We start from the raw sequence: 72,089 nt of genomic DNA, 5'->3' as shown, positions 1-72,089 counted from the left end.
TATATATATATATATATAGTGAATTCAATGCATTTTGATTTTGATATTCTCACTCTGCTCAAATTAAACGTGCAGCTCGGAAATTAGAGCCGTGTGCAGAAACAGCGTCACCTAGTGGAGAACGAAGTAATCTTCAGGATTAAGTCAGACACGAAACGTTTCCGGATATAAAAATACAAGCAAAAACAAAAATACTGCCATTATATTTTATACATGTATATAATGATTCCCAAGTATATCATGAAGAAAAACACTATAGGACCAGTTTGGGGAATTATCGAGATGTCACATGACCAGGCCTGGAAGCAGTTGTTTTCTCACTCTCTTTAGATCTCTCCTTCCTCCTGTGGTTCTGCTGGTGTTTCTGTGTGTCCCTCCTGTGAAGCTCCTTCTCATCATCCTCTCTCTCCTCCTCAGCCACCAGCCGACGCTCCTCAGCGAACACCTCCTGCTGCTGTCGAAGAGTTAACAGAGCCTGCTGGAGCTGAAACAGAGAGAAGATCAACAGAAAACATACAGTTTAGAGGGAAAAACCCTGGCTGGTGTTGATATTTAGAGATCAAAGTGGCCTCTTGGGCATTTAAAGCACACTTTATCTATAAATGTCATGTATTGAATAACAAAATTTGACTGCAAAAGGCTTCATCCAAGAAGAAGATGAGTTTGTTTTTTCATCAGATTTGGAGAAATGTAGCATTGCATCACTGTCTCATCAGTGGGTGCTCTGTAGTGAATGGGTGCCGTCAGATTGAGAGTCCAAACAGCTTATAAAAACATCACAATAATCCACAAGAAATCCACTCCACTCCAGTCCAATCAGTTAAAGCCAAAAGCTGTGCATTTGTAAGAAACAAATCCATCATTAAGATGTTTTAACTATAAAAAAACGTTGCTTTTGGCTAAAATATGAGTCCGTAATTTACAACAACGCTTCCTCTGGTGAAATCTCAGCTGAATCAGGAGAGAAATCTGCACAGATCAAGCACTGCTTACAAGCCAAAACAGATAACTAAATAAATATGTGGGTGGATTTTGATGAGAGAGAACAGAAGATGAACTTTTTTACTGGAGGAAGCGTTATTATGGATTGTGGACTTAGCCAAAAGCAAAGTTAAAGCATAATGATGGATTTATTTCTTAAATGCACAGCTTTTGGCTTTAACTGATGGACTGGAGTGGTGTGATTACTTGTTGATGTTTTCATCAGCTGTTTAGACTCTCTTTTTGACGGCACCCATTCACTGCAGAGGCTCCATTGGTGAGCAAATGATGTAAGAGGGAATCACCCAATTTTGGGTGAACTATTCCTTTAAAATTCACTGAAAATGATTTAAAACACTAGAGAGAAATACTGCAGCATTCAAGCGCAGATGACCATTACTTTGATATTTTGTGATTTACTTCATTTGTGATGACCGCTTCACAGTTTAACACTTAATTCCGAGGTTCACTTGCCATTTCTTTGTAATAATTTGTAATAATTTTGACAGTCAGGGTTGGTGATTTTGCTCAGTAGTGTCCCAGCTGATGTAATAGTTTCTAAACAGTATGATAATAATCGCATGCTGAATGTGTATTTGCAGACTGTGCTGTATTTGCAGTCATGTTCTTCCGCGAGGTCAAGGTGAATGAAGGCCTGTACCTTGACGTGCTCCTCGAGCTGGGCCTGATGTTGTCTCAGCAGGTTCTGATGCTGTTTCTGGAACTCGGAGATGAGCAGCTGTTTCTGGATCTGCTGCTGTCTCTGGATCAGAAGCAGCTCGCGCTGTAACTGCTTCTCCCATTCGTCTGAATCACGCTCCCTGTCCAGCATGCTGACCCCAGACGTGCTGCCCACCGCAGACAACACCTCTGAATCTGAGAGAGAAAGAGCAGATCCAACAGAATAAAGCCACGTTTGAGATGAGATTGTAGCTTTTCAAGTCACACTTTTGATTCGTTTTAGTCATCTTGTTTTTCTCAGATCAAGAACAGATTCCTGCCAAATAATGCAGAACATAAACTACACTACCCTTTGAAAGTTTGTGATCGGTAAGAATATTGTTTGTTTCTGAAAGATGACTTTTTTACTCACCATGACTGCATTTATTTGATCAATAATACAGTAAAATCAGGAATGTTGTTAAATATTATTGTGATTTAAAATAACAGTTTTCTGTGTGAATATCTGTTAAACTGAAATTTATTTATTGTGATCAAAAATGAATTTTCAGTCTTCAGTGACACATGATCCTTCAGAAATCTAATTTATTTAACTTATGATTATTCTCAATGTTGAAAACCGTGATTCGTTTTATTTTTGATGAACAAACTTCAAAATAACAGCGTTTAATTGAAATAGCAATCTTTTGCTGCATTATAAATGTCTTTACTGGCATTTTGATCAATTTAATGCATCATTGCTTTATAAAAGCTCTGATTTGTATATATATATTTTTTTTACAAATCACAACTTTTTGAACAGTAGTGTACATTTAATTTTAAAAATATGTTACTTTCTGACAGTAAATTAATACTTTCCAACTAGTGTGAAACATTAGCTTCCCAGGCTACTCGCAGTTTAAAATAGCTTCTAATTACAGATCTGAACTTTGCATCTGTTAATTAGTTGTAAACATGTCCACAGTTTAACTAACTTTAACTAAATTGCTCATCGAGATTCTCTTCGATCTGATTCTGTTGCTCCACCATGACAGCTGTCGACCTGAAACTGAGACAAGCGTACAATAATATACTCAAATTTGCATTGCACTATGAATTGTGTTCTGACACATTTCTCTATGCAACAAAATGTGAAAGTGAGAAGATTGCTTCACATTTTGACCGGTTTAATGCTCACATACAGACTGCAAATTAATTGTGTCAGAAATAAAGGATTGCAATGTTGGCTGCATGAAAACAACAAATTAAACCCTTCTTTAGGCCTTTAAATAAACCCAAGGGCAATTACTGACATAATCTACAGGGAGGGTCTTTTTATGGGGTCTATTTCGAATGCCTTGAACATAAACATGGAGGTATTTCAACAACCTCCTGTTCGAGGCCCAACTCTTATTTGAGCTCAATCTAAAGCGAGACAGCATGTGACTGTCACATTTGAACTGCACTTAATGTATTTTTACTCATGTGAACGAAACGGTGAGAAAAGGATAGGCGTTTGGCGTGTATGTGTGTAGTATGTGTGTGTGTGTGTGTGTTTAGAGAGAGAATGATCTGGCCTCGTGCCTTAAAAAAGCTGCGCTGTAAAAACTCGCTCATAAACATGCCCTTAATCTGCTGCCTGAAGCAAACTCCTCGCTGATAAAACTATTAGTGCATGTGCTGCGTTCCTCGTGGGCTCTTTATGAGGCCCACAAATACAGCCATATAAGAATGAAATTAAACAATGAGATATATTTGATCTCTTTTAGTAGCAGTATCAGTGTCTCAGTTGTTTCTGGTGGAGAAAAGACCCCAGCAATCTCAAAAGCTGAAAGTAGAAAAAGTATTATTGATTGTGAGAAAGTGAGTCTAAATTATGACTCAGTGCATCATTTTATTTATAATTAAGACAGTGTGCCATGATAATAACTTTTTATCAAAATATTACTTTTTGACTTTTTATCTGATATTTATGACATCTTTGTACTGTAGTCATAATTTGAACTTTGTATCTCATAATTAAGACTATGTGTGACATCATTTAGACTTTTTCTCTCATATTTATTACCTAGTTTGTGAAAAATTCTACTTTTTCTACTTTATCTCATAAATATATGACCAAATATATCATATTCTGACTTTTTAATTTCATAAATGTGACCTAATGTCATAATTTTTACTTTATCTCATAATTAAGACTTAGTATGCCATAATTGTGACTTTGTCTCATAATTATGACTTATGTCATAATCTTGACTTTTTGTCTCATAATCATAACTTAGTTCGCAAAATTTTTTACTTTGTCTACTTTATCTCATATATATGACCCAATATATAAATATTCTGACTTTTTATTTCATAAATGTGACCTAATGTCATAATTTTTACTGTTATCTCATAATTAAGACTTAGTATGTCATAATTGTGATTTTGCCTCATAATTATGACTTATGTCATCATTTCTACTTTTTATGTCATAGTTGACCTAAAGTCATAATTTTGACTTTTTATCTCAGATTTATAACTTAGTTCGCAAAAATTCTACTTTGTCTACTTTATCTCATAAATATGGCCAATATATCATATTCTGACTTTTTAATCTCATAAATGTGACCTGATGTCATACTTTTTACTTTTATCTCATAATTAAGACTTATGTCATCATTTCTACTTTTTATCTCATAATTGACCTAATGTCATATTTATAACTTAGTTCGCAAAAAATTCGACTTTGTCTACTTTATCTCATAAATATGACCCAATATATAAATATTATGACTTTTTATCTCATAAATGTGACCTGATGTCATAATTTTGACTTTTATCTCATAATTAAGGCTTATGTCATCATTTCTACTTTTTATCTCATAATTGACCTAGTCATAATTTTGACTTATTATCTCATAATTATGACTATGAGATAAAAATGATAAACTATAAGATATAAATAACATAAAACTAACTTTCAAAACATGTTATTTTTATGTCATAATTATGCCATTTTAATGATTATGATTTACCAAATCATGATTCTTTTTTTCTTATGTGGCGGGAATTGGGCTTCGATATAAAATATATCACAATGTGCTCAGTTTGAAATCTCAATATGAACTCATAAATGTCATACTTTATCTCTATACTCTTACAGTATGTCAATAATTCTCTCTCTTGAGTCTATTTTTATTTTTTCCTCTAAAATTTTAAGCGGAACATCTGACACAAAGTTCTCCATGAAGTCTCCTGAGCTATGAAAGAAAATCCTCATTGCAATAAAACCTTGGTCTGGTCGCACACAGTTATTCTTTGACGGAAGGTTATGAGGCTAACTATGTAAGAGGCGACAGTTGCATTTGACTCAGAATATCTGCATCTCGTCCACGTTCAGGCGTTGAAATAAAAACCTGTGGCGTTGTGAAACCATCTCTCGCCACAGAGACTCCATCGGGCCCCCGGCCCAGAATACACAGGCCACAAAAAGCACAGACCACCAAAACAGAACCACAACACTGGCCAAAGGTGTCAGTCGACACCAAAAATACTGCAGCATGTGCTCTGAATGCAATAAAAAAGCAGAGATGTGCATGAAACACAACTCTCTGACTGACTAAAAATCTCAAAAAAAATCTCCCGCTGTTATTAAAAAACAGAGAAAAGAGTGTGCATTATAAATAAAGCCTTCCGGTATGTAGTTATGTGAGGAGTTAACTCAGACGGAATGATAACCAGGGCTAATCTTAGCATCCTAATGCCTTAAGCCTAAAATACGGCGGGCTAAGAATAGTCGAGCTTGAAGTCAAGAGGCCAGAACGTTCAACATGCAGCCGCGGGGCAGTAACGGAGCACAGAGGCACAGAGGGGTAAATAACTGCCCTCTCACGCCATTCCTAAAGTAGGACACTGCGCACAAACACACCTGAACACAACACAACACACTTGTCAAAAGATGTTTCTTAGAACCAACAAATCAAGTATGAAGTAAACATGCGTCCACCTGCTAGACGCTGAGTAGACTTGACAGGACACTACCATTCAGAAGTCTGGCGCTCTACACGAATGACAGTGACAGAAAATGTCACAATGTTACAAAAGATTTCTATTTCAAATAAGCACAGTTCTTTTGAACTTTCGAATAAGCAAAGAATCCTGAAAAATAACATGTATAACGTTTTTACACAAAATATTCATTTTCAACATTGATAAAAATCTGAAATCAGCATATTAGAATGATTTCTGAAAGATCACGTGACACTGATGCTGAAATTTTTGATTTGCATCACAGGAATAAATCACAGATATTCACATAGAAGACAGTTATTTGAAATTGTAATAATATTTTGCGATTTTACTTGTTTTTACTGTATTTTTGATAAAAGTTAAATACAGCCTTGGTGGGCAGAAGAGACTTTTTTCAATGTAAAAAAAAAAATGCATGCATGCATTCATTAGTTGTTTCTCAATTTGCATACTTTCCATCCCAAATATTATGCAAGATTACAATCTGTGCATTCCAAATCACTTTACATGAAAACAGCATGCTACAATGCCTATCAAACTTTGTTTGTACTTTTTTATGTTTTTTGGGCTGCTATTACACACAATCCCATGCATTACAGAAGATGAGTTTGTGACAAAATCACTTTCGAAGTACATACATACAGTGCATAGTAAATGTGCTAAATGGGACGCGGACACACACTTGGAGGAAAAAAGCACCTCACAAAGAGCACATGCTAAAATCAGAGTCCAGGTCACATCACTGCACTGTTCAAAACTCAGTGAGTGAAATCTGTCCCCGACAAGCTGCTGGACTCCATAATCAATAGATATTTATAGAAGCATACTAGCATCTTACTCTTAATACTCTGCAAAAAGTATTTTTGTCTTGTTTTCCTTTACAAGTGTCTAAAATTCTTAAAACAAGATACAGAAAAATATTTTCACAGTGCATTTCTGCAGCATGTGCAAATGTTGTTATTCACACATAACAAATGACTGAATACATTTGCAAAAACTTAGCACACAACAAAGCACTTTGCTTGAGATACAGTATACCACAATGCAATGCTCTATAAGTGACCTTTCATTTCCAGCAAAAGGGAGTTTGTTTGAGTCCAGCTGCATTAAATGAACCAGGATTTATGAGGATATACTGATCTGAGATCAGAAACCTACAGCTGGATTTTAATAAAGACTGAAACAGGCCTGATGCTCAGGTGAGCGTCAGATGGAAACCTGATTTGATTCAGTGAAGTGAGTCACTTGCCTTTCTGAAAATCAAACAATGAATGTGAGATGAAACAAAACATGAAGATCTCAGCGATGTCTGGATATAGATTTGACCTGGTGTTGAATCATCCACACACACTCTGATGTGAAATTCCCCATAACTCACATCACAAATACAGCAGAGATATTCAAATGAACTCATCATTTCTCATCAACACCTACCAAGAGCAAACAATCTGAGTTGCTCTCATGATCTTACTTTGTAGCTTTGTTCTCTTACAACTATTTGGCTTTTTTCCCCTCTCTCTTTTAGAAGAAACATTTGAGACAATTTTTAAATTGCAATAAGTTTTTCCTCATTGCAATAATCCAATTTCTCATTCTAATTACTGGTAACTGAAATTAATTTAATTAATTAATTAAATAAAAAAGTAAATGTTAAATATTAATTTAAAAAAATATATTTTAAATTATTATTTCATTATGTACAAAAACAATTATTATTACAAGATTTATTTAGATTTATTAATACAATATAACTTAAATTATAAAGTATTTTTTTACTGAATTCAATACATTAAATTACATTAATATTTAGAATTTAAAAAATGGTCTCAGTTACAAATTAGCTTTGTCTCATACGTTTCTCCTAAGCAAAAAATGTAAATATTTAAATATATACAGTATTTATATTTTAAAATGGTCTGTAAACATAACAAAATGAAGTGAGTTTATACTTAAAACAATAATAAAAAGAAATCTGCCACTTGAGTTTTTATGCGTTTTTAAGCTAAAATTTCTTTCATTTTGTTAGATTTTTCTTTACATTGTATGTAATTTAGTTTCTCCTGTTAATATGTCTTGATTTAACGTTTTGATATCTGTCCTGGAAAATGAGACAATGTGTGTAGACAGCAATAAGAGCGAATGGAGAGTCACCAACAACTCAATTGTTAAACCTTGCAACATTGTATCAGACGGAATTCCATCAGCGGAATTCTGAGAGGAGCATCTGACAGACTGTACCTGAAGCGAAGGCAGTGCTGTGAGAGTCCAGGCGTCTTCTCCTCCACTCGGCAGTGATGCTGGAGTCAGATTCATAAATGGTCTGCAGCATAACTTGAGCTTCAGACCGTCTCCACGCGCTCTCAGCGGCCTCTGTTGGACTCCTTCAGGGTTTCCCAAGCTTCTTTGTGCTTCTTCTGTGAGTTCCTCTGGCCGTCTCTGCTGGGTTTCTTCAGGTAGACGTCACAGGTGAGGAGCTCAACTCTGTTTCTGCCTCTCAGCCTCTGAACAGGAAACTGAAGCAGTGCTCTCACGCTTTCTCTCTCTGTTACTCTTCCTCACTGCACTGTGTCTTTCTCTCTCTCTCTCTCTCTCTCTCTCTCGCTCTCTCTCTCTCTCTCTCTCAGGTGCCAAGAATAGCAGCAGGACCAGCCCAGGACAGAAATAGGCCGGGCCAGACCAGGGGAGTAGAGCAGCGGCCAGACGCTCAAAATAGCAACACAAAAACACAGCTGTCTGGCTTCATCTCTTCCCTGCGCTCTCTCTTTCTCCTTTCATTTATCTCTGCATGGGTGAATCACATGAACAAACCACCAGCTCCAGTTACACCACAAACCCAGGGGAAAGACATATTAAATTAGGTTTTAGGTAAAGAAAATGAAGGATGAAAGGCATTGTGATATTATTTGCATTAGAATTAAGCACATATCCACCTATTAAATTCTCATGACTCTTAAAAAAGAACTTTCTTAATGCTGTAACATGAGAAATGTTATTATCTTTAAGCATTTCATTTACTTTAACAAAGAAAACATTTTTAAATATCATTATTGAAATTAATGCAAAATTACTCAAATTAATAAAAATGTAAATTTTTGTCTTTTTGTATTGTGATTTATTTAATAAAAACAAATTCAGTTCAAATTATTGTTTACTTTATAATTGTACTGTAATATAAAAAAAATAATATAAAAGTTTTTCATACTGTAGAAAGGAAAATGCTCATTCTTATTATTGTAGTTTATTGTCAACTTGGTCAAAAATGAAAAATATAAATGTAGTAGCATTTTCATTTACTTCAACAAGATGTTTATTTTTTATAATTATTGTAGTTATATACAATTATTCAAATTAGATTAATTCTAAATTGAAAATATTTTAAAATTTTAATACTAAAAATAGAATTTTCATTTACTTTAACAAGAAAAAAATTATTATTGTCATAACTGTAAAACTACTCAAATTAAATTGATTTAAAAATGAAAAATATGAATGTAATTTGACTTTTTATGTTTTTAAATTAAATAAAAATAAAAATTAATTACATTTGGTAAAACCTTCACCCTAATGTACTTTATTAATGAAGCACTATATCAAAGTTTTTCACAGTGCAGAAATGAAAATGATAAATTGTGGAGAAATGTGGTTAACTGTCACAATAATGTCACAATGCAAAGCATAAATATTTATTTATTAATATACATTAATTTAATTTTAGCCATATCGAGAATAATTTATTTTATTGCTGCAAGTATAGAGTATTAAGTATATCTTTTAAATGGCATTTTTCACATTTCTTGATTTCTTTCCTTTGATCTTTTGGTCAAATACAAGCCAGACGTGTTCTGGACGGCTTTCTCCTCTGACTCTGAATCAGTTTCTCCTCCAGTCTTTCTGTCACTGTGTGTTTGATCCTGCTCTGTTATCTGCTCTCAGACGCTCTGTCTCGTCTCATCTTCACCTGTTTCTCTCAGCGGTCTAATCTCACTAAACGCATTAGCAGCACGCACCCAGGCCCTTCAATGTTGACATTAAACAGTCCACTTCCTGTTTCCCAAAGCCTCATCAGTAAACAAACTAACAAGACTTTGATTTTCCATCTGCAAGACGCCACTCAGATTAAAATCCAAAGAATAAAGAGATGAAAATTAGGATTTTAACTTTCCAGACCAAAATGTCTCTTCTCAGATACTTTGCATTATAGTTAGACTTGGGTGTTTAATCTCAGGAGAAAAGCAAAATTCTCCATTTAATCTTATTGCTGTCTGGAGAAACAACTACAATACAGTACAACTTCTCAAAATTCTTGTACTTTTTGGGAATTTTTTCCACGTTGGAAAACCAAAAACCAAAAGGAAACAAGCTAATAATAAGATTGAATCCAATATTTGGTGATTTCCATGGACTTTTTAAAAGGCAAGTCAGTTTTGACTGGGAACACCCTTCGAATCTCTCTTTTCATGTGATTTCATGGTTCTCTTTGCTCTTCACACAACATCATGAAAACACTGTTAAACCCCACTGTGGGGAAAACACCTGACAATCAGCCAGTTTAAAAGAATAATAGCACGTAAAACACCGGTTCGTGACGTGGGATACCCTCAGGCCTGCCGAATGAATGAGGAAACGGAGGAAATCTTTTTATAATCCAGAAAAAGCACAATTCCCAGGAGCGAGACATTCCTAATGCGTGACAGAGATGAAGTTCCTCTGTGGCAGCAAATGCATCACAGCACTATTTTCCCAAGCAGTTTTTAGAGCAGTTTGCTAAAGTATGCATCACCCGGGACCTTAGCAACCAACCAGAGCACCCTAACAACCACATGACAACACCATTAAAACAATACTCTATGCAACACTTTAGCATTGCAATTGTGCATTTTGCATGGACAAACACTGCATGCTTTCTTGTGAATAAATGCATTTATTGACTCTGCATGCATGCTCTTGATGATACTTCTTGAACACACACAGAGACCTATAGCTTTCCTTCTCTTCCTCTCCAGACAAAACAATGGCAGTGTTGTAAAATAGGTCGTCTGCACAGGTCTGGGACATAGAAACAGACACTCCCAAGGTAAAAGGGGACAGATAAAAATATCCACACCAGCAAAACAGCCTGTGCTATAAAGACCAGAGAAAGTACTGAAAACTGTGTAATGCACAGTATATATACAGTTTGTGATTGCTTCATGTGTTCCTGTGGCAGTATCTACACTACCTGATAAGACTATGCATTATGTAATTAAAACATATTTCAAACAGCAGCTGCATGCATGCTCTTTCATGAAGTTACTGCATTACTTGTTTAATCCAGGGAGTGGTATAGCACATCATTATTTTGAATATAACAAAAACAAAATCATAAGCAAATCAGACACACTGGACACCATATACATACCAAACCTCACAACACACATACAGTGAACAAGACAAGGCACTTATAACGCATAAAAATACACACGTGCTCATGAACGCATGTATCTACAGTATAGGGCTTTCATGGTTCGTTTGCAACAGCGCCCTCTTGAGGCTGAAGTACACAAGTGCATGCGACTTTTATATACTGCTGGTGGCGATATGATGCAAAGCAGATGTGTGAGTGAACTATTGTTCAAAATGGATCAGTCATGTATTTTTTGTTCAGCAAGGATGCAATAAAATGATCAAAAGTGACAACAATGTTGCAAAAGAGTTCAAATTTCAAATAAATGCTGTTCTTTTGAGTTTTCTATTCATCAAAGAATCGTGAAAAATAAAAAGTAGCACAGTTTCCACAAAGATATTGGGCAGCACGACTGTTTTCAACATTGATAATAATATTATACATTTCTTTAGCAGCAAATCATCATATTAGAATGATTTCTGAAGATCATGTGACTCTGAAGACTGGAGGAATGATGCTGAAAATACTGCTGTGCATTTCAGAAATAAATTGCATATTAACAGATATTCACATGGAAAACAGATATTTTAAATCACAATAATATTTCACTCTTTTTTTAATTTAAATTTTACTGCATTTTTTAAAGAAATAAATTCAGCCTTGGAGACCAGAACAGACAACCAACTTTTAACCTGTAATGTGTATATGTATATTAATTTAATGTGTTTTATAAGTTGTTATCTGTTCATATATATGTGTTTTGTATGTCTGAGTGTGTGCGTGTGAATCTGTGTGTATTGTGTTGTGTAATAGACTGTAAAAGGAACTACATTCATATGTCAGTGTGTGAGGAATGTTGCTGGTCTCCACCCAGAAAGCTTTAGGATGGATGAGATAAAATAAAGTTTTCAGTGTTGACATCATTCAAACAATCACACCATCTGCGTCACTCAACACACACTCAGGAACTCGTTTCAAAACCAGATGAGATGAGACGGTCACACAATATACCGGAATATCAGCTGCACTGATTCACCTTACATTCACATGACCTTTTCCCATGTTGTAGAATAATATTACATAAAAAGTCATTAAAACTATGAAATAACAACTTTAATCAGTAATTCATCTTTATTGCGTGATCAGATGTACATCATGAAAGAGGGAATCTGTTTGTCTCTGTAAAGCAGCAGAAACACATCTAAAGTCAGCTAACTGTATCTAAAATGATCACTGACAGACATGTGCCTTCAGACCAGGTGTGTGTGTGTGTGTGTGTGTGTACCTGCATCCAGCAGTGAGTTCATCATGAAGTCAGCCAATGATGAAGAGTGTACAGCATCATGTGAGTCCTTTAACAAAAACACATAGAGACGCAAAATAAACTACAGTCCAAACAGCTGATAAAAGCATCAATAATCCACAGTACCCCAGTCCATCAGTTCACATCTGGAGAAGACAAAAGCCGAAACAAATCCATCAAGATATTTTCAACTTTAAAGCATTGTTTCATGATCCATAATACTGCTTCATCCAGTGAAAAAGTCCATCTCCTGTTGTTTCTCACATCAGATTGTTTTGGCTTGTAAACGTTGCATGATCTGTGCAGATTTCTCTCCTTATTCAGACAACTTTTTCAAAATGTCTTGAAGGATTTTGTCTTCTCAAGAGTTTAACTGATGGACTGGAGTGCTGTGGATTACTTGTGATTTCCTTGTGAATTACTCAATAGATGCAAAGCATTTCTAGGAATCTGATGAAGAAACAATATCATCTACAATCTTGGATGCCTGAGGCTGAGTTTCAGCAAATATTTTTTTTGGGTGAACTAGTCCTAGGTGAGTCACTGTAGGCAAAAACATCTTGAGATTTGGGGCTGTTTGGCCTTTTAGTGTTATTTCAGACTAGTGGAAAAACTCCCGAAATACACATTTAAATGTTTATTTTATTACATATAATCTATTTATGTCTGTAGATTGAATTATTTAATGTTATTTAATGATTTGTTTATTTAATGTTATTTACTCATGTTGTTGATTTAATAAAATATCCAGTTACATACACTAAACTTCTGAAGGTTTCTACAGAGGGGTTTGTTTGTTCAAATATCATTCACCTGCTTTTAACATTCAATTCCTAACGACGTTGATTTTTTTTTTCAGGTTGTTGACTGTACTTCATGATTTACAGAGTGATAAAACAAGATATCCCCTCTGTAACAACCTCTGACTTTAATATGTCAACAAAGTGAAACTAAATTTTGATGCAATGTTCAGATTCCTGTTCCGGAAATGTATGCAAATTATGTTTCATTTGCATACTTTAACCTGACATAAAAAAAAGATATTTTGATATTTTTAGATATTGTTTCACAGTTTGTATTTGACTAAAAAGCAGGCTGTGTAATGGCAGTTCAGTAATAGCGTCAGACAGTGGCACATTCACACTCTTATTTATAGCAGACCTGTTGATGTAACCTGTTGCCATACAATTCAGCTCAGCATCATATGAGTGTTCTGCACAGCAATGCAGTAAAATCAGCTGGGATGCACTGGAGAAACAGCTTCTGTGAGGCGTCCTCAGTGTAAAAGCAGGAGGCTCTGTGTGTGTGTGTGTGTGTGTGTGTGTGTGTGTGGCTGCTGTCAGGTCTATTTATAGCTCAGTGATGTGTCCCCCATGCGTCCTATGAGCAAGCGATGCTGGATATATTCTCTACCTGTTACCAAGAGCTCTACATCCCCCCCCCCACCCCCACCCACCCCACAAATTTCCAGAAGAAAACCACACAAAATTATTCTAATGTATTGAGAATTGCATTATTACAGTTAAATTTTACTATTATTACCGACTAACCTGTATTGCAATCCATTAGGCTATGCTGGATTTAAGAATCAGTAAAAATTAATTGTAAAATTGCTCTAATTAACATCATATGCACGCATGCATAATCCAGTTCATAATGCACATAAAACGCATGACCCTCATTTTACACATTTTGCTGGTTCTGCAATAATATATTTAATAATTATTCAGCAGTGCACTCTCTCACTCACTCTCTGATTATAAAAATGAGACATGAAGCTGACACTCACCTGAAAAAGTGTATCTCTGTTCCTGTTCGTTTGTGGGGTGCTGTGACAGAAACGACGGCGATCACACACTCATTCATAAAAAACGCACCGCGGATCTTTTGCGCTCAGAGTAGACGCGCGCGCGCGCTCACGAGCGCAGCAGCCAGACGCGAGATCTAAAAATAGCGCGACAGAAGAGACGCAGCAGAATAACCCACAATGACTGTTTCTCACATCATCACAATGCCTTATATTACTCAGGACATGCTGACAGAGTAAAGATTATAACGCAATGAGTGTTACGTGCTCTTTTACAACATGCACATTACAGACATTCTTAATAAAATTGAATTGAACGCATTTATTTATTTGTCATTGTATTTTTCTGCCTACAACGAAATTAGGAGCACTGCTTCTGGGCTGGAGTTAGACAAAATAGCACATTGACATATGGTGTATATTATTGCATATACAGGTTGTTGCACCTTTACTGCAGTACTGTGTTTCACATTTAGTAACCAGATATAATATTCGACCCTAACATATACGATTTAGAGAATTAGTTTGAAGTTATCATAAATAAGTGTTTAGAAATACTGTTATACTTCATATTGTACAATATTGCACATATTGTATATTGCATGTTGTATAGCAGCAGTATAGAAAGAAGAGATTTGAATAAAAAAAGTGACTAGTTAAAAGAATAACATGGTGAATAGTATTTGAACATTAATGCATTTATGAGTTTAAAGTTCTGATAGCAACTGGGAAGAAACTGTTCTGTAAGAGAGTGGTTTTAAGGATCTGATACAGATAAGATTCAGCTAATTTGGCTTTATTTTCATTTAAATTATCAGCACCATTTAAAGTTGAATTGTTGGGGATTTATATATATATATATATATATATATATATATATATATATATATATATATATATATATATATATATATATATATATATATATATATATATATATATAATAGAACTTTATAGAACTTTAGAGACGGTCCCTAAATTGAGACTCGTCCATGTCCAATGTCAAGCCAACTTTATGCCGGTTTTTTTTTTTTTTTTTTTAGTTTTTTTTTAGTTTTAGTTTTCTTTCTCTTCGCTGGATTGCTGATGTACTCTACTCGGGCATAGATGTTAATCCATCAATCATGAACATTCAACCACAAACACGAGGTGCGAGCAGTCGTTAGTGTTCTCTATACCTATTGTCCTGTGCATTGTTCATAATAAAATTAAAAAAAAAAAAAAAAAAAAAAAAAAAAAAAAAAAAAAAAAAAGGTGCGAGCAGTCGCGAGCGCGGATGGGAGAATGGTGGAAGTTCTTTTTTTGAGTAACTGGGATGGTGCCCCCTCTGGGAGTTGGTGCCCTACTCTGCGTGTAGGGAGCGACGGTACTGAACACCTTTAAAATTGCAGACACCATATCGAGATTTGATTAAATGCTCTACTTTTGATTTATTCCTTAAAAAATGGCCGAATTCAGTGACGTTCTGCTTTATACAGCAAGTTCCATTTCCGCGATTCAATCCCTGTCGCTTTTCAAACACAAACGGGTGAATTTATGAATGAAAGTGTGAAAGTTCTGTCACAAAACGAAGTTGTTACTATCCGCAAGCTTTTTAAATGTGGGTAACTATGTTTGACAGGTGCAATATTTGAAAATCAAAAATTATTAATTCATTTTTTAAATTACATTTATATGAATATATGTCAGAGTTCAGAGCAGGTTTGCAAATCATTTGAGTCAGTCCGGGAGTTCGGAGCGGGATCGCGAATCATTTGAGTCAGTCCGGGAGTTCGGAGCGGGATCGCGAATCATTTGAGTCAGTCCGGGAGTTCGGAGCGGGATCGCGAATCATTTGAGTCAGTCCGGGAGTTCGGAGCGGGATCGCGAATCATTTGAGTCAGTCCGGGAGTTCGGAGCGGGATCGCGAATCATTTGAGTCAGTTTGGGGATCGTGAATCATTTGTTTCAGTTCGGGAGTTCGTAGCGGGATCGCGAATCATTTGTATCAGTTCGGGAGTTCAGAGCGGGATCGCGAATCATTTGAGTCAGTTTGGGGATCGTGAATCATTTGTTTCAGTTCGGGAGTTCAGAGCGGGATCGCGAACCATTTGTATCAGTTCGGGAGTTCAGAGCGGGTTCGGGAATCATTTGAGTCAGTTTGGGGATCGCAAATAATTTGAATCAGTTCGGGAGTTCGGAGCGGGATCACGAATCACGAAAGATTCGCGCTCATAAATTTTCAAATTGGCCATAACCTTTAATTAGTTGCTGCCAACTGGGAGGGGTTATCCGCCCCTGTTGGCATCAACTGGTTGTGGGACTGACATGGAAATACAGTAAATGAAATCTAAATATGCAGTATGACCTGCCGGAGGATTTGTGCAACTAGAAACAGGTAAATGCATGATGCATTCAAATTAAATAAATGCATAAATAAATACAAAATAATTAAACTGAAATGTGAACATCATGCAATACTTCATGCTCTTGCAGCTTACACAGAAAATTGGCAATACATTGTGGAATACTTTAGTACTGACAAAAAAAATAATACAAATAAATAAAAAATCACAAAGTCACTTTTATGGACTTTTAAGTTAAATGTTCCCTTCTGGTGGAATGAACTCCCCAACTCAATCCGAGCAGCTGAGTCCTTAGCCATCTTCAAGAATCGGCTTAAAACACATATCTTCCATCTTTATTTGACCCTCTAACTTTAACACTCACTATTCTAATTCTATTCTTTGAAAAATATAACTACCTTTCTAATCTTTTTGTATTCTATTTTCTTTTCATTTATTATGCAATTGTATATATATATATGTGTGTGTGTGTGTGTGTGTATGTGCAAAGACCTCTAACTAGCTTGCTCTATTCTTTTTTTATTTTTTATTCTATCGGTTTTCTTTTTATTTATTATATTATTTAAAATCCCATGCTACGTGTACTGTGTTAACCTTACTGAGACTTGTTATATATCATTGCTTTTTGTTGTTGTTTTTGATTGCTTCCACTGTCTTCATCTGTAAGTCGCTTTGGATAAAAGCGTCTGCTAAATGAATAAATGTAAATGTAATGTAAAAATAATACATAAGAAAGACAAAAAATGAATGTATTCCAGCTGTGCATTTGAACATGTTTTATTGTGTCACATGTTCAGAGCACTGTAATCAGAACTGCTGTATCAGTGCTGGACCAGCATAATGCCTTCAGATGACGCACGATTTGTGAACTAATTTGATTGTGAAATATTTTTCCACAAGCCAGGGCACGTTGCTATCTTTAGATCGTCGATGCCAAACAGGGTTTGTGCTATTTAAATGTACCAAAGAGATAATCCAGCACGAGTCACGGGTAGGATAGGTGTGTCATCAGGCGCTGACCAATCACGGATAACGCTACAGGTAAACTTTTTGACTAGTATGCCCACTCTACAGCACCGCCCATTGGATAGTTGAGCAACAGCGCATGCGAAATAGAACACAATACGGCTCACGTCTAATGCTGATAATATAATTAAAAATGAGACACTTAATTAGAAAATATGTATTCATACATAGAAGTTTAATATAGGCTATATTAATCAATAAAAGATAGCCGCGTAGGTAATCTTCCGGGTGATGGAATCCTTCGAACCAATCGGAGCCCGCGTTTATTATCACGTGATCTCCCATCAGAAGTGCGCTGGACTGTGCGCTCTAGCTTTCGCGCGGAGACTTCTTGGCTTGTCGGGCTCGCGCTCATGGCGGCTGCAGGCAGGGCGCGCGCAGTCCCGAAGCGCCTCGGTTTATGAAACGCGAGAAGGAAGGAGACCGTTAAAAATGTGGCGGGGATAAACCAGACGACCACCGGTTTTACATTTTAAATAATGTTTGCAGAGGTAAGCCACGATTTTCCCCTCACTGCTCAGTCCGATTTGCTGTGTTTTCACTGTATCGAGCTGCTGCTAGCTTAGCCGTGTGTTACCTGAACAGGTAAACACATAAAGTACACACACATTGAAGTACACACACGGTTACACACATTAACGCACACACATTTTATATGCGGGATTACACGCAATAATTTGAAGAGATTAAATGTTTCTAAGCGCTGATAATAAGTCTGCAGCTAGCTCAGCTAACATCATCTGTATTTATTTACTCCATAAGTGTGTGTGTGTGTGTGTGTGTGTGTGTGTGTGTGAGAGAGAGAGAGAGAGACAGCTGTGTGTTTTCTGCGTGCTTCAGCTTGTTAATGTTGAGAACTGGTGGAAAATGACAGATGCGTCGTGGTATGTGTGTGAAACTTGCTACTGTTTGATGTTTGTATCTGGTTGTGTTTCATTTGAGATTCTCATCATGTTTTTGCACTAATAGGACACATATGATGAAGTAAAGTGACAGTTTTGAGTTTATGGGACAAGCAAAGCCTTGTTGTACAGATCACAACGTTGTTAATGATAACATACCTGATAACAGACACTTGTTTTGTGTGCTGCTACATTATTTCAGTATCTGATCATGTGTTTATATTAATTTAGAAACCTAACGTTTACCAATGTAACAACGCCTGTTTAACTGTGGGTTTTGTGGTTCAGGTCATGAATTTGTTAATAGGACGAGAAGCGATGTTATTTTAACCTGTCATCATATGTTTATTGTTTTTTAAATAAACAATTTAAATATAAAGTACACCTGAATTGGTGATGTATACATGCATACAGACAGATGATATTTACAAACATAAAGACAACAAATAAACATTCCTTTGTAAAGTGTATTATATTGTCTTATAACCATTACACCAAAAGCTAGTTTTACAAACAGTTTATTTTTTTTTTTAAGTTCAAATAAATGTCAACATCTGTCTTATAAAAAATAATTCAGTTAGGTGTTTTCTTTTAAAAATGCACGGAAACTTTATAAACTTAATATGCTTATAAATAAAAAACTTATAAATATATTCCCCCCCTATTTTATTGAATGATATAGAAAATTTTGGATAACTAACTTTCTACAGAATTTGAAAGGTTGTCTCAAAACAAGCAATGAGGTGAAATATTGTAATTAAACTTTGCACATTTATAGTTTACTGGGTAAGACAAACTTGCAGCAACTTTTTTGCAGAATTCTTTATTTTTTTTGATGAAGAAGCCAGAATTCTTTCCATTCCAGTGAGATGATAAAGTTGGTCAAGATAAACCCGACTTTAAGACTGGTCTTGTTTGTGAATGTTATTTCAGTTTCTGAGCATGCCGTTTTAAAGTGACAAACGTGTTTGGTCTCTCAGCAATCTTTAAACCAATGCAAATGTCGTGGTATAGTTGGTTTTGATGGCGAGATAACAGTGTGGTCTGCGTGACACTTATTTTGTTTGTGGATGTGCCATTTCAGCCACAAATGATAGTTTTAAAGCAAACTCCTGTTTTGTCTGTAAGTGACATTTAAAGGAATAGTTCAGCCCAAAATGAAAATTGGCTGAAGATTTACTCCCCCCTCAGCCCATCCGAGATGCAGATGTGTTTTTCTTCATCAGATTTGTAGCATTGCATCACTTGCTCTGCAGTGAATGGGTGCCGTCAGAATCAGAGTTCAAACAGCTGATAAAAACATCACAATAATCCAGTCCATCGGTTAACATCCTGTGAAGACAAAAGCTGAGTGTTTGTAAGAAACAACAAATTAAATTTATTTACACTTATTAAGAACAGATAGAATTAGAGGAATGTCATGCACAACAGGGTCGTTTCATGTTTGCTTCTGTTGTTTCCTCAGCACTCCATGTGTAAATATTAAGAAGTATGCATACTTGCACGGTACACCGCTGGGTTGTGTGTCACCAGAGTAATGCACAGCTGTAAATGGGCAGCACTTGAGAGTCAGGCTCGTATTTCCACCTGTTCACCTGTGCGCTGAATCTGTCCTGCCGTGATCGACATGCTCTCAGCGCGTGCCCTGTTTATGCCCATCAGATTCGTCAGATATCTACTCCTGTAAATCTTATCATCTGCTCATTATCAAAGCTTTGGGAAGCTCCTGGTGATGGGGTGTTAATTAGCTGGTATTATTACCGACAGGCTGTTAATTCACAAAAGCAGGAAGTGTTTGTTGTTGTTGTTGTTGTTTTATATATTTACAAAGCATTCAAGTTTGATATATAGATATAGATAATATAAATTTGTATTTAGTTTATATATTTCATCTTATTTAATAATAAATTAACTTTGGTAGATTGGTATAACTCCAGTGTTATTTTAATATCTGTTATATTAATATTTTATATTATAAATATATTTAAATTTTTTATTTTGCATATATATTTTATTTTAGAAGTTTTAGCAATTTTGTTGTCTTTTTGTGTCATTTAATATATTTTTTTTTTTTTTTACAAATAGTTGTAAAATATTTTCGTTTATTTTATTTTTTTAAGAAATATTTATAATATTTGTATATTTTACATTTTTCATTTTAGTTAGTTTTTTTTATTTTCGTTTTGGTTTTGTCATTTGTATTGGTTGTTTTTTTTTTACTTGTTTTATTTTATTTTTAGTGATTTAAACTTAAAAAAATTGAAATGGTGCTAAAATGTTAAAGTGCATAAGTAACAAAATGTATTTTAATTTTTTCATGTATTTTTGTTATTGTTTTATATAATTAGGTATAATTTTTTTTGTAAGTCTAAATGATAAAAACAAGAAGAGCAATAGCATGAGCAACTAATAGCAAACATTCTTTTATTTTCCTTTAAGAAAGTGTCAGTAAGCACAATGTGGTTTACAGAGATCTCTTACTCCTTTCTCTGTAAGTGCCAAGGTTTATATCTGGATTACACACAGTGTTTGGTCTCAGGACAGCGGTACTCGAGCCTAGGGTATTTACAGCTCTCTTAAAATAGACCTCGGTGACCAGCCTGAAGTAATGGTGAAGCCTGATGAGTTTGGTGCAAGAAACCTTTGGGAACTTCTCAGCACTTACTATGATCATTCACCATCCCACTTTATCAGACTGTGTATAATGTCCTTATCTCAGGATATGTAGACCTATAGTGCTTCCATGCAGCGCAGTGTTAATGAATTTCACCGTTTAAGAAAGTGGAGCTTGTTTGCAGCAGGTGATTGAATGACATTCGCTGGATAATAATCTTAACCTGACTAAAGTCTTCGCTGACCCGTCTTGTGAGGACACAGCAGGACAGAATGAGATCATCGCTGTAAAGAGGCCTTTTAACTCGACAGCTTTACAGCTTTCTGCTGAGAAATGAATGAGTAATTGGTTAATCAGGTCCCCTTGCGTCTGTCCTCGAAAGGTTTGGATGGAAATGATGTGATGTGCTCCGATGTGGAAACATGATGAAGGTAAAACAGCTGTTGGATTATTGTGTGTTTGATGACAAAGAGAGCAGCTTTAGTTTTCTAGTCCACCGTGGGCTCTAATCTGCTTTATCTTATTCTGGTGGCGATTAGGGCTGAAACATGTTTTTCAGAGCACATGGAAAGCTTATCGCAGTCAAGGATATTTTACAAACACTTAGATTGGATGTGCATTTGTGCAAAACTCTTTATCTAATGAACACAAAGCATAAGCTGCTTATATTAACCAGTGCATTGGACTTTTTTAATGACCTAGACTTTCTTAGCCGAGTTTTTGTTGGATTGATGTAGTTGTTAAAACAGGTGATAAAATCCCACAGACTTGCACTGAGTCACAGGACTCTTGTAAGTTGAGTCTTAAAATCTTTGCATTTTTTGGGGGGGCTGTATGTTCATCCAGAACACACAGAAAGACAATATACTTGTTTAGCTGTAATAGTGTTGTGTTGTTTGCTGATGTGTCAGAATAGTTTGGCCACTGCTGCTTCGCAGTCCTGTGACGCTCCACTCAAAGCCTGTTTGTTCGCTCCTCTTATGACACATCCATGCATTGTGTGGCTAAAACAGTCTCCAGAAAGCTATGGCAGATGCACAGTATGTCAGCAGAAGTCGTCATGAATGCTCTGCTGTGGGCAGAGGACTCAACAGGTGACAGAGGTCAGCGGGTCAGGACAAGGGTTTGTGTTCCTGAAATGAATCACAAGGTTAACTCAGTGCTAGAATCTGGTGTAAAGCTCTTGTGCAGCCAGACTTTTAACATTGAGGCTTATTCTGGTCTGCCCACTTTGACAGGAAGACTCCACCTGATTGACATGTGAAGAAACCATCCATTCATCTTTTATGTGATGTTTATAGGGCTCTATTGAAATGTTTTATTTTTTACCAAATGTTTTTTTTTCTGTTTGAATTTTTCTGGATTCCATTTGAATTGTTAAATTAAATGTTATTATTCAAAAAGCATGTCTAATTAATCGAGATGATTATATTTATACAATTTAACAGCATATTTAAAAGCTAACAAAATAAATTTTTATGGCCCTATGAAATGTTTTATTCTTTTCTCAAATGCCATTTTATTATTACCTAATTCTTTGTTTTCCATTTCCATTTAGGTTTCCAATTTAATGATTTAATCAAACATATTTCTAAGAAATGTAATTAATAAAAAACTACTTAATTTATTAATTTGTTTACAATAATAGGGTCCTATGTAGGGATGCACGATATTGGATTTTGGCCGATATTCGATATGCCGATATTTTCAAAATAATTTTGGCCGATACCGATATATATAAACATTTTCGCCTGATATATTTAAACTTTAATTTTACTGAAGAGAAATCCATGTATCTCTTCTGTACTGATTCTACCATAAATGTATTATTTTACAAATGTAGACAGACATTCACATCTGAAAAACAGGTCAATTATTTCACTTGGAGAATATATTGGTTTGGCTCATCGGCAGAAATATTCATATCGACCGATACCGATGATGGTCATTTTAAGCTTTTATCAGCCGATACCGATGTTGTGCCAATATTATCATGCATCCCTATCAAAAAGCATGTCTAATTAATCGAGATGATTATATTTATACAATTTAACAGCATATTTAAAAGCTAACAAAATAAATTTTTATGGCCCTATGAAATGTTTTATTCTTTTCTCAAATGCCATTTTATTATTACCTAATTCTTTGTTTTCCATTTCCATTTCGGTTTCCAATTTAATGATTTAATCAAAAATATTTCTAAGAAATGTAATTAATAAAAAACTACTTAATTTATTAATTTGTTTACAATAATAGGGTCCTATGGAATTCTTTGTGTATTAATTTTTCTGGTAAATTTTTTTTCTAGTTTTGACTTGATGCATTCACACAGAGAAATGCAGGAATCATATTTAAATTGTCTTTTTCTGGTGTCATTCACAGTCAGACACTCGTCCATATTGTGATTTTATTTCAGTGTCCTGACCTACTTTTGATTTATTCAAATTTGGACAAATTCCATGACCTTCCAATTTTAGGAAAGAATTCTGCACTTCCTCATTTTCCGCATCAGAAAGGGTTGAGTTCATATGGAACTAAAAAGTTATCTAAAATATCTTCATTTCTTTCTTTTACTCTTACTCTTTGCACTTTCTTTTCTCTCTTCTTTCTTTCTTAGTCATGTTCCTTTGATCATATTTTTGGCTGATGTTTATTTAAGCGGAGCAGGACACACTCCAGGTCCGACCCTCCAGGAGATGTGTGTGTGTGTGTGTGTGTGTGTGTGTGTGCGTTCAGCTCAGGAAGGGAAGCGCACAGATTGGGTCACCGGGTTTCCTCTCCTGGCAAAAACAGGAAAGCTGGCCATTGGACTCATTCACAGTCACACTCACTTCTCTCATCCGTGTCGTCTTAATTTGTTTCCTCCCTTCAATTGTGTTGAAATCCTTCACCTGTCTGCTGAGAGCGCCTGCACTGTGCTTTCAGTTCCTCTGGTTCTCTCTTATGATGATGAAGATTTGGCGAGATGGCCTGTCATTTCACTACTTTAATTGCAATGTAAGAGTGATAGTCTGACCCTTACTGATTATATCTGGCATTGCAAAACAAAGAGAGAAAAGCTTAATGTCTTTTACCTATATGTGCATGAAAGCAGAAGTTGATGCTGCTGAAATGATCATGCAAACTCGTAGAGATATAATATATAATTTGCATTTGCATAAATTTCTCTTCACCCACTAAACACTTTAGACCCTGATGATGTTCGCTTCCAGTTGTTCAGTAGCTGCGATCATGTCATGGTTTTCTTCTGTACAGTACGTTCAGTTGCACTGTATTCATGCTGCTTTCATTCAGATCAATCAATGCTCTTCAGCATGAGCCAAAGATAAGAGATAATGTCATCAACTCTGTGTGTTTCAGGCCAGTCTGTCCGTCTGGGGATGGGGGGGTCTGGGAGTCGTCCTCTTCCTCATCACATTTGGACCTTTTGCCATTTTTTATCTGGCCTTCTACATCCTCTGTTTCATCGGCGGGTAAGTGGATCACGGATACGTCTCATTTCAGTGCGCTTTAAACCGATAGTTCACCCAAAAATGGATTTACTCACCCTCAATCCATCCTAGGTGTATAAGACCTGCTTCCTTCAGACGAATACAACTGGAGTTACATTAAAACGTCCTTGTTCTTCCAAGCTTTATAATGGCAGTGAATGGCTGTTGAGATTTTGAAGTACAATAAAGTGCATCCATCCACCGTAAAGTATACTACAGATGGCTCCGGGGGATTAATAAAGGGGTACTGAAGTGAATCAATGCGTTTGTGTAAGAAAAATATCCAGATTTAAAACAAAACTATTAGAAGTACAAAATGAGGATTTGTAGAGAAAATTGTTTTCGAGATAAGCCAAGAGGAGACTGGTTTTCCTTTTGCTGTAAACAAAACTTGGTTCTCATGAGACTAGCGGAAACTAGAGATTACTTTATATAATGTTTTAAATATAGATATTTTTCTTACACAAACACATCAGTTCGCTACAAAAGGATTTTATTAAGTACTTTTTATGATGGATGGATGCACTTTATTGGACTTCAAAATCTCAACAGCCATTCACTGCCATTATAAAGGTCATTTTTTAATGTAACTCTGATTGTATTCGTCTGAAAGAAGAAAGCATTATACACTTGGATGGCTTCAGGGTGAGTAAATCATGGGCTAATTTTCATTTTTGGGTGAACTATCCCTTTGACTTCTTCAACACCTGTTGATGCTCTAGTGTGATGTTGCAATCTCGCTCTTCTGTCTTTCTAGGTGTTTCGTAGTGCTTCTTTTATTTGGAAAGATAAACTCAGAGAAACACTTGGAAAGGTGTGAACACTCCTACCTGCCATCGACACAGACGGCCATACTGAAGGTGTGCAAACTTGTCTTCCCTCGTATTCACCACAACACACAAAAGCATTTATAATGCATTTAATCTGTAAAATATGACCTGAAGATTTTTCTTACAACGTTTTAATAAAAAAAAAAAATTCAATTTTTAATTTAATAATAAAAGCTTATTAACATAAAAAACATAAAAAAATATTGTTAAAGTATGACTAGCTTTTTTTAAATTATTTACTTAAATGTAATTAAATAGTTTAATCATAATTTAATTGAATAAAATAAATAAAATATTTATTTTAAAATTTATCATAAATATTTATCATAAATAAAATATTTCTTTTCACTTTCACTTTCAATAATTTAATTGATAAAATTACTAATTAATATTTTTTTTATATTTATATTAATAAAAATATGTACATTTGCATTTTTTTAATTTCTGCTATATATATATATATATATATATATATATATATATATATATATATATATATATAAATAAATAAATAAAATATTTCTCCCAGAAATTCTCAAAAATTGCTGGTAATCAAATAAAGGCATAAAGCAATTAAACAATTAACCATTTAATTAATTATATATATATATATATATATATATATATATATATATATATATATATATATATATATATATATATATATATATATATATTATATTATATTGGACATTTTGGAATAAAGTGTTTGTTGATAATATAAAACCTTGGAAGTTTTTTATTTTTGTAGTTATTCATTTGGGAAGTACATTCTACCATGAATAAGTAATATATTTCTGTCACAATTTCTTCATATTTTGTGAAGACCTTTTGTGGAGGTTCTGTGTAATTCGTTAACATTTATTAAGAAAGTAAATTGCTCATTTATATTTCATGTTCAGCTTGTGAGTTTTAATGTCTTGTGTTTGTTTGTCAGGTTTTGGAGGAGATGAAATCCGAGTCCAAACCCATAAAGATTGATCGTCGTTTGACAGGAGCCAGTATCATAGATGAGCCACTGCAGCAGGTACTGTCCTCGTAACCAAACGGGATAAAAGAGCTTGAGGAACCTGTGGTTTTTCAACTGATGAGTTTGTCCAGACTGTCGAGCTTTCGCTTCACAAAAGCCATTTGTTTCCGCCCGTAACACACGTCAGATGCTGCATCAGCACATTTGAGAGTTTAGGCTGTACTGTTTTGTTCATAAAGCAGATGAGCACATGACACTGGTTTTCAGTCAGTGCTCTCACATGCTTCACTGAATCGGCTTTAAGTCTGCTTACAATGCATATATTCTGCTAGGGTCAGTTTTTTTAATGCTACACTTTTAGCTTTTATTTGGAAAACAAAGTGCTGTTTTTCTATAACATTAAGTGCAGTGTTTGTTTGCAGAAGTTGGACATACTCATTCTTTATATAAAGAGCTGGTTTCAAACGATATTAACAATAATGCAGCTGAGATTTTTAAGACTCCTGTGCAGGTCACGCAGCAGTCTTGGTTTTTGAAACAAAGCTGACGTTCAAAAGTGGTTCCTGATTTTTATTTCTTTTTTGTGGTTTAGTTTCAGTAACTGAAAAAGGTAAGACTGGATAGACTTGCAGATGTGAGAAAAAACACAATAAGTATCCAGTTTTCCATGATATGACTGCATCTTGTCCTATAGTATAAGACCTCTTCATGAGCGAAATCTTTGTGTAACTCATCCCATGTAAGTCTGCGGTTTTGAGGTAATTGCTTTAAGTTACAGACAGTCATGATAAGAGAGTGTCAGCAGCTCCAGCTCTCAGTCTGTTCTGCTGAGCTTCACATCTGCTCAGGAATGTCTACCCAGAGTCCTTTGCGGAGAAGTGATGGGTCACTGTGTCTGTGCCAAACTGAACTGATACAGAAAAATACATTTCCTTGTTGGGGCCTAATGAAATCCAATTTTTTTCCCTTTCCCAAATTCAGTTTATTTCTGTTAATTTTTTCTAGATTCCCTTAACAGTTGAATTAATTGATGTGCAATTTAATAATTAAACTTTAACAAATAAATAATTTATGATTATTTATTTATTTATTTATTTATTTTTACAATAATAAGGCACAATAATTTTTTTTTTTTTTTTAATTCAGTGTTATGTTTCTGGATTTCTGAAATTCTTCTCGAGTGTTTTATCATTAAATTTGTGAAAAACTACTATCATATATACACACATTCACAGCAACCTGTCAAAATAAAAGTTCAGTTTAATTTGAAGAAATTGTGACAGAAGTAAATTAATGCTGCACAGCAGACAGTATATCTGTTTATTATTATTATTAATAAAATTGATAATTCAAAATTAATTAAATTATTAAAATAAAGAAATGCATAAATACAGTTATACAGAAAAAAAATACAGACTGCATTTGATAAACAATAAAACCTTTGTTAAACTTTTAATAGACTGTATTAGATGTCAAATTAGTTTAACAGAATTCTGAAAAATGACAACAGAAGAACAGAATAAAACGGATTTGTTTGTTTGAGGGAACGCTCATCTGATCCTCTTCTCATGTCGCTCATCAGGTCATCCAGTTCGCCCTGAGGGACTATATCCAGTATTGGTATTACACATTGAGTGAGGATGAAGCGTTCCTCTTGGAGATCCGTCAGACGGTCCAGAACGCCCTCGTTGAGTTCTCCACCAGGTAAGACCCCCCATCCGACCCTTTTTTCCTCAGATCTGCTTTAAAATCACTTCTGTGTCCCCATGTGAGTAACTCTGGGGTTTTTTCAGGGATAAGGCAACACTTGAACACAAACCAAACTCTGCATTCAGATGTTCTAACACATTTTCCCTGGTAAACAGTGTTGAAATGGATGCTGTGTAGTCCGTGATTCATTAAGCGCTCAATATTTCCGCTCCTCAGGTCTAAAGAGGTGGACTGGCAGACGTATTTCACCACCAGACTGGTGGATGATTTCGCCAATCATCTGCGTGTTTTCAGGAAAGCTCAGGAGAGGCTAAATGAGCGAGAAGACCCGAAACAACGTAATGGTCATTCTCTCCTCTCCTCTCAGTTCACACGGTCTGCAAAACCTAAGCAAACAGTTTATCAGAGGCCATTCTGTAATACTGGTAACACTTCATATTTAATGGTAGCCAATGCATGAATTAACTTTAACAATGCATATACTGCATTTATGCATAACACACTATTTACTCATGTTTATTTACATTGGTTAATAAATACATTTGTTCATTGTTAGTTCATTAAATAATATTAACATAATTTATTTTAAGTACTGAAAACTTATATATAATATATATATATATATATATATTATATAATATATATATATTATATATATATATGTGTGTGTAAGTTTTCAGTACTTAAAATAAATTATGTTAATATTATATATATATATTTTTTTTTAATTATTATTATATTTTATTATATATTTATTTATTATTATTATTATATTTTATTATTTATTTATTTATTATTATTTATTTTTTTAAGCTGGTTGCCAAAGAAACATTTCTCACTTTCATTTAGTTTATATTGGTGAATTTAAATAACTAAAACTAAATCTGCAATAATTTTTTTATACTATATTAAGAGTAAATAAACAAATATAGTAATATTCAATTACTATTTTGAAATAAAATCTATTATTACATTTGAAATTTAATTATTAAAATTAAGACAGAAAATCTAAAAATAAAATAAATAGTAATATATATATTGCTATAACTGTATCTCAGTTATTGTTTGTTCACGTTTATCCGATTGTTAACGAATGGTAACAAATGAACCAGAATGTGAAGTGTTACTGTGTTACAGGTTTTCCAAACCCATATAACTTGATTTCCTCTTTGAAATGCAGAAGTAGATGTTTTGAGGAATGATAATAATAATAATACTATTTTTAATATTTAAATTTTTGGGTTAACTAACCTTGTAAAATAGAGTTGGATTAGAAGTGAGAAGTGCAACCTAGAGCCTTGTATTGCATCACAGCTGAATGGACGTTGTGTAAAGCTCAGTATCAGGTCTAAAACTGTCATAGCATGTAAAAAAGTTGATTTCCTAAAGCCAGTTCCTGAGCATCTTGATTGGGAACTTGATTTACTGACTCATAGTGTGAGCTTGTGCATGACGCCGTCTGTGTGTTTGCGGCAGGTGACTCTTCGGAAGAGTTGTTGGACTCGTTTTTTGAGGCGGAGGTGGAAATGGAGAGGAAGATCTGTAGAGATGTTGTCTGCATGTCACGCAAGGATGAAGAAGGTAAGACAAACACAGAGGATTTGTGTCTATAGACCGTTCAGAGACTCGAGCCCAGTGATTCAAGGCGTGCAATAGAAATAATTATCTTGGGCAGATCTTATAAGACTAGCAAAAAATACAAACACACACCCAGTTATTAATGCAGTCAAATGGTTATAGAAGAAAACAATGAACACATTTTTGGGTGGAGTGATTTTTGTGTGTTTAAATGTGCCCTGTGCACATCTGCATTCCTCCATCATCATCATCACAAATCATTTACTCAGCCTCATGTCTTTCTAAAACCAACTTCTGTCTTTCCATGGGGCACAAAAGGAGATGTTTTGATGAATGTTTGTGAAACGTGACCGTGAAAACTGGCTGCTTTGTGTAAAAAATGCACAAAAAACACCATTAAAGAGGTTTGTTGTTGAACTTGTGCGCTTCATTTAAACACATCTGAAGTCACACAATACAGGCAACCTTCACACAAACCTAGAATATAATCACTATTGGCTAGTAAATATTTGACACACACACACACACACACATGATTAGTGATTAAAACTAAAACTTGGTCACCATGTATGAATGCATATTTATCATTTTAACTTAACTTAGGACTGGTGGTGATGCTTAAGGTATTGTTGGCCATTTTAATTGTAGTTATAGTAATTATTATACTACTACTATACTACTACACTAACAATATACAGTTCACTAAAATTGAAGAGCTGCTGTGTTAATGAATATTAATCACGTTAATCAGCGTTACCTCAAACTGATTTGCTGAAATTTAAATAAGGGACAGGTCTAGATGATCGCCAGCCTGTAAGATCGCCCGTTTGCACATTAGCTCCGCCCACAACTGGAAAAACTGGTGTGTTTCTGGTGCAGGTTACCTGCGGGATCTCTGTGAAGTGCTGCTATACCTGTTACTACCTCCTGGAGATTTCCACAACAAGAATATGAGATACTTCCTCAAGGTGAGACACACACATGTGCAAAAACAGGCCCAAATTCATTCACATAACATCATAGCTTTCAGCTAATGTCATGACCAGATATAAAAGGGATGAAAACTGCAAAGCACCGTTTGTGTGGAGAAAACCCTTATAATATTAATAAATAAATACAAATTCATAAATACAAATATAACCCAAAAATATAAAAAAAGATTCAAAATATTAATAAAAAGTATAATAGTATCTCCGTGTCCAAAAAAGCATTGCTCTGCAGTATTTTAATGCATTTATAATTATTATAAATATTATATAATTGTTATAAATGCATTAAGCTACATTAATTTAATGCATTTATAGCTAAAGTAAAATATAAGATGAAAAACTTAAACCTATTAATTCTTGCCAAAGCAACTTCATTGAAAATAAATTAAGTACTAAAATTGCTAAAACTAAAAGTATTATTATTATTATTATTTTGCTGTTGTTATTTTTATTTGCTTTTTGTTTTCTTTCTCTATCTTGATCCCAGTCCGTTATATAACTTGTGCTTTTCACTGGGTGCTGAATAAAAATAATAAAGACATATAGCCTTGGCAAAAAAAGTAATTAAAATAAATAATTAATTAATTTCTTAAACTAAAAGTATAAAATAAAAAATATATAGAAATATAAAAAATTAAATGAGAGAAGCACATAACAAAATTACTAAAACTTAAACTTAATAAAATAGTAATAAAAACAAATAAAAAACAATATAAAAAAATTATATTGGTAAATACTATAAAAATATACCAAATAACACTGATTGTAATTTTAACAATTAATTATAAATTAATGTTCTAATTAGTGACGTGTCTAAATGATTCTCTGTGCAAATTGACAGTATATAACAAAAGCTGTTGATAAAGTGTAAATTGTATGTAATCCAGAACAATCCTTTGAGACACTAGATCTGGGATTAGCTTGGTTTTGGGTCCTGACTGATCTTGATGTTCAGAGGACAGGATTCGAGCTTCACTCTCGGTGTCTCGCACATGAGCAAACCTGTTGATGTAGATTAACTGATTGATTCTCTGGTGTCCTGCAGGAAGTTTTGGCCAGAGGTGTCCTGCTGCCCTTAATTAACCAGCTGAGTGACCCTGACTACATCAACCAGTTCATCGTCTGGATGGTGAGACCTGCCTCGGCTCTTACAGTCCAGAAGCGCGTCACGAATGACCTTTAACACGTTCTGCGTGTGTGTTTAGATTCGGGACTCCAGCTGTAACTACGAGGCCTTCTTGAACATCTTAAAGCTGACAGACAAAGTGGACGAGCTGGAGGCCGTCAAAGACAAAGTCCTGGAGGAGCTTCAGTACCTGCGGTCTCTGGACACGGGAGGAGACGGTGCACACGCTCACACACGCTCACACACTTACACTAATGTGTGGGAAAATATGAGTGCAAGCTCAGGGCTTTATAACAACACCGTTTACAATGTTCTCTCTGTCTCCACGCACAGATATCAACTTCATAAAGAATCAAATCAATAGTCTGCTCTTTGTGAAGAAAGTCTGTGAAACACGGATACAACGGCTGCGATCAGGGAAGGTAGACAAATCTCTCCTGCTTCATTCACATGTGCTTTATTATAATTCATGAATATTCATTCAAAGATTTCCGATTGTATATTTTTAGTCAATTTATGTTTAACAATAGTGTAAATGAAACATTTAATGATTCCTCTTAATCAGGGCTATTAAAGTTAACTGAAACTAGAGTTAAAAACCATTCAAACTTTTTCGTTTCTTGAAATAAAACTGAACTGAAATAAAAACATTTTATTTCTGCTAGTTGACAAATGTAACATTTCTCATTTTTGTTTTGTTTAACTTGATGTACTAAAACAAACTGAAATATAAATGCATAAAAAGCTATAGAAACATGTTTTAGAAACACACACAAAAATACTAAAACTATAATAAAAAAAATCATATATAAAAATGATTTAAAAATATAATAGTATCTTGATGCTAAAATAGCAATGCTCTTAATACATTTGCAGTCTGCATTAATGTTTAGTAGGAGTTTAATTTGTTATAATTAAGACTATATAGAATATATAATTAGGAATGTATAAAAAAATTGTAATTAAATATTAATAAAAATGATTAAAATAATTTAATTATGACAGAACATTATACAGATAATTAAAATAATTATAATAATTAAAAATAATGTTTATATTATATAAAAAAAATCTATTTTGAAAAATACAGAAATATCTATTGAAAAAAACATTATAAAATACACAATTAAAATTACATTTTAATACTTACAATTTTACTTTTTATAATCTATATTATTAACAGCAATTAATTCACCACTTGTTTAACAAATAATTCCCATTTAACCTGCAAAAATGACTATTTTGGACACATTTTGGTTGTTTTTTTCCAAACAGGAAGTTGACGCTTTGAAACTCGCCGCTAATTTCGGGAAGCTGTGTGTGATTCCATTGGAGCATATATTAGTGCACAACATCGCGCTGCAGTTCTTCATGGGTGAGTCGAGACGCATGCACACACACTTCTCATTCGACATCGTCAGCTTGTTCCTGATTGGCTTCTCTCTCTCTGTCTCTCTGTAGACTACATGCAGCACATGGGCGGTCAGGCGATCCTGTTCTTCTGGCTGACGGTGGAGGGCTATCGGGTCACGGCCCAGCAGCAGCTGGAGGTCTTACAGAGCAGCCAGAGAGACGGGAAGATTCAGAGCAGCCAGACCACCAAAGGCCTGCTGAGATCCGCCGCGCTCGGCGTCTACGACCAGTACCTGTCCGACAAGGTGAGGAGACAGTAAAAATACAGGAAGTGTCCATGAAGCCATGTTTGACCGCTTTATTTCCACTCAGGCCTCTCCGAGGGTGGAGGTGGACGAAGCGTCTGTAACCAGACTGGCTCAAAAACTCAGTAAAGAGGATCCCACACCAGAAATATTTGATGAAATACAGAAAAAGGTGATTACTGATTCTTTTTTTTTAAAGCAGTTTTTAAGCAGCATTATTATGTCTAATAAAAGCAATAAAAATCCCAGTTGATGAGCTGTCTGTGTTCCTCAGGTGTATGACATGATGCTGCGGGACGAGAGGTTTTACCCGTCGTTTAGGCAGCACCCGCTGTACGTGCGGATGCTGGCCGAGCTGGACATGCTGAAAGAGCCCAGTTACAGGGGTTCAGACGACGGGGACGGAGGTGACACACACACACACACACACACACACTACCAGATGAGCGTGTTTACACATCACCTCCTAAAACTCATTATTAATTCTCTGTTTCTCCAGAGTCATTCAACGGGTCTCCAACAGGAAGCATTAATGTAGTATGTCAAATAAAGCCTTTGTGTGTATATGAACATACATCATGCGTGTTTGAGTGTGTGAGCTGGGTTCTGATGCTGGTGTTTTGTAGTCGTTAGATGATCTCAGCAGCGGGAGCGTGGATGAGTCTGCTCAGCTTCATGCCTTTATCTCTGACACGGGTGAGAGTTTGATTTTAATAGTCTAATAAAACCGTTCAGTTACAAAAACATGCAGTGTGACCATCAAAATGTCATGTTGCTTAGTAAAAACCTTTTATTTTATTGCACCTGGTTGCAACATGATGAAACAATCTGCGGAGGTGAACCTAGTCAAGTATGTCTGGGTCATATTTCACCCTCGTAGCAAAAGAAACCAATAATAAATTTTATGTTAAAAGAAAATTAAGTCAATTTTAGGCTCCTCCCAGTTCGCATTATTGCAATGCAAGAAATATGTATTTAAATTGTTATAAATTACTTAAAGCATGCTCTTTATGTAATGGTAGTATTTGTTGTACTTCCTATAATTTATGATGGTTTTGTGTTGAATTAAAAAGGAAAATAAACTAGGGATGCACGATAATATCGGCACAATATCGGTATCGGCCGATAAAAGCTTAAAATGACCATTATCGGTATCGGCCGATATGAATATTTCTGCCGATGAGCCAAACCGATATTCTCCAAGTGAAATAATTGACCTGTTTTTCAGATGTGAATGTCTGTCTACATTTGTAAAATAATAAATTTATGGTAGAATCAGTACAGAAGAGATACATGGATTTCTCTTCAGTAAAATTAAAGTTTAAATATATCAGTATATATTTGTATATATATATCGATATCGGTATCGGCATCGGCCAAAATTATTTTGAAAATATCGGCATATCGAATATCGGCCAAAATCCAATATCGTGCATCCCTAAAATAAACTGTATTACATTAGTAATAATCACCATTATGAAATAATGAAATCATGTCAAAAACATCTTAAAGGGATAGTTCACACAAAAATGAAGTTTATGAGTTTGTTTCTTCTGCTGAACACAAAAGAAGATAGTTTGAAGAATGTGTGTAACCAAACAACTGACGGTAGCCATTGACTTCCACAGTACAGAACAAAATTCTGTTGAAATCAGTGGCTGTCTGCAAGCGTTTGGTTTCACACATTCTTCAAAATATGTTATTTTGTGTTCAGCAGTAACAATAAGTAAATGATTTTGTAAATATCTTTCATTTTTGTTTTTGAGGTGAAATATGACCTGTTTTCACCTGCAGACGATCTTCGAGTTTGTCTCTAAAGAGGCCCTGATTTCTTCTGAATTCTTTTCTGTTGAATTGAATGCTAGTAATGACTCGTGTAGATGTTAATACTCGGTGTGATTTCAGTGTGTCTTCTGCTCAGCTTTCCTCTCTTCTCTAGTCATCACTTCTTCTCATTTTCAAGCTTCATTTATTTGTCACTTTGTGTTGATTCTGATTCTGTGACACTATCATTCCATCAGCTTTATTTCTTTATTTTCTTACGCTATTTCTTCCCTCTCTCTCCCTCTGTGGCTTTGTCTTGTTGTCTTCTCTCTGCTGTGTCTCTTCTTCTCTTTCCCCCCGCACCATCGTCTCCATCGCTCCTGCCTCTCTTCTCCGGTGCTCTGAAGCTGATGCTTTTCTAAACCCACTTCCTGTGGCAGGCGTGTGTAACGATCACGGGAAGACGTACGCTCTCTACACCCTCACCGTCATACGCAAGAGCTCGGACGGCAGCGAGGACATCTGGAAGACGTACCGCCGCTACAGCGATTTCCACGACTTCCACATGCGCATCACCGAGCAGGTGAGACAGATTTTTAGTTCGTTGTACTGCCTTTAAGTTCTGCAGATTTTATATTATATTACTAGATAATGGAAAAAAAAGCAGTACATATTAAATCAACATGGTAGAAATGTGCTTAATTGCTTGAGTCTATTGCATTATTTATTTATTTTTTGGCCTGTCTTTGTGTCTTTATTACGATGCATCGCTGTTTAACACATTTGACCATGTTTAAAACACAAAAATGTGAAAAATAGCTGAATTCAAATAATATTTTTATTATAAAAAACAATAGTCACATCCATATATATTTTTAGATGAGATGGGGAAAAAAGGTTACCGTAATTGACAAGAATTTATATAATATCACATATATATATATATATATATATATATATAAGTTATACAGATTTTACTATTATTATATTTTTTTTACCATTATAAAATAAATATAACAAATCTGCAAAACTTAAAAGCAATACAAAAATCTACCCTGATATATACATTTTTGACAATTTGTTTGTAATTTTATTCTTAAACGTGATTAATAATGGCATAATTTTAAACTCTCATAAAAAAGTAAGTAAAATTAACAAATTTAAACATCTAAATAAATATGTATATAGCAAAAAAAGAGAGAAAAAAGAAAATTAAATATTAATATTAATAAAAAAATATTATTATTATGATGGGTGTTATTGCCATAAAAAGGCATTTACAGCTATCTGAATTTAAACATATTTGTGGATGTGGCATGTATTGTTTTTTATAAAAGATGTAATTTTAATCCAGACCTTTATCTGTGCTGGTTTTAATTAATCATTTTACACCTGGTAAAATGTGTTGAACAGCGATGTGGACTGCACCCATATTGATATCAGTTAGTCAAAATAATTAACATTTCTACTAAGCAAACATTAAAAGAGACGAGTGTTTAAATTCCGTGTAGTTTTGTGAACACAGAGTCCATGTTGTTCTGGTCTAATGTGGTTTGATAGATGTGGTGTCTACTAACCCATGTGTCCCGTCTTTAGTTTGAGACCCTCAGTCCGATTCTCAAGCTTCCTGGTAAAAAGACCTTTAACAACATGGACAGGGAGTTTCTGGAGAAGAGGAAGAAGGACCTGAACTCTTATTTACAGGTGGGTCAGACCGGGACGGGGGTTTATTTAGCCTTCTGCTGGCTCGGGTGTGCTGAGAGCCGAGTTTGTCTTACAGCTGCTGCTGAATCCTGAGATGGTGAAGGCCTGTCCCATGCTGGTGCCCTACATCTATGACTTCCTGGAGAACAAAGCCTACAGCAAGGGCAAAGGAGACTTCGCACGCAAGGTGAGGAACGCCACGTTCACAAAAGCTTCAAACCATCAGTGAAGGGTGGGAGATTTAGCTGATCAAGTTATATCGGGATATAATCTAGGCATTCACACCGCATTTTCATGCATACATGCTCCAGCATTAGAAAAACAAATGAATATGAGAATAAAAAAAGCCAGATAATGTCTGATGTCTTTAACCCTTATGCGTTGTTGGGGACGTTTTCGTCCACTAGGGGGTAAAGTTGAGTCTTATTTTGGCCACAACTTTCTCTGTGTTTCAGCTAATGGAATGAGTTTTGGTGACAAATCTTATTTTGACCCATATTTTGGGAAAATGCTTTGAAAATGTTCAAAAACTCAACAATACACTGTGGGCAAATTCACTACCCTTTCGGGATGTTCGTGGATGAAAACATCCACTAAATTAAACTGCTGTAAATCAGTATCAGATAATTTTTTTGTATAAATCTATTAATCAACCTCAGTCCTGATAAAAAAAAAATCCAAGATTTTAACTCTTTAATTACCAAGTTCATAAATGATGTCACTGATTTGGGGAAAAAAACACAATATGACATATTTTCAATATAAAAAGTGATTGTGGACTGGATTTTTTTTTACTTTTTATAATAGTCTTGGGCATGTCAAAGATTACTAACAAGATTGGCTTTGATGCATTGTTAGTTTTTGTGCAGCATTCGATTTTATTTTTATTACATTTGTTGTTGGTGGCTGTTTTTGCCCCATTGACTTCCATTATAACAACATTTTTACAGTTGATCACTAGGTGGGACCATTAACCCTTTAGAAAAGCCTGTGCAAAAAAAAGGCTTAGTTTCTGGCTTGTATATGGAGTTATATAGAGTATAACATCAAATACAGAAAAAAAAATTCCAGCCACAATTACTTTTATACTGAAAATAAGGCTTTTTTTTTTTAAATCAGTGACATAATTTATGAACTTGGCAATTAAAGGGTTAAAATCTTGGGTATTTTTAAAAAACATTCGGTAGTTTTGACCAGAACTGAGGTTGATTAAAGGATTTATCCAAAAAAAAAAAAAAAATGAAAAAAATAAATAATTATCTGATACATTTTTACAGCAGTTTAATTGAGTGGATGTTTTCATCCCGAACATAACGAAAGGGTAGTGCATTTGAACAATGCACAAGGGTTAAAAGAAGACTCTTCTTTTATTTTTCAGGATTCTTTGATGAATAGAAAGTTCAAAAGAACAACGTTTATTTGAAATTGAAATCTTTTGTAACATTATAAATGTCTTGATTTATCAATTTAATGCTTCCTTGATGAATAAGAGTATTCCTTTATTGAAAAAAATTATTATATCGACCCCAAACTTTTGAAACAGTGGTGTATATTTTAGCAAAAAATAGTGCTTTAAATTAAACATGCAGACATATATTCATTAATCATAAAAACAATGCACTGAATCATAAAACACTAATACAATGATATAATAAACCCATAGATGCAATCGTAATATTCTTCTCATCATTTTGATAGATGCATGGATAGATAGAGAGAGCGACAGACTGAAGGGGCGTTCACACAAACTGCGATTTGCAGCGGTGAAGTTAGCATAAGTCATTAATTTTCAACGATAATCTTAAGAATAGTGAAAGTTGAGCCGGTTTAATGTGAATTAAAGCAGCGGTAAAGACACAATCTGAATGCTGCAGTTCAGTAGGAACAGTGATGAATGACTCCAGAAGGGAGCGTCCTACAGCTGTAAACTTTAAACTTGTCCTGTTCTCTGGACTCGGACAGATGGACACGTTTGTGAATCCTCTCCGGAGCTCCATGAGGAACGTGTCCAATGCCGTGAAGTCACTGCCGGACAGCCTGGCCGAGGGAGTGTCCAAAGTCTCGGCGGACATGGGCCGCATGTCCGAGAAACTTGGCCAGGATATTAAACAGTCCATATTTAAGGTAGAGCACGCCTGGAGGATCTCAGAGCACTTGTGGGAAATGCACAAAAGACCAGATGTTTCACGAACTTGACGCTTTGCATGATGGTTGATGTTTTGTGTGACTGGGACACTTTGTGCCGCTTTCTCATTCATTTCATATGCATAGCTTGAGCGGGGATGTAGGAAGTGTTTGCGCTCGACTGGTGTGATTTTAAGAGGTATGTCACTAACTCCAGATGTGTCTGATCCACAGGTGCCTCCTTTAATCGCAAAGTCTGACATCGATCCCGAACACTACCGCATCTCGGCCCAGCTGGACGAAAATGTGAGTCAACATCGAATCAAAAACTTGACCAAATCACTCCAACACAGCCTCAAATGTTTTGTTGCACAATACGTGTAAGACAACAATAAATAATGACATTTATTTTAATAATTGTAAATAGCAATTCTAGTGCAAGCTGTGTGGGACAAGACATCCATAAATATTGGTGTTATATTTCCCCGCAAATTATTATTTTTCTTTAATTTTATAGTATGTTTATTAGCAATATATTCTTTATGTTTGTATTTTAACTTTATTATTATTATTATACTCTATATTACAGTACAGAAATACTCTATTTTACAGTACAATAGTATTATCATAATATTTTATTTCTTTATTAATTTTTATTTGTTTATAATTAAGTAAAATAAAATATTATTCATTTTATTACCAAATACTATTTAGATTTTACGGTAAATTAATGTAGTAATACATATCTTTGTTGTTTTTTATCTTTTAAAGTAATGCTGTATTAAATATATTGATAATTTATCGTTTTTATTTGTATAACTTAAAAATATATATTCATTATTATTAAGTACTCTATTTTACAGTATAATATTATTATCATAATATTGTGTTTAAATGATTTTATATTTTTTTTACTTTAATAAAATATTATTATTATTATATTATTATTATTATTATTATTATTAAATGCTCATTTTATATTTTGCAGTGCAATAGTATTTTACCAAAGCCATGTATTTCTTTATTAATTATTAATTGATTCTTATAATTATTACGTTTACACTCTTTATTTATCATTTAATAAAATAATAAAATTTATTATTATTATTTTATTCATTGTTATCATCATTATTTATTAAATATAGATTTTATTTTATTCTACAGAACTAGTATTTTACCAAAGTAATGTATTTCCTTATTAATTTATATTTTGTATAATTGAAAAAAATATATATAAGAAGAAGAAGAATTGTCTAATAAAAAAAATAATTAATTTAAAATAATTGATCTATTTTAGTTTGCATTCCTGATAAATGTTTCCATGGCTTGGAATGAGATTTGCATGAGACGGTAGAGTTGAAGCCGTCAGTTTAATGATGTACACTTGTTCTGATGCACAGGGGGATGATAATATCCCACTGAGGGTGATGTTGCTGCTGATGGACGAGGTGTTTGATCTGAAGGAGAGAAATCAGTGGCTGCGCAGAAACATTAAAAACCTCCTGCAGCAGCTGATCCGAGCCACGTCTGGAGACACCATTAACAGGTGCCACAGACACACACTCATACAGACTCACAAACGCTTGCATCTCTGCTCTCTGCTCAACGGTGAACATTCGTTTCCCTCCACTGCAGGAAAATCGTGGATCATGTGGACTACATGACCTCGCCTGAGCAAGTGTCTGATTACGTGAAGAGATTCAGGTGATGATTTCACTCGCTGTCTGTTTGGACGTGTGTGTGACTCTGCTGCTGATTCTGACTGGGTTTTTGACTCGACAGAGACTCTTACTGGCCAAACGGGATCCTGGCCGAGACGCCGCCTCGCAGAGACAGAAGCTTACGCATGAGGACACGAGTCGCCGCTAAGACCACACTCCTGGGCGTCATGCCAGGTACACACACACACACACACACACATTACAGCCTGGATCTTATGACACTGCATAGACTATAGTGGAAAATCAGATCACACTATATATATTATCATATAATCCAAAATATTTAATAAATACTGTACTATTCAAAAGTTTGGGGTCGATAACATTTTAAATGTTTTTGAAAAATCTCTTCTGCTCACCGAGGCTGCATTTATTTGATCAAAAATACAGTAAAAACAATAATATTGTGAAATATTATTACCATTTATAAAAACTGTTTTCTATGTGAGTATCTGTTAAACTATAATTTATTTCTGTGATGCACAGCTGTATTTTCAGCATCATTCCTCCAGTCTTCAGTGTCACGTGATCTTCAGAAATCATGAAAATATGATGATTTGCTGCTCAAGAAACATTTCTGATTATTATTATTAATGTTGAAAGCATGATCCATAATATTTTTAGGATTCTTTGATTCTTTGCAGTGTTTATCTGAAATAGAAATATTTTGTAACCTTAGAAATGTCTTTGCTGTCATTTTTGATCAGTTTGAATAAGTGTTATTAAAAAATAATAAAATAATACACAAACCCCAATCTTTTGAATGGTAGTATAATACATGTATGTTTATATAATAATATATACATACAGTATATAGTGCCAGGGTTTATAATGATTAAAACAAAAAAACAAAAACCATAAAATCAGTTTTTTACTTGAAATAAACATTAAAATAGGATATTTAAATTTAAACATTTAAAATGCATTCACTTAGTTTAACTTGATGTACTAAAATAACTATATAGACATAAAAAACATACCTAATAAAAATTAAATGAAAACATAAAATACGTGAAGTACGTTAAATTCAATTTGTATATATACAGTACCTTACGTAGAGTGATCTAGGAAAGATTATTTATTCAGCTTCTAGATGATCTTAATTTCTAGAAACTGACACTTAAGACTGGTTTTGTGGTGCAGGGTCACATATTATCGTCTGCTAAATGTGACTATTTTGTGCTATTTTGAATAAAGTGGCTTTGAATCTATTATGAAATGCTTTATACAAATTGAACTGTTCTCCTCCCGTCAGATGAGTTGAAGCACATCATCGGAGCAGAAACCACACGTAAGGGCATCCTGCGCGTCTTTGACATGTTCCAGCACCAACCGCTGAACCGCCGGCTGGCCTGCGTCTTTCTGGAGCGCTTCCTGGAGACCTTGTTTCCTCAGTACAGGTTCCCCGAGCTGTTCGTGAAGCTCCACTCGCGCTCGCCACGCGTGCTCAGATATTCACAGAAACTGCGCAGCTTGCACAAGAGGTGACAGACGGACGGAGAAGGAGGAGGGAAACCGAGCCACCCGAACGGCAAACGCTCAGACACACACCTTCCTCTCAGTGCCTCCTGGCTGCTCTCCTTTCAAGCACTGTACTGACACGGCCGTAGCATAGAGGAGTCATTTTATCATCCTGAAGCCTTCAGCACCTCACTCACGTCTGAACCACTACGAGAGACTGAGCGATCTCTCTCCGTTTGCCGTGCAGATTTCTGATCTGATGTTCTGAAGGACACTGTGTAGATAGATACTGGGTTATTTTGGGTTCGTTTTGTATTCGGCATTGGTCGCCTCATCGTCAATACTGTATGGTGGAGGAAATCTGACCGAAGCTACTATGCACCTTAACACACTCATTACAAGCAGAATCATCTGAGGAGGCTCGGCAGCGTTGTATTATGATCATTTTGTGGCACTGAAACTGAAATAGGCGTAACGTTATCCCTCTCAGCCTTTAGCTTACATGTAATATTTAAGATAATCGAAAATGATTTAAAGGAATAGTTAAAATTACAATTTGGTGAAAGTTTACTCCCCTTCAGACCATCCAAGGTGTAGATGAGTTTGTTTCTTCATCAGACATGGAGAAATGCAGAATTGCATCACTTGCTCTGCAGTGAATGGGTGCCGTCAGAATGAGAGTTCAAACTGCTGATAAAAACATCACAATAATCCAGTTCATCAGTTAACACCTGGAGGAGAAGACAAAAGCTGAAATAAAATCCATCATTAATACGTTTTTAACTTCGAACCATTGTTTCCGACTAAAATACAAGTCCATAATCATTAAAAAAAGCTTCCTCCAGTGAAAAAAATCGATCTCCTGTTATTTCTCACATCAAAATCCATCCACATAGCTCATGATTTGTTTTGTTGAATGGTGTTTGATCTGTGCAGATTTCTCTCCTGATTCAGACAAGATGACTTCCACTGGAGGAAGCGTTATTATGGATTATGGATTCATATTTTAGCCAGAAGCGATGGTTTGAAAACAGCTTAATGATGAATTTGTATTTTACAAACTTGAAGATTTTCACTTCTCTAGACGTTAACTGATGAACTTGATCATGTGGATTACTTGGGGGTTATTGTTATGTTTTTATCAGCTGTTTGGACTCTCATTCTGACGGCACCCATTCACTCCAGAGAATCCATTGGTGAGCAGGTGATGCAATGCTACATTTCTCCAAACCTGATGAAGGAACAAACTCCTGCATGGCCTTGAGTGTGAGTGCACTTTCAGCAAACGTTCATTTTTATCTGAACTTTTTCTGTAATAATGATCTGAAGCCCTCAAACGTATCAAAGCGGACAGAGATGGTGGAATTCAAGCGTAGAGATGTTCACAGAGATATGCTTTAACGAATGTACGTGTCGATGTTTGTGTGCGTCCTGTTTTTATAACTCAGTCCAGTGGAGGGGTTTTTAAAAGTACTTTATTTTAGGATAGCAAGTGTAGCACTAAACTGCGACTGTCTGATGCTGAAGATTGTTTCAGTGTGAGGTATAGATTCAGCCTTAAACACAAGACCAAGAGACGTGTGTTTAGATGTAGCTTTCACACACACACACACACGTAAAGGAGATATCGACTGTCCAAATCAGATTTTCAGTCAGAGAATATGTCATTCGTTTTTGTGCAATATGTTCCTTCCATGCATGTTATATAATAATCATATATGGGATAATTTTCAAGTATATTCGAGTGAAGAATTTCCGAGGCCCATCCAAAACCACCGAAACATTCCGTTGTTGTGTAAAAGGCTTATTTTAAAGGACTTGTTTTATAAGTCGGGCTTTTATGCTTGTGTTGGGGACGTGTTTGTTTTTAATGTTTCGTCACTCCTGCTGTCTTCTTGATGGATTTTGGTGCTTTTTGCTTTTAGAAAACGATTGAAAGCACATTGTTGGTGAACGGATGATCAGAACATGCAAAGACACGAAAGATGCTGCCGAGGTCAGAGGTCGTCTGGCGTTTGAGCACATAGATCTTAAACACTCTCCAGTCATGTTTTATAGATCTAGACTTTACCAGAACATGCATAGGTCATATTTCACTCCAAATTAATTTTTTCTTTTCATTGTGACATGCTTTTTTATGATGATGTAATCTAAAAAGTCTCATAAATATATATTACAATTTAAATTATGTTATAATAAACTATAACATTAAAAAATAAATGTAAAATAATTAAAAACCTAATTAAAATTATAATAAAAAATATATTTTTTTTTTTACTGATAGTATCATTATTAATGTATTTTATATATATTATGCATGAAAATAATTTAATTATTATGCAGACTTAAATACAAATACATTATTTTTTTATGTAATAAAAAGGTTCTTTGATTTAAGTCATAAGAATTGGGAAGAAATATAATGGGTAAAACCGTTTAAATTTAATTTTCTATGCAAACATTATTTATTTATTTAGATTTTGAAGTGAAATATGATCTATAAGTGTTCTTTCCTCTCAGGTTTCACGAGATTCAGCCTTGGGACCTGGTTCAGATCAGCAGAAATAAATGAGAGCTGATTTTGTGTTTTAACGAAAGTAAAGATAGCACTTGAACTCGTAATTGAAGGGGTTTGAAGACTGTTTGGGTTGCTCTTGTTTATGGCTGTTTGCTGTGATTGACCAGCAGTTTTAATCATGTGATTTCCCTGATTGTGGTCTTTCTCTACTGTGATTGGCTGGCACTGAGAAGCTGAAATCTGCTGTGATTGGTCGAGTCACACAGGAGCGACTTCCCCTTTAAATCCACCAAATGGCCGATACAGATGTTTCTGATTTGAGTTTGTTTTCTGAATCCCTGTACGTATGAATCTATGAACATGAACTGTGCGTATTGGTGTATAGTATGTTTCAGAGGTGTGCCTAAATGTACTGTCAATTATATATTTTCTTATTTTTCTTTAACAAAGTAAGTCGATTTGAATGTCAGGGTCGTTTTAATAGACTGAAAAGGACTCTAAAGGAGTAGTGTTCGCATTATGCTTCTAAAATATTGATTTTGAGCAGCTTTACTCAGTATAACACTAATAAAATTAACTCCAACTCACTGCCCTTTTCAGAGGGCTGTCACTTACTGTCTGAATGAATGAATGAATGAATACTGTCTGACAAGTTCAAATAAAGCCTGTTTGATCAGGAATTATGAATGGCAATTTAAATGCAACAATTTGAGTTTTACTGTGCTTATAAAATTAAATCAACATCAAATTAAAATGCACATGAATTGTAATACTTTTTATTTCTCCTCTCTTGCAACAGTGTTCAAGATGAATTGGTTCAACTTTCAGTAAAAGGCTGTTGAGTTACTCACTGAAATGCTGAATATAAAAGCATATGGCTATCCATCTGTCTATCTGACAAATATCTTCCAAAATAAATGGAATTTTAATCCTGTTCTTATTCCATCACAGCCATAAAAACTTCTAAAATGTTATTTCTTTGATTAAACACTGGGGAGCGCCATATTGCATCTTAAACTCAAAGGAATCAATGTTCATAAAAACCATGGTATAAAATACATCAGAAATATATCCTTTGATATTTCATCTTTTGCCAGTAGATGGTATAACATTATTATTATTATTATTATTTATTAGTCTTTTGTTCCTGATGTCAATGACTGATCACCTGGATTCATTAAACCAATCAAGAAGGCAGAATAGATAAATTGGGTACGTTTTCAAATTTACTAAAGAAAAGGCAAGAAATATGAGCTGACGTTCAATCATTTGATATATTCTAAAATGGTGAATTAACGTTCTGTCGTAGAGGATTATACTTTTCACTCTGCTCATATATAATTTTCATAATTACTGTCCTGTACAGCTGAATCATTCAGAATGACAGGGATAACCAGAGGTGTTTGAAAAAAAAGTCTTCCCATTCATTGAATTTGTCTACAAGTTCAGATGAGATGCATGTAAAAGCCTCAAGCACAGAGATGCTCGTGATAAACAGCTTCATCTTCTCTTCATACGAGAATGTGCTCAGGTCACTCAACTCAGAATGGGTCTCTGCTGGGATTTAAATGCTCCTCTCTAACACACGTAGATCATTCTGCAGCAGGAACAATGATCTTTAACCCTCCTTCACCCACACACTCACACATCTAATTCTGTACACTCGAGCAGGTCACACTTTCTGAGAATCGGCAAGCGTAATTTTAAGTGTTACATTTTCTTTAACACCTTTTGACCTGTGAAATTGTATCTGGTCTTCTAGTATATCATCTGGTGTTTTCATTATTATTGTTCACTTCAACCATTAAAAATCATGTTTTGTTTACTTAAATAGATCTAAAGTAATACAGGTGCAGGTCATATAATTAGAATATCATCAAAAAGTTGATTTATTTCACTTTTCAAATCTCACTCTAATTCCATTCAAAAAGTGAATTTGTATATTATATTCATTCATTACACACACACATACAGACTGATATATTTTAAATGTTTATTTATTTTAATTTTGATGATTATAACTGACAACTAAGGGAAAACCCAAATTCAGTATCTCAGAAAATTAGAATATTGCTTAAGACCAATTCAAAGAAAGGATTTTTAGAAATCTTAGCCAACTGAAAAGTATGAACATAAAGTATGAGCATGTACAGCACTAAATACTAAGTTGGGTCTCCTTTTGCTTGAATTACTGCAGCAATGCCGCGTGGCATGGAGTGGATCAGTCTGTGGCACTGCTCAGATGTTATGAGAGCCCAGGTTGATCTGATAGTGGCCTTCATCTCTACTGCATTCTTGGGTCTGGCATATCACATCTACCTCTTCCCAATACCCAATAGATTTTCTGTGGGGTTAAGGTCAGGTGAGTTTGCTGGCCAATTAAGAACAGGGACACCATGATCCTTAAACAGGTACTGGTAGCTTTGGCACTGTGTGCAGGTGCAGAGTCCTTTTGGAAAATGAAATCTGCATCTCCATGAAGTTGGTCAGCAGCAGGAAGCATGAAGTGCTCTAAAACTTCCTGGTATACGGCTGTGTTGACCTTTGACCTCAGAAAACCTCAGTCTAATCTTTAAGACGATTCTGACGCTGTCTGTTGTTCAAGAGTGGCTTGACACAAGTAATGCGACAGCTGAATCCCCGGATTGGGGGGATGGGGGGGGGGGCATTAGGACTGCCTATGCATAGGGCCCGGGATCTTGTGCATAGCCCCTTCGTCTGTGTGTAGTGGTTCTTGAAGCACTGACTCCAGCTGCAGGCCATTCTTTATGAATCTCCCCCATATTTTTGAATAGATTTTTGTCTCACAATCCTCTCCAGGTTGCGGTTATCCCTATTGCTTGTACACTTTTTTCTACCACATCTTTTCCTACCCTTCGCCTCTCTATTAACATGCTTGGACACAGAGCTCTGTGAACAGCCAGCCTCTTTTGGAATGACCTTTTGTGTCTTGCCCTCCTTGTGCAAGGTATCAATGGTCGTCTTTTGGACAACTGTCAAATCAGCAGTCCCCATGATTGTGTACCCTACAGAACTAGATTGAGAGACAATTTAAAGGCTTTGCGGGTGTTTTGAGTTAAAATAGCTGATAAGAGTGTTGCACCAGGTGTCTTAAATATTGAACCTTTTTACAATATTAAAATTTGGGATTTTCCTTAGTTGTCAAGTTAATCATTCCTTAGTTAATCATTAAAATTAAAAGAAATAAACATTTTAAATATTTCAGTCTGTGTGTAATCAATGAATATAATATACAAGTTTGACTTTTTGAATAGATTTGTTCATATTTGGAACACCAATTAAGATATATTTGATGAAATCCAAGAGATAGATTGCAAAAAAAAAAAAAAAAATAGTTCAGCTCTTTTTCTTGTCTTATCAAAGGCTTTTGACACAGTTGATCATGGCATACTCCTAAATAGACTAAATTGATCATTCAAATACTGAGGTGCTAAACCATTCAGGGCTTTATAAGTAATAAGCGATATTTTAAAATCTATACGATGTTTGATAGGGAGCCAGTGCAGTGTGGACAGGACCGGGCTAATATGGTCATACTTCCTGGTTCTAGTAAGAACTCTTGCTGCTGCATTTTGGACTAGCTGTAGTTTGTTTACTAAGCGTGCAGAACAACCATCCAATAAAGCATTACAATAATCTAACCTTGAGGTCATAAATGCATGGATTAACATTTCTGCATTTGACATTGAGAGCATAGGCCATAATTTAGATATATTTTTGAGATGGAAAAATGCAGTTTTACAAATGCTAGTAATGTGGCTTTCTAAGGAAAGATTGCGATCAAATAGCACACTTAGGTTCTTAACTGATGACGAAGAATTGACAGAGCAGTCATCAAGTCTTAGATAGTGTTCTAGGTTATTACAAGCAGAGTTCTTAGGTCCTATTATTAACACCTCTGTTTTTTCTGAATTTAGCAGTAAGAAATTACTTGTCATCAAATTTTTTATATCGACTATGCATTCCATTAGTTTTTCAAATTGGTGTGTTTCACCGGGCTGCGAAGAAATATAGAGCTGAGTATCATCAGCATAACAGTGAAAGCTAACACCATGTTTCCTGATGATATCTCCCAAGGATAACATATAAAGCGTGAAGAGTAGCGGCCCTAGTACTGAGCCTTGAGGTACTCCATACTGCACTTGTGATCGATATGATACATCTTCATTCACTGCTACGAACTGATGGCGGTCATATAAGTACGATTTAAACAATGCTAATGCACTTCCACTGATGCCAACAAAGTGTTCAAGTCTATGCAAAAGAATGCTGTGGTCAATTGTGTCAAACGCAGCACTAAGATCCAATAAAACTAATAGAGAGATACAACCAGGATCAGATGATAAGAGCAGATCATTTGTAACTCTAAGGAGAGCAGTCTCAGTACTATGATACGGTCTAAATCCTGACTGGAAATCCTCACATAAACAATTTTTCTCTAAGAAGGAATATAATTGTGAGGATACCACCTTTTCTATCATCTTGGACAGAAAAGGGAGATTCGAGATTGGTCTATAATTAACTAGTTCTTTGGGTCAAGTTGTGGTTTTTTGATGAGAGGCTTAATAACAGCCAGTTTGAAGGTTTTGGGGACATATCCTAATGACAATGAGGAATTAATAATAGTCAGAAGAGGATCAATGACTTCTGGAAGCACCTCTTTTAGGAGCTTAGATGGTATAGGGTCTAACATACGTGTTGTTGGTTTAGATGATTTAACAAGTTTATACAATTCTTCCTCTCCTATAGTAGAGAATGAGTGGAACTTTTCCTCAGGGGGTCTATTGTGCACTGTCTGATGTGATACTGTAGCTGACGGCTGAATGGTTGCAATTTTATCTCTAATAGTATCGATTTTACAAGTAAAGTAGTTCATAAAGTCATTATTGCTGTGATGTTGGGAAATGTCAACACTTGTTGAGGCTTTATTTTTCGTTAATTTAGCCACTGTGTTGAATAAATACCTGGGGTTATGTTTGTTTTCTTCTAAAAGAGAAGAAAAGTAATCGGATCTAGCAGTTTTTAATGCTTTTCTGTAGGATAGGTTACTTTCCCGCCAAAACAATACGAAATACCTCTAGTTTTGTTTTCCTCCAGCTGCGCTCCATTTTTCGGGCTGCTCTCTTTAGGGTGCGAGTATGCTCATTATACCATGGTGTCAAACTGTTTTCCTTGACCTTTCTTAAGCGTAAAGGAGCAACTGTATTTAAAGTGCTAGAAAAGAGAGAGTCCATAGTTTCTGTTACATCATCAAGTTGTTCTGAGGTTTTGGATATGCTAAGGAATTTAGATACATCAGGAAGATAACTTAAAAAGCAGTCTTTTGTGGTAGAAGTGATGGTTCTTCGATACTTGTAATAAGAAGTAGAATTTACAATTTTGGCTATATGAAGTTTGCACAAAACTAAATAATGTTCTGAGATATCATCACTTGGCTGCATAATTTCAACACTATCAGCATCAATTCCATGTGACAGTATTAAATCTAGAGTATGATTTCGACAATGAGTAGGTCCTGAAATGTGTTGTCTAACCCCAATAGAATTCAGAATGTCTATAAATGCTGATTCCAATGTATCTTTTTCATTATCAACATGGATATTAAAATCACCAACTATTAAAACTTTATCTGCAGCCAGAACTAACTCGGATGTAAAATCACCAAACTCTTTAATAAAGTCTGTATGGTGCCCTGGTGGCCTGTATACAGTAGCCAGTACAAACATAACAGGGGATTTATCATTAACATTGGTTTGTCTGGATAATGTTATATGAAGCACCATTACTTCAAATGATTTATACTTGAAGCCTGCTGTGGCGAGTGGGGCGGGACTCAAGACCGGCGGTGGGGCGCAGGTGTAGCTCATCTCCAATCACTACACCTGGCCTCACTCCTTGTTCCCACGCCTCTCGGCCCCGCCCCACTCGCCACACCTGCCCTCTGAGAAATCCTGAAAACGTTGTTATAAATTGAAGCAACACCTCCCCCTTTGCCTTTTAGACGCGGCTCGTGTTTATAACAATAATCTTGGGGGGTGGACTCATTTAAAATAATGTGATCATCAGGTTTTAGCCAGGTTTCTGTCAAACAGAGTACATCTATATTATGATCAGTTATCATATTATTTACAAAAAGTGTTTTCATAGAAAGAGATCTGATATTCAATAAGCCAAGCTTTATCATTTGTTATCCATATTGCATCTGTTTTTTATTTGTTGAACCTCAATTAAATTGTTATGCCTTAACTTGGTTTGGACGTTTTTTGTATTTTCTAGTTCGGGGAACAGACACAGTCTCTATAGTGTGATATCTAGGTGAAAGAGTCTCTATGTGCTGAGAATTAACTGACCTCTGTGACGGGAGGCAGCTAGCAGACGGTCGGTTTAGCCAGTCTGTCTGCTTCCTGACCTGGGCCCCAGTTAGTCAAGTATAAACACTAAGACTATTTGCCATATTTCTAGAGAGAAGAGTGGCACCACCCCAGGAGGGATGAAGACCATCTCTTTTCAACAGGTCAGGTCTGCCCCAAAAGCTCGTCCAATTGTCTATATAACCTATGTTATGCTGTGGGCACCACTTAGACATCCAGCCATTGAGTGATGACAATCTGCTATGCATCTCATCACCACGGTAAGCAGGCAGGGGACCAGAGCATATTACAGTGTCTGACATCGTGACATCGTGACATCATTAGCGCCGGCATGAATAACAATCTTACTGTATTTACGTTTAGCATTAGACAGCACTTTTAAATTTGCCAAGATGTCAGGCGCTCTGGCTCCCGGTAAACATTTGACTATGTAAGACATAGTGTGTGTGTGTGTGTGTGTGTGTGTGTGAGGAATATATATGGCAACTGCTGTTTGGGATGTTTGGGAACTCTGGATGTAGACATTGAGATGATTCTGACATTACAACATTTGCATAAGCTTTATTAGAAAAAAAATACTTTTACAGACCGCCCATTTATAACAGGATCTGGGCTTCAGTACATGTTAATCAAAGTACTGTTTGTGTTCAAATAAAAATGCTAAAATGACTTGTATGAGAAAAATGACAGCAATTAAAACCAGGATGAGTTAGGATCCTGGAAAGCAAGCATTTTGAAAGACCTCTAATCAAACATCAGAAATGATAATTCAGTGTTTTTTAAAACAACTGATGCTTTCTGAGACATTAGTTACAGTCGTTCTTAAACAGCGTTACGTTTTGAGCCCAGCTTCCATTCAGAAATTCCTGTAATTGCTGCAGGGTCATTTTACTGATCGGTTCATTGTGGTTTTCTTGTCTGTTTGGGGCCCAGTAAGCTTCAGAGACCCAGATTTTACTTCTGTTATAGCAGCAGAATGCCGTCCACATGTAAGAGGGAATGTTCACTCTATTGTTAATTTTGTTTTTGCCAGGTATAGCTCCGGTCAGCACATGGGCTAAAACTTTATTGTTTTTGTTATAGCAAAGTGTATTCATGCTATCTCTGGTCTCATTTTCAATACGATTCCAACTACCTGCATTAAATCTGATATTTTGTGGCACAATGTTGGTGAGTGTGAATGTAGATTTGGCTGTGGATTCATCAGCTGCGTGACAGCTGGGAAATAAGTGACCACGATTCACTCCATAGCTGTTATTGATGTAATCTTCATCGACGGCCTGATTATTATATGGAGCAGTCATGCCATCAACACGAGGATCAAGCTGAAGATGTATATACAAGAAAGAGAAAGAGTTATTAAACACTAAGAGATGAACCTTTCTGATTTTTAATTTTTCTTAAAAACCTGACTCTGACAGTTCTGTCATTTATTATTTCCCCTGAAGTCATTACACCTGTTCACAGTTATGCTTTAACGTAAAACATAAAATGTAAATAATTTTCCCATATAGCAACCTGTTAAAGCTCCAAACAGTTGTCTGACTCAAGTGGTTTTCTCAATGTTTCATTCAGAGTTATTCACTAAAATCCAACATAAGCAGCCATTTATTTACATTAAATGTTCCATTAAAAACCTGCATATTTTTTTGTGTGTATTTGGGTTTACAACAATATAAGGTTGAATAAATAATGTTTTTTTTTTAAAAACAGCAATGAATCGCAGATGAATTAACTTTAACATAAGACATACAGAAAAAGATCATTTAAAGAAAAGAAGTGAGGAAAGGTTGATAAAACACAATAACACTAAACAAATGAGAAATCATAAGATAAGCTGTGAAAATCATCACCTTTGGCTCGATCATCCATGGAATACTTGGTCTTGTGAAATCTCCTTTTCCAGTGTAGTTGTACGCGGAAAAAACAGGAATCCTGCTCTCTGTGTCGTAGAGAGTTGCATACCTATATCCTGAACCATCACCTGTGAAATTGTATCTCTGACAGATTTTTTTGTAGCGAGGATGCTCAGAGTTCGGATCCAGGATGCCAGGAATCACCGGAGCCTGTCTTTTAAAGAAAAACTCACTACATGTATTGAAATTTTTTACAACTTCAGACCTGCCAGCTGGACAGCTCAACGCCAGCAGCACAGCGATAAACAGCAACATGTTCACAGAACTAATAACTAGTATAGGAATGCAAACACAAGTTCCCCTGAAGTCTTGCAGATGAAATGGTCTTACCTCCTGCACACTTAAATAGTTCAGCAGCTGTGATGGTGAAGTTTAACACAGATGTACACACATCCAATCCTGTGAACCCACAAACCTAAAAAACTGAGCTTGAGTGTTAGTTGTCATTCACACATCATCTATTCCACTACAAGCCTGCAACACATTTGGAGTTATGCTTACAATTCACCCAAAGTGCAGAGTTTCAGTTTGACTGTCTTTAGTGACCTAATCTGTTTGTTTCACAGCTATTTCTATATATTGTCTATATGTGACCCTGGAGCACAAAAGCAGTCTTAAGTCTTATATATGGGGTATAGTTGTAGCAATAGTCAAAAATATAGATTTTTCTTTTATGCAAAAAATCATTAGGATATTAAGTAAATACCATGTTCCATGAAGATATGTACATTTCTTCCTGTAAATATGTGAAAACTTAATTTTTGATAAGTAATATGCATTCCTAAAAACATCATTTGGATAACTTTAAAGGCAATTTTAATTTTTTTGCACCCTCAGATTCCAGATTTTTAAATAGTTGTATCTCTGACAAATATTGTCCTCCTAACAAAACATACATCAATGGAAAGATTATTTATTCAGCTTTCAGATGGTGTATAAATCTAAATTTTGAAAAATCGACCCTTATTACTGGTTTGTGTGGTCCAGGGTCACATATAGATAATTTATACTGTCAACTAAAATGCTTTTTTCTTTAGATATAGTTATAACTACATTAGAAGTATATGGTTTATTGGTATGCCTATGCAATACTGTTTTGGTTCTTTTCGGGGTTAACAATGGTGTTAGCCAACGAGGGATTTTGACCCCAGTTCTTTCTTTATATTGATGATTTGTGTAAATGTTTGAAGGCGTTGGATTATATTTGAGTGAAACATGTTATATATGCAGATGATCTTGTGATGTTTAATCCTAGTAATGCTGGTCTTCAGCATCCTCTCACTCACTATATGTTCTGTGTTTGGACTCAAAGCATGATTTTATACAGTATGTAACGCAAGTAAAAGAGTTATTATGATCTGCAGATAAAAGATGATCAGTGTTTAAATTAAATTATCTGATAATGATCTTAATGTGTGAGAATATATAAATACTTTTTTTCTCACTTATATATAGTTCACACACATGCAATAAGTCACTGAGTTGAGTCCCATGTGCCAATATTAGCAATTGCAAGCTTTATTAAAGAGAAAAATCATGGACACACTAATGAAAAAAGCATTTGCTAGAATCATTTTTTAATAATATTTTGCAATACTCAGAATCTCTTGACAAACGCCTAATTTACTGACAGATTAAATTTTCATGTAAAGCTTTGATTCTGCATTGTATATTCTCATACTGATCTGACTGAAGAAGGCTGTTCTCTAAAATTACAGTCATTGTAAAATAACTTCACTTGTTTCCCCCATGTTTCATTTAAGAATGTTTGTAACTGTTCCAGGCTCTTTTGAGATATCTCATAGTTTTTTATTTTGTTCTCGGCCCAGTAAGCTTTGGAGAGCCACGATTTTCCTGTACTGTTATAGCAGCAAAATGCCATCCACTTGTGAGAGGGAATATTCACTCTTTTATTTAGTATATTAGAGCCAGGCAGAGCTCCAGTCAACACGTAGGCTAAGATCTTGTTGTTCTTCTTCTCGTCACGACAGTATTCATCCATGATGACTTTCATTTCTTGTTCTTTGTCAATCCAAATGCCTGTCTCTAAGATGCTCCTCTGTGGAATGCTGTTGGTGAGTGTGAATGTAGACTCGGCAGTTTCTCTATCAGCTGCATAACAGACTGGAAATAAGTGACCAGGACTAACGTTTTGTTTGTTATCGTAGTAGTAGTCTCCAGTGGTAGCCTGATTGACGAATGGCTCATGCATCCCAGAACCTACAGGTTCAAGCTTTATAAAAGAAACACAGTCAACTGAACAACAAGAATAATGAAATAAGAGAATAAAATGAAGAAGTAAAACAACCATTCTGCTTTACAACCTCTAGCAAATATATGAAGCATTCTATGCCACATTTAAGTCATTGTAAGAAATGTTACCTGTGACTCGATCATCCAGGGAATCTTAGTCAGTTTCTTGTATTTTTGTATTCCGGTGTATTTATAAGCAGAGAAAACAGGGATCTTCCCCGTTGTGTTGTAGAGGGTCGCATATTTTACACTCTGCTCATATCGTTGACATATTGTTTTATAATTATTTTCCTGTGCAGCTGAATCCTCCAGAATGCCAGGTATAACCGGAGGCTTTTGATTGAAAAAAAAGTCACCGCATTTACTGAATTTGTCTACAAGTTCAGATGAGATGCATGAAAATGCCAGAAGCACAGAGACGCTCACGATAAACAGCTTCATCTTCTCTTCATACGAGAATGTGCTCAGGTCCGTCAACTCAGAATGGGTCTCTGCTGGGACTTAAATGCTCCTCTCTAACACACGTAGATCGTTCTGCAGCAGGAACAATGTTCTTTGACCCTCCTTCACCCACACACTCACACATCTAATTCTGTACACTCGAGCAGGTCACACTTTCTGAGAATTGGAAGGTATAATTTTAAGTGTTAAATGTTCTTTAACACCTTTTGACCTGTGAAATTGCATCTGGTCTTCTCGTTTCTCATCTGGTGTTTTTGTTTGTTTGTTTTTTCATTATTATTGTTCACCATTATTATTTTTTTTATTAAAATACATCTAAGATATAATACAACACTTATCAAAACATTACAGTTTTTAAATATTTTTTTTATTCGCACCAAGGCTTCATTTAAAGTATACTTTAAAACAGTAATATTGTGAAATATTATTACAGTTTTAAATAACCACTTTGTATTTCAATATCTATTAAACTGTAATTTATTTCTGTAATCCGCAGCATGTATTTTCAACATCATTACTCCAGTCTTCAATGTTACATGATCTTCAGAAATCTCTCTAATATGCTGATTAATAAATGCAGCCTTATTAAGCAGAAGAGACTTCATTAAAATTATTTGAAATCATAATGTTTCCAAACTTTTGTCAAGCACTGTATCAGATGAAAAGCTTATTTTAGTCAGGCAACATTTCATATTTTCAGAAAATAAAGTAAATAAAATCTCCTCTTAGAGCTTTCTAGCTAGAACCACCAAACTTAGGTCAGACTGATCTGAATCAGATTACTTTATCTTTTCTAACAGATCCATTTTCATTAAATGGATAATCTAATTTACAATAAGTCCCATAGACTTTCCTTGAGTTTACCCAAAAATAAAAATTCTGTCATTAATTACTGACCTTTGTGTCATTCCCAAGTCCTCATTTCAAATTTGGAACACATATTAAGATATTTTTGATGAAATCCGAGAGCTTTGTGACCCTGCATAGACAGCAAGGGAACTATCACATTCAAGGCCCAGAAAGGAAGTACATCATTAAAATAGTTCAGCAACACAAGCAATGTGCTAAATCAAGCTTGCAACATGGTAAAACATGCTAGCAACATTATCATTTTGGGGTGAACTATTGGACAGATCAATGCTAGCAGCACAGTGGGGCAATAAAAATGGGGCAATAATGTTTCAGCTCCTTTCGGGGTTAACAATGGTGTAAGAGATTTTGACCCTAGTTCTTTCTTTATATTGATGATTTGTGTAAATGTTTGAAGGCCTTGGATTATATTTGAGTGAAACATGTTATGTATGCAGATGATCTTGTGATGTTTAATCCTAGAAACACTGGTCATCAGCATCCTCTCACTCACTATATGTTCTGTGTTTGGACTCAAAGCATGATTTTATGCAGTATATAATGCAAGTTAGAGAGTTATTATGATCTGCCGACCTGTTTCTAAATGATTTAGCTGTTTTGAAAAAATGAATCATTCAATGAATCACTCATTAAGACAGGAGCTGCATCTGAAATTGCATTCTTTCCTACTATATATGAGGCGAAAAACGAAGTATGCGACAAAGAAGTATGTCAGAATTCATAGTACTTATAAAAGAGTAGGCAAAAAGTAACAGGATGACCTACTACTTGTGGCATAATACTGAAGTGTGCATATGATGGACACTTTACTGCTCCATGAGGACACAGAAGAGGATTTCTGAATGATAGTGATGATGGTAAGTCACGTGACAATGACAACATGGTGAATGTAGTACGTACAGATTACAGAGTATGCAATTTCAGACACAGCCATGGACTTCTCACCACCTTACCTTACAGTAATAGCCATGTAACCAGGCCCAAAAAGCTGCTGGCAATTGTTTAAAGTATGACCAATACGATTTTCCCTCATTTTCTTTGTCATCGCTATCTGCTTCTGGAGGCTGACTTCCATCCATATCTAAAAGATCCAAACAGCTGTTAAACAGTGTCTTTTCTTTATTGTACTTGCACTTTACAAATCCTGCACATTCTTTAGACTCAGTACACCGGTAGTCTTGCCTTCATCATTGCTCTCAGCTATGCTTTCAGCCCAGTGAGCTTGGGACATTCATTTGTTTACATTCATACTAAACACATTCTTACAGAACATACTGTTTTCTTTCTTTCTTTTTTCTTTTGTCAATATCACACAACCCTATTAATATGTCATGTTCAACAGATGATCTTTTATGTTTTCCCAAGTTAAGTCGCTTTCAATAAAAGCATCTGCAAAATGGCTACATGTAAAAATAAATGTAAATCAATTACAGAGGCTTTCATTTTGCATGATTGAAAGCATTTATTTTTTTGGTTATATGTCACATACAGTAGACAGTGGCTGTGTTAATAAAATAAATCTGTAACTGTTGTTATTTCATGACATCTTCACACTTAGACAAGCTTAACAGGGCATGACTTAGCCACAAACCCAGGCCAAAACTTTTGCTGGCAATTTAGTAATGTATGACCAATATGATACTTCCTCATCATTTTGCTGGTCATCACTATTTTCTTTAGGAAGTTTACTATCATCTTCTTTTAAAAGTGTTGAACAGTCAACTGTAAACAGTGTGTATTCTTTATTGTACTTTTTGTTTAGAAACTCCTGCAAAGCCTGTAGACTCTGTTTACTGATAACTTTGGCGTTTTCTTTGCTCTCGTCTACGTTTTCTGCCCAGTGAGCTTGGGACTCCCATTTTTTGTCCTTACTGTTATAGCAGCAGAATGCTGTCCACATGTGTGAGGGAATGTTAACTTTTTCATTCAGTTTGTTTTGGCTTGGTACAGCTCCTGTCAGCACATAGGCCAAGACGTTGTCTTTTTCATCCCTGCAGTTAGAATCCATGATGGCTTTAACTTTATTCTCCATGTGATTCCAGCTTCCACCATTAAAGTTTTTCTCCTGTGGCACAATATTGGTCAGTGTGAATGTAGATTTGCTAGTGTCTTCATCAGCTGTATGGGAATGGGGAAATAAGTGACCCCGATTCAGAGTCAGATTGTTTTTGTTCCAGTAGTTTTCTGTACAAGCCTGATTGACACAGGGGTCACGCATTTCATCTGTTATAATATCCAACTATGAAACAGATAATTGAAAAAGAGAAAGAGATTGTCAGTGAAACACTCAGAGAACTTGAATATGTAAAACCAGATAAATGTGTGTTTGGGAGGGGGGATATTCATGGTCTGTTTATGTAATTTGTTAAAGGGATCATACAGTATTATGCGATTAAAATTTTTCCTTTCTCTTTGGAGTGTTGCAAGCTCTTGGTGCATAAAGAAGATCTGTAAAGTTGCAAAGACTAAAGTCTTGAATCCAAAGAGATTTTCTTTATAAAAGTTAAAGGTCAACCAGACCCCCCTGAAATCGCTCGTTCTAACACACCCCCTTGTCTACGTCACTATGTGGGAAAATTTGCATAATACCACCTAAATGTTCACGCAAAGAAAGAAGGTTTAACATTTATTCTCTCTGTTGCTGTTGCCATGTCGTGGAGACGCTGTGTGCTTCGTTGAAGTGAAACTTTGTTTGTTCTTCCAAAAGACGCCATGACTAGAACTCAGTGGTTAATTTGTATTTCAACACTGATCGAGAACAGTTCAACCCCAATATTCAGATGTGTGCATCGCATTTTATGGAGGATGAGGACTGTTTCCTGAACCAATAGTCTGCAATGCGTCTGTGGCACAACAGCTGTTTCATTAAAGTTAGGCAGTTCCAACTTTGCAAGGCCGATCTGGAGCTTCTGACTCACAGTCTGTAAGCAACGTTGCATTTTTTATATAAAAAAAATTAATATAAATGATTTTTATACATTTGATGATTCAAACACAAATTTTGAGTAGTGTAGAGTAGGTTTGTTGTTTGTTGCTTCTCAGATCACATATGCAGACATGCTTTTATGTTTACGCAGCGTGATACGCAACACAACAGCTAAGTCATTATAATCAGTAATTATGTCCACACAGGATGCAGCAAATGCCTCATTTGTAATGGGATTTATATGTTTTGTCTCGTCTAGTGATGTCCGCGAACAAATCTTTCTATTTAACCGTCTTTCTATTCTTAGTGAACAGGTCGAACCAGTTCACCAAATCTATCTGAATCGTTTGAAATGGTTTGCGTCTCCAGAACACACTAATCCACAAACTACTTAAGTTATTCGGTTAAAAAACATGCCTTACACTACCTCTGATGTGAAATAAACCAATATCCTGAGTTATTCAGTTCCTCCTAACAGTACATTGACTGAACTGCAAAAAGAAAAACCCATGATGGGATGTTCACGAGCAGTGCAGCTGGACTGAGACTCATCCTGTTGGGAGCATCTCAGTATGTTAAGGGTGGAACATTTCTGTCACACGCTTGAGGTATTCGGCCAATCACAACGCACTGAATAGCTGGCCAATCAGAGCAAATTTTGCTTTTCAGAACGGTGAGCTTTGTAAAAATTGACGTGTTTCAGAACGGCAGAGCATGGAGGAGAAACAATAATGTTCATTATATGGAACATAAACACATTGCATTTCAGCAAATACACAAAATAATGTTCTTTTTTAGCAGCATCATATGACCCCTTTTATACTTTGCTTTTATACTTTGAAATATAATTTTAATGATCTTTGGTTAAAGGGTGAGTAGAATGTCACCTCATTGTACCCAGTTTAAAAAGATAAAATAAAATACTTATTGCATTCATACAGCACACCTTTTTGCCAGTAGTTTACACTTCAATTGAAGTTACTCCCATAATTCTGAATTAGACGGAAAAGGCTCACACTCTCAAAAAAGAGCACAAGCCCTCAACAAGCAGATCCTCTGCGTGGGCATGGCTAAGGCAGGCGGCACACTCGCTGTGCCCATTTCCATCATTCAAGAGCCCCTTAACTGAACCACACTTGCAGGGCGACATTTGGAACAACGCACACTGGAAATGTACTCTTATGGAAATTGCTCTTGCTCGGATGCCGGAGACCTACAGTGAAGCTTGCATTCGCTGCTTTGGCTTCTTCCACAGCAGTGAGCAGAGATGGAGCATCTTCCTCAACTTCTTCTTGCAGAAGTGTCTGCGAAGAGAGGATCCTCATTTATGAAGGAGAATAATCTGATGAATGGCTTTACGGGGCGACTTATATAGCTAAAGCGCCATTGGTTTGTGTAGCTACACAAACGTGAACAAATCAGGCTTCAGCAGAAAGGAAAAAGGAGTTTTCCCATACATGATGGGAGTGAACGTTCGAAAGGGAACTTACATTCTTCTCCTTCATCAGTTCTCGGTTCATGTCAGCGTGTTCACCGGAGTCTAATGGTAACATGAGAGAGAATTGCTGTCACAGTATTAGGTAGGGTGGTTTGGTTCTGAAATTTTGGGAAGTCTGATTCTGATTCCTGTATAAAGGTAAAATAACATCATAAAGATTTGCATGCGAAGGGTAATATTTGTGGAAGTGTACATGAGACTGTAAGCATAAATTACGTTAGCAAGAAATGCTTTTAAATTACCATTAAACACTAAAAGTACCATTCCGGTAGCAAAAATGATCCTGAACTAAATTAAGATAAATGTATTGACATATGATGTGTTGATTGAACCAATCAGATAAGAGTAAGGCCCGATCCCAATTCTACCCCTTAGCCCTTCTCCTTTCTCCTACGCCTCCGTTTCGAAGATCTCTGCCCGAACAGGACGAGACCCGATGGGTTCGGTCGGGTTCGGGCTTAATTTATATCATCTTACGCGGGCTCGGGCCAGGCTCAGGCTTGCTCTCCAGTTAAAGGTAATATAAATATAAAAATTTAAATAATCTTTTATTTAAACGTGCATGAGGGAGTGATTGGTGCTTCTCAAATGGGAGGCTAAATCCCAGATGATCATTACCGATTTGTTTTCTTTCAGATTATTTTCGTGTATTTAAATGTGTGCAGCCTTCCGTTTGAGAAACTCCCATAGATAATCTTTGTTGAACTGAAAAGGCTCTAAATGAAGAGTCGATTCCCCTTGATGGAATCGACTCTCAATTCCCAAAACCTCAGAATCAAGGAATCGATTATTTTTTAAATCAATTCCCAGTCCTAGGGATCGCAAATCATTAGAATCAGTTTGGGAGTTCGGAGCGGGTTCGCGAATCATTTGAGTCAGTTCGGAGCCTGAATCATTTGAATCAGTTCGTGAGTTCGGAGCGGGATCGCGAATCATTTGAGTCAGTTTGGGGATCGCAAATCATTTGAGTCAGTTCGGAAGTTCGGAGCGTGTTCGCGAATCATTTGAGTCGGTTTGGGAGTTCGGAGCGTGAATCATTTGAGTCAATTCGGGAGTTAGGAGCTTGTTCGCGAATCATTTGAGTCAGTTTGGGGTTCGCGAATCATTTAATTCAGTTCGGGAGTGGGAGCGGGATCGTGAATCATTTCGAGAGTCGAATCAGTTCAGTTCGTAGAGGGTTCGTATCTCAAAATTCAAGATATGGGGGTTAGAAAATTTATTTATATCATTTTATGTAATTAATCAATATCGAAGAGTTTCCTGTCATAATCAGTGTTGGGTGTAACGCGTTACAAAGTAACGCGTTACTGTAATAATATTACTTTTTTCAGTAACTAGTAGTGTAAGGCATTACTCGTCTGAAAATGGTAATATTATTACAGTTTTCCCGAGCTAGTTACTTGCGTTACATTTGCCAGTAGCACCTTCATCACACACAAGGCACACAACACAGAGAACAGAAGGGAAGGAGGGCGTGAATGGAACAGTGATTGGTCTGGGTTTGGCACGAGGTATCATTTACCATCACTGATTGGTCGACAGCCGGCAGCAGAGCGGCACGCTCAGACCGATGGGGAAAAATGGAAGCGTCAACAACGGCAAGCTCTTTTTCAGAGGAAGGTTCCCAGCAACAGAAAGCTAGTTTCGACGGGTGGAGATTCAGTAATTATTTTGTAGGAGTGCTCCGATCACGATCGGCCGCTCGTTAATGCGCATCTCAGTAAAGCCGGTTCTCTAATCAGCGGTTTATTCCATCAGGTGCGTGAACCATATGTTCATACAACCGTGCCAATAAACGCTGAAAATGAACGTGGATTTGCGCATCTTCTCAGTTAATAACGGCTTTGTGTAGTAACAGCTGCTCTATGTGAAATCACGCACCTGATGGAATTAACCGCTGATTAGAGAACAGGTGTACTGACGAGCAGTAATATAAGTGAGTTGTGTAAACAGTGATTTATGTGACTTCAATTATTTCTTATTAAACTGAAATCGAAAAGTAAAAAGTATTTTTTGGAAAAACCACATCCTGGTGTTAGTCTTCATATGCTGCTGAATAGTGTTAACACGGATATAGAAAAATAAGGAGTGCAAGAGATTGATTCCTAATGTCAGTTTATTTTTAATTAATACTATAGTAGTTCGGTTCCCTTTACATCTTTAACTACCCGTTAATTTATCAATTGAATGGGTGACCTATCCTCATTAATAGAGCAAACATTTGCCCCCCCCCCTGAGAGAATTGGCAGGAGCCGCCACTGATAAAGACCCTAAAGAACACTCCTCCTTTGTATGTTCTCCCTCCATCTGATGCATCTCAGGCAATCATAGAGTAATTAAGAAAAAAAGATGTAACTAGTAATATAACTAGTAATATAACTAGTTACTTTCTCCAGGGAGTAATAAAGTAAAGTAAGGCATTACTATTTTTGAGAGTAATATGTAATATGTAATATATTACTTTTTTGAGTAACTAGCCCCAACACTGGTCATAATAGAACCTTTTTAGCATAAAAGGTTCTTTGGAGTTGAGTAAAGAACCCTATGGTTCTATATAGAACCCTAATGAACCCTTTTTTCTAAGTGTGTTGTCCAGTGTTGGGCAGTAACGGGTTATTAGTAACGTATTACTGTAACGCAGTTACTTTTGACAGTAACTAATACTGTAAAGAATTACTTTTAAAATAAATTAACTCCGATACCATTACCATATGGTGCATTGTCCGTTACATTTTTAAAAATTAATTAATTTTGACTGAAGTGCAGCCTAACCTGTTTGCAGTAGCGACGCATTGTAGAATTGGTGGATGCCAACCACTGTAAACACGAAGACGCACTGTGGGTGTGTTTCTGTTTATTCAAGTGTGTGCGGCAGTCATGGCAAGTCAAGGCGAGAGCAACACGAGTTTCTCAAAGTGGAAATATGCTCATTATTTCACTTTAGTTGAGCATAAAGACAAAAACCTTTTAGTCAAATGCAAGCTGTGTCTTTCTAGTTCGAATGTCCTATCCTAGCCCAAATCCGTGCGCTCAGATTTTTAAAACGTACCCTGGGTTTTTGAATCTGTACCCACAAATTCATAATCTGCGTGCACACTTTCGTAAACTGTAGCCTACTCACAGATTCATGCAGCAAGCTCCCAAAACCAAATTTTTGTGCCCCTATTGCTAAGTTAGCTGTTAAATTTGCTCAGTGTTTCTCAAAGTGTGGGGAATAGAGACATGACAAACAGGTTTTGTGCCCATCTTTCTAATTCCTTTATTTATTGACCATATACTAAAAACAAAACAAAGACACATTTAAATGTAAGCCTTACTTAATCGTTTCATACGTAAGTTCAAACGTTTTTCAAGGCGACCGTTATCGATCGTAGTATGGCTTTATGGTTCCCATGGAGACGCGTCATTCATTGCTTGTCACACCCAGGCGTCAAGGAACTCGACCGGAAGTTGAAGTCGGGTGGGGGCTGCCATTTTTAGGCAGAACTTCACTTGTGTTAGCGTTCCCATTGACTCCCATTCATTTTGGCGTCACTTTGACAGCGAATAACTTTACATCTGAGGCGTTTAAAGACTCTATTTGTCAATTATTTATTTCTAAAGAAACACAACAATGTATAAAGGGCTCCATTACCTTCTATGTTACATTATGGCCCGTATAAACAGTTTTTGTAAAAAATAGGCTAACGATTGCGTCATAACCACTCGTCTCTCTATCGCATTACCGTACAGACAGGAGGAGAAGCTCGCAGGCAATTAACTTAATATGGCGTACTGGCATTACATTTTAAAATACTATACAAAATAATTAATCAGAATACTTACTCCTGCTCACTCACGCCAAAGAACTCCCCGCTCAAGCTCGCCGTCTCTGCAAGATTAACGATGGCAGTTTGCACGCACAGCTACTAGAAGATTTACATCTGGCAGACAGGTTGCTGAAGTCGTCAAGCTTCGTTTGAGTCTGCGCGTCAGAAACTGAAGTGCTAAAAAACGCTAAAAATGGGCTTCACTTGTCTCAATTGAGTTCCAATGGGGTCGCTGTGTCCATTTCTTTTACTGTCTATGGTCACACCGCAGCCATAATAGCGCTGAATGACTGATGCGGATCATTTGAATCAGTTCAGGAGTCCGTAGCGGTTTCGCGAATCATTTGAGCCAGTTCGGGAGTTCGGAGCAGATTTGCGAATCATTTGAGTCTGTTCAGGCAGCTCGGAGCAGGATCGCGAATCATTTGAGCCAGTTCGGGAGTTCGGAGTAGGTTCGTGAATCATTTGAGTCAGTTTGGGATCACGAATCACTTGAGTCAGTTTGGGGATCGCAAATAATTTGAGTCTGTTCAGGGAGCTCGGAGCGGGATAGCGAATCATTTGAGACAGTTTGGGAGTTCGTAGCGGGTTCGCCAATCATTTGAGTCAGTTTGTGGTTTGCGAATCATAGCTGTATAGGTATGGATAGGCATTTTTAACTAATTTACTAGCTAGTTTTACAAATGCTAGAAACGTGGCTTTCTAAGGCAAGATTGCGATCAAATAGCACACCTAGTTTCCTAACTGATGATGAAGAATTGACAGAGCAGCCATCAAGTCTTAGATAGTGTTCTAGGTTATTACAAGCAGAGTTTTTAGGTCCTTTAATTAACACCTCTGTTTTTTTTCTGAATTTAGCAGTAAGAAATTACTCGTCATCCAGTTTTTTATATCGACTATGCATTCCATTAGTTTTTCAAATTGGTGTGTTTCACCGGGCTGCGAAGAAATATAGAGCTGAGTATCATCAGCATAACAGTGAAAGCTAACACCATGTTTCCTGATGATATCTCCCAAGGGTAACATATAAAGCGTGAAGAGTAGCGGCCCTAGTACTGAGCCTGATGATTGGTGTAAATGTTTGAAGGCCTTTGATTATATTTATTATAGCAAAAGAGAATCAGTGGTAAAATCTAATTGTCTGATAATGATCTTAATGTGTTTGAGAAGGTGAAATATCTCAGCCTCTTTGTTACTGAGCAGCTGACAGATGATGAGGATATTATGTATGACACTGTATGTTGGTGTGTGTACAGATGGGGTGAAGATATGACTTTATTCACAGGATATTGCTGCACTCTTGTGGTCTAACTATAGGTGATCCAGCTTACGGAGATTTCAAGTAGTTTACGATTTGGTTTTCACATTTAACATATATTGAGCTGCCAACTGAATGATTTTGGAGATTAAATTAATTAAGAATAAGTTCTGTGGGTATACATATGTATGTGTGTGTCAATATAATTTGATTGACATTTAAAGTAGTTTTTTAATTTATTTCTTGCATTTCAGTGATGTTTTCTTGTGTGACCTCAAGGTGGCGCCAAAGTACATATTACTGAACGTGATTATTTCTGGATGCAGCTGTGTATTAAAGGACAGAACTTTTCAGACAAATGTCAGATTGTGAAGCTCAGGCTCTTCCCCAGATCTAAAGGTCAGAGGGATTCAGTGACACTCCTGCTATTTTAACATGCAGTTTCCTTTTCTTATCACAGCCACAGATGGAGAAATGACCATCTGTTTAATTACTGCATGCAGCTGAAAGCACTGCTGAATTACTGTCTGAAGAAATTCTCCACACATGCCAGTCTATTTGAGTGTGTCATTTATTAGATTTTTTATTTTTTTGTCATTTATTAACCTTTTTGAGACTAGATTACCACCAATTTAGCTGGATTAAAAAAATATATTTTTACTTCAATTGCATGAAATGTAAACAAATGATTCTATTGCAATCAAATTGTTTTATTATTAAGTTTAAAATAGACTACCTGTCAAAGATTTTTAATGTTTTTAAAGAAGTCTCTTCTGCTCACCAAGCCTGCATTTATTTAATCCGAAATACAGCAAAACAAATAATATTGTGAAATTGTTTTACTATTTAAAATAGCTGTTTTCTATGTGAATATATATTAAACTGTAATTTATTTCTGTGATGCGCAGCTGTATTTTCAGGATAATTCCTCCAGTCTTCAGTGTCATATATATTCAGTGTCTAATATACTGATTTGCTGTTCATAAAACATTTATTATTATCGATATTTAAAACAGTTGAGTACAGAATATTTTTATATTTTTCAGGAATTTTTGATGAATAGAAAGATCCAAAGATCAGCATTTATCTGAAATAAAAAGCTTTTGTAAATTGTACACTATTCCATTCAAACGCTTGGAGTCAGTATAATTTTTATTTATTTATTTTTTTATATCAAGCATTTATTTAGGATGCTTTAAATTGATCAAAATATGATAAAGACATTTGTAACGTTACAAAATGTTTATATTTCAGATAAATGCTGTATTTCTGAATTTTCTGCTCATAAAAGAAACCTAAAACATTATACTCAGCTGTTTCTAATATCATAATAATAAATGTTTCTCCAGCAGCAAATCATAATATGATTTCTGAAGGATCATGTGACACTGAAGACTGGAGTAATGATGCTGAAAATTCTGCCTTAGTCATAGGCGATTACATTTAAATATATATTCACATGGAAAACAGTAAAAATATTTCACAATAATAACTGTTTTTCTGTATTTTGGACCTAATAAATGCAGCCTTTGTTAGTAGAAGAATCTTTTATTTTCAATTTAAAAACATAAAAAAATCATACTGTTCAAAAACTTTTGTCTGGTAGTGTATGCAAACAGAAGTTAAATAATATATTTTGTCATATTTTCGTAATAATTAATCCGTGTTTTTAGCGCCCTCTGTCGGTCGTGTCGCTGTAACTGCAGTGAGAGTCGCTGAACTGGAAGCTCGCGCGGCCTTGTGTCGCTTGTGTTCGTCTATTTCAGGAAGAGCAGAGGAAACTCGAGCCCAGCACATCCTGACCTGTGAGTCAGAGCACTGAGCCGCCGCAGTCTGAGCTCTGTGTCCGGCTCTTTCGGGCTTTAAAGCGAAGTCCGGTGGGATTTCTGCGCTGGGAGAGAAAGAAGAAGATGGTTCTACGGGTCAGAGAGCAGGTCTGTGCTCACCTGACACACACACCTCACCCGGGCTCAGATCTCACAACACATGGCTATGAACACATGCATTACTTTGACGAATTAATATGAACGAAAAGCACGTTATAAGGTTCTCTCAAAGTTATGATCAAACGTTCTTCCAGTCAGGGGTGGTTCTAGGGTGAGTGGAGATCCAGGGCTTAGCCCATAAAAATCAATGTATGTGACTTTTTATTTTAATAAATCAGAAAGATTTACCTTGTTTAAAATATACAAAAACAATAAAAACAAATTTAAAACATTTTATTTAAAGTATTTAGGAAAATGCATTTGCTTTTTGCAAACAAAAATTAAGAATTGCAAAACAAATGAAACGGCGCGAAAGCAATGATTTTGTAATAAATATTTTCCATGGTCATATCTATTAATTTATTTGCAACGCTGCTTTTATTTTGCGTGTCAGTCTAGTTTGAGCTTGCGATACCATTTTTCCTTTGCGCTTCATTTTTCTGCACGTCTCTCTTTGTGGCACTGTTTTGACGTGGGGGTGGAGTCACGGGACGGGGGCGTGTACAACATGCCTCCATGGAAGTGACGTCATCGGCCCGAGACGCAGTTCACTAATCCAGGTCCTGTCATGATGAGCAGAGACTTTCAAGTGGATCATTTATTTTTATTCAGTAGCATAAAAACATTCATGTTTTGTTTTATTTACTTTATTAACAAATGTATGTTGTGTTTGCTAAAGTTAAAGAAGTTGTTAACATGAACATCTGCTGTTTATTTCTCTCCATGTGCACACTTTCATAGCATTTATGTGTATTGGGATCGCAAATCATTTGAGTCAGTTCGGGAGTTCGTAGCGGGATCGCGAATCATTTGAGTCAGTTTGGGGTTCGCGAATCATTTGAAGCAGTTCGGCAGTTCGTAGCGGGATCGCAAATCATTTGAGTCAGTTTGAGGATTGCGAATCATTTGAATCATTTTGGGGATCGCAAATCATTTGAATCAGTTCGGGAGTTCGTAGCGGGTTCGCGAATCATCTGAGTCAGTTTGGGGTTCGCAAATCATAGCTGAATATGGATAGGCATTTTTAACTAATTTAGTAGCTAGTTATAATTACGTTTTCCACGCTTGTTTAGGTGTGAAATGTGAACTCGTATTTTTTGATTTAATGATGTGACTTTTAACAGTATCAAGTATATTCAAAAACTAAACAAATCAGTCTGTGTCTGTGTGTGTCCTAAAGACTGTCTGTGCAACCGGTAACTGTTAGATGTTCAAAATGTAACATTAAATCAGACACAAATTAAAACCGAAAAATAAATATAATACTATGATTAAAAGTTACAGATACCTGAAGCTGTTGTATCTTGGCGTTCAAGTGTTTTGGCTGGGGGGGGGGGGGGGGGGTTACTTCCTTTTTTTGAAGACGAAGAAGAATTTTGAAATATCCATTTTAATTTTCAATTAAATTGATCTAGTAAAATACTGCACGCCAACAAACCGCCTGCCTCCAAAAGATCTCATTTCATTGGCTGGATCTTACAGACGCTCGTCGATGGTTGGCCAGTTTACATGTCAGTCAGAAGCACTGGACTCAGACCTATACTTGGGTAAATTTACAGACACTGTGAACGTGAGAGTCGAGAGATATTTTATTTATTTATTAAATTCTAATATAAATTACTTTATTGGGCATAAACTCTTTGATGGCATGGTGGTAATAAAAACATTCGGGGCTTTACTGAACACATTCGGGCTCCAGTCCCCTTAGCCCACCCCTAATGCCGCCTCTGCTTCCAGTAATGTTAATAGAATCAATTTGTTCAGAGTTAGGATATCTACTGTCTTCATCTAGCATTAATGTTCCCATGTTTTAAAAATGATCAAATGGAATGTTCCCTAAATGTACGCATAACCAATTTTTTTTTTAACATTTGAATAACTTTTGAACGTTCAGAAAACATATTCAGAATTAACGTTTTTATTAAGGGGAATGTTAGCAAACGTGCTTAGAATATTTTTTGTTAGTTAGATTGTTGAATTAATTCTGCTTATTTTAAGTATTTATTTTGCAGTTAACTGAGCATTTATTTATTTATGGATGGACATTATTTTATTTATTTATTAAGGACACTTAGCAAAAGCATTTGAGTATGTAAGTGTGTGTAGCTATTTGTACACATACATTTCAAAAATTTTTATAATGTACTGTATATTATTTATATTTTGTGACTGCTTGGCATTTTGTTTTTTCATAATTTTGAATGTTTAAGGTGCCGTATTTTTTTATTTAAATTTGAATTGACCTTTCAATGCATTTCAGAAGAAAAGAGTCACTTTTAATATTTGTAATTGTAAAGCCAAGTTGTTCTGCATCATTACTGACTCATCTTTATCTGGGATTGACAGATTCTCTGGTGTTATTGTTATTAAATCTGCTTTGTAAAACATAAAGAATTTCTTTAGGAAGTTAACAGTAGTCTTATTTAATGGGGCATCATCCCTTATGTTATGCAACTAAACCTGCATTTATAAAACGCTTTTCCTCTTTTCCACTTCCTCTGTTTTAGGCTGTTTTGTTTGAGAGGAGTATATGGAGACCCAACAAAGGCTTTAATAATGTGAAACCCTGAGAAGTTTGTCTTTTTAAAGCTGAATGACATTTGATTGATTTGTGAGATTCTGGAGCTGTATATGAATAACACGAGGCTGATGTTAGATTAAATTAAATTAATGCATTTAGCAGACACTTTTATCTAAAACAACTTCAGGCTAACATTTTTTACCTAACGTGTTCCCTGGGAATTGAACCCACAACCTTGTGCTGCTAACCCAATGCTCTACCACTTGAGCCACACTATTAATATCAGTCTAGCACGATAAAACCATCAAACCAGATCAGCTAGACCAGTGTAAACCAGTGTAAAACAGGCACAACTAAAACCATCTGACCAGTGTTTGTGTCCAGGAGACAGTGAAGACAGTTTACTCTGAAGTTACATCAGAGATAAAGCCTCTTATTCTCGTGTGGTTGTGTTTCTTTTGTCCTCTAGAGGGAGTTTGACTTCATCAAATCCCTGTAGACTCATTAAATAATTATTTAAACCAGATGCTGTATGTTTAATCAGTTTTCTAGTTTTTTTTAGTGGTTATTAATAATGATAATATAGCTCTGGTTATTTCAAGGCAAGACATATATATATATATATATATATATATATATATATATATATATATATATATATATATATATATATATATATTTATTTATAATGTGTGTGTTTAATATATGCCATATTTGATATATATCAAATATGAATTAATATAAATATTAAATTTAACCAAAAATGTATATCAAATATGACAAATACATATTAAATATACCCAACAATGTCATATTTGATTTTTTTTGTCATATTTAATATACTTTTGTTATTGGATATATTTGGTTTCATTTAATATGTATAAATGTCTTAAAGGTCATTGAAGGTCACACTTAGAGCCACACATTATATAGTCTGATACTAAACAAACAAACAAAAAATATCATTAGGGAATATTTCGTCAAATTCAGTCAGTAAACTCTGTCTACAAAGCATGACATATCTACCGTGCATTAAATAGTTTTTACGCCTGACCTCACTTGATTCAGGTTCAATTCTGCACTGGATCTTAGTATGAACAGTGTTTTTTCACACTAGATTCTCAATATCATCAGCTGTCTGTATCAGACAAAGCGTCTGTAATGATGTGTCTGTGCTTCTGCTGTGTCTGGCGAGCAGTTTGTGACGGCTTGTTTTCATTGGTCGCGCTACTGAATAGATGATATTGTGATTGGCTGCAGGGGGCAGGGGGCGGAGCTTAGAGGAGTGTCCAGTGCTGCAGTGTACCATCTCCACTGATGAAGCTATACCCTCGGAGAGATACATTACTGAAGATACACATGGCTTATGTGTTAAAATACTTATATTTAGGGTAAATACTTATAGTGAATAAAACAGGAATTTAAATTCAAACATTAAGTTTTATGTGTACTCTAATGTTCAGAAGTTTGAGGTTGGTAAGGGTATTTAAAAAAAAAAAAATTGTGTAATATGTGCTCAC

The 72,089-nt window shown here is 35.6% G+C and overlaps 4 protein-coding genes and 1 pseudogene across 6 annotated transcripts; 1 reads left to right on the top strand and 4 right to left on the bottom strand.

The window, feature by feature from the left end:
• Positions 1–8,385, bottom strand: part of LOC113061945 (histone deacetylase 9-B-like) — a 32,300-nt pseudogene extending 23,915 nt beyond the window's left edge.
• Positions 8,386–17,846: 9,461 nt separating this feature from the next.
• On the top strand, positions 17,847–43,260 carry LOC113062442 (sorting nexin-13-like). 3 transcript variants are annotated; one of them, XM_026232291.1, is made up of 26 exons: positions 17,848–18,010; positions 24,396–24,508; positions 25,284–25,386; positions 26,294–26,383; positions 27,909–28,030; positions 28,253–28,374; positions 29,513–29,617; positions 30,494–30,582; positions 31,649–31,732; positions 31,809–31,947; positions 32,063–32,151; positions 33,005–33,104; positions 33,191–33,387; positions 33,455–33,559; positions 33,662–33,794; positions 33,887–33,924; positions 34,014–34,083; positions 35,592–35,734; positions 36,748–36,855; positions 36,932–37,042; positions 38,818–38,979; positions 39,214–39,285; positions 40,380–40,525; positions 40,615–40,683; positions 40,762–40,874; positions 41,956–43,260. In XM_026232291.1, exons 1-26 carry the CDS (start codon positions 17,999–18,001, stop codon positions 42,186–42,188), a joined length of 2,868 nt encoding a protein of 955 aa, XP_026088076.1. In that variant the 5' UTR covers positions 17,848–17,998; the 3' UTR covers positions 42,189–43,260. The 3 variants fall into 3 exon arrangements, with proteins under 3 accessions (XP_026088077.1, XP_026088076.1, XP_026088075.1); XM_026232290.1 differs by having other exon boundaries at positions 35,559–35,734; XM_026232292.1 differs by lacking the exon at positions 38,818–38,979 and having other exon boundaries at positions 17,847–18,010; positions 35,559–35,734.
• An 8,356-nt stretch (positions 43,261–51,616) lies between these two features.
• LOC113062002 (endonuclease domain-containing 1 protein-like) lies at positions 51,617–53,462 on the bottom strand. Its single transcript, XM_026231501.1, has 2 exons — positions 52,925–53,462; positions 51,617–52,396 (listed from the first exon to the last, which is right to left on the bottom strand). The coding sequence occupies exons 1-2, from the start codon at positions 53,240–53,242 to the stop codon at positions 51,878–51,880; spliced, it is 837 nt and encodes a 278-aa protein (XP_026087286.1). The 5' UTR covers positions 53,243–53,462; the 3' UTR covers positions 51,617–51,877.
• Positions 53,463–54,488: 1,026 nt separating this feature from the next.
• Positions 54,489–55,826, bottom strand: LOC113062001 (endonuclease domain-containing 1 protein). Its single transcript, XM_026231500.1, has 2 exons — positions 55,370–55,826; positions 54,489–55,220 (listed from the first exon to the last, which is right to left on the bottom strand). Exons 1-2 carry the CDS (start codon positions 55,679–55,681, stop codon positions 54,663–54,665), a joined length of 870 nt encoding a protein of 289 aa, XP_026087285.1. The 5' UTR covers positions 55,682–55,826; the 3' UTR covers positions 54,489–54,662.
• Positions 55,827–58,151: 2,325 nt separating this feature from the next.
• Positions 58,152–61,018, bottom strand: LOC113061944 (endonuclease domain-containing 1 protein-like). The gene is made up of 3 exons (XM_026231455.1): positions 60,989–61,018; positions 60,716–60,802; positions 58,152–58,811 (listed from the first exon to the last, which is right to left on the bottom strand). The coding sequence occupies exons 1-3, from the start codon at positions 61,016–61,018 to the stop codon at positions 58,152–58,154; spliced, it is 777 nt and encodes a 258-aa protein (XP_026087240.1).
• Positions 61,019–72,089: the final 11,071 nt, after the last annotated feature.

Source organism: Carassius auratus, chromosome 44 (assembly GCF_003368295.1).
Source record: "Carassius auratus strain Wakin chromosome 44, ASM336829v1, whole genome shotgun sequence".
Classification (NCBI taxonomy): Eukaryota; Metazoa; Chordata; class Actinopteri; order Cypriniformes; family Cyprinidae; genus Carassius; species Carassius auratus.
Note: the sequence above shows the minus strand (reverse complement) of the source record. Positions and strands in the feature narration are given on the sequence as shown.

Coding starts and splice junctions, on each gene's coding strand:
- LOC113062442 (XM_026232290.1), top strand. Junction 24,509..25,283: donor ATCCTCTGTTTCATCGGCGG/GTAAGTGGATCA, acceptor CTGTCTTTCTAG/GTGTTTCGTAGTGCTTCTTT. Junction 38,980..39,213: donor TTAAACAGTCCATATTTAAG/GTAGAGCACGCC, acceptor TCTGATCCACAG/GTGCCTCCTTTAATCGCAAA.
- LOC113062002 (XM_026231501.1), bottom strand. CDS start 53,242: ATGTTGCTGTTTATCGCTGTGCTGCTGGCGTTGAGCTGTCCAGCTGGC. Junction 52,397..52,924: donor CATGGATGATCGAGCCAAAG/GTGATGATTTTC, acceptor ATACATCTTCAG/CTTGATCCTCGTGTTGATGG.
- LOC113062001 (XM_026231500.1), bottom strand. CDS start 55,681: ATGAAGCTGTTTATCGTGAGCGTCTCTGTGCTTCTGGCATTTTCATGC. Junction 55,221..55,369: donor CCTGGATGATCGAGTCACAG/GTAACATTTCTT, acceptor TCTTTTATAAAG/CTTGAACCTGTAGGTTCTGG.
- LOC113061944 (XM_026231455.1), bottom strand. CDS start 61,018: ATGAACCGAGAACTGATGAAGGAGAAGAAT. Junction 60,803..60,988: donor AACTGATGAAGGAGAAGAAT/GTAAGTTCCCTT, acceptor CTCTCTTCGCAG/ACACTTCTGCAAGAAGAAGT. Junction 58,812..60,715: donor CAGCGAATGCAAGCTTCACT/GTAGGTCTCCGG, acceptor TCTGTTTCATAG/TTGGATATTATAACAGATGA.